Consider the following 68208-nt stretch of genomic DNA (forward strand, 5'->3'; position numbering starts at 1 on the left):
GAGTGAGACCTCTGCTGATAAACTGGAGCTGGTCATGAGCACACTGCCCAGGTATGGGAAACTCTCTACTCTCTCCACAACTGCCCCATCACCGATTGGGAGTTGTGGGGGCGGAGTGCCCGATGGTACAAAATACCCAGGCAGGTGCTTAGTTTTGGTGGGGCTGATGGTAAGGCCCCACCTCTTAGTGGCACACTCCAGCCTCAGCAGCAGCGTCTCCAACTCCTCTTCTGAATGAGCAGCTATTACCAAATCATCGGCATACATAACGTGGTTGACCAATAGGGAGCCATCCCTTGATCGCACCCGGGCGTCGATCAGCCTCCCATTATATCTGTACCAAATGGTAATTCCCCCGGTACAGCTATTGAAGGCTTCACGAACTACGCAGTCGAAATAGATGTTAAATAATGTGGGAGCCAGAGGACATCCCTGTCGCACCCCAAGGTGTACAGGGAAAGGCTCCGACTCCCGGCCACGTAGTTTTACCCGGGCCCGCTCACCATCATGAAGGTCCTTAATGATCGTGAGCAGAGGGTCAGGGACTCCGAAAGCACGAAGAACAACCCAGAGCCCAGTCCTACTGATGGTATCATAGGCCTTGACCAGGTCAATAAAGCAGAGATGTAGGTCTTTTTGGAATTCCCTACACCTCTGCTGTAGCAGACGGACAGAAAATATGGCATCTGTGCAGGACCGCCCTTTCCTGAAACCACATTGGGGCTCCGCAAGCCTCTCCTCAGCATGCCTAGCAAGGCGATGTTGAATAATCCTTGCCAGGACCTTACCCGGCACACTGAGGAGTGAGATGCCCCTGTAGTTGTTACAGTCTGTGCGGTCCCCCTTCTTAAAGAGGGGGACCACCAGGGCATCCTTCCAGTCCTGCGGAACCCGTCCAGTGGTCCAGACTGTTGTTATGATGTCATATAGGGCAGTCTGTGCACAAACGCCACCCTCCCTCAGCATTTCGCCTGGGAGATCATCTCTGCCCGGTGCCTTCCCTGGTCTCAGACTCCGGATCGCCCTCAGTACTTCCTCAACAGCCGGTACCTCAGCCAGCCACTCACAGGGGGTGACCTCTTCCAATATTTGAGGCACCGCAGCCTCAGCAGGGTTATCCCCACTTTGTGCCATGATGTTTTCCTGGCTGAGAGATTTTCCCTCCCCCAGGACCTCACAGAAATGCTCAGCAAATCTGCAAACCTGTTCCTGGGGGTCGGAGATTGGATCACCGTTTTTTCCTCTAATGATGGTAATAGGTGTGGCGCTGCAGGTTACTTTTTTGATGGAGTTAAATAGTGATTTGTGATCGCGGGCCACTGAGGCAGACTCCATCTCCTCAGCAACCCGCGACCACCACCCATCCTTACAGCGCCTTACGGCTCTCCGAACCTCCGAGCGAAGGCTGCGGTAAACCTCCTCATTCTCTGACGTGGGATGCTGTAGGCGATGAGAGTGGGCCTGTCGCTTTTTCTCAATTAACCTGAACACCTCCTCCGTCAGCCAGGGTTCCCGGGGAGGTCTGGACCGCGTACCCAAAGCAGCCATTGCAGCTGCATGAGTCACAGTCTTAAACCTCGCCCATTTACCCTCGACATCAGGTGGAGTGGGGGACGATGCCAACCCCAGCTGCAAGCGATGATGAAATTCTCGCTTGCAACTTTCATCAGCTAACTTAGACCAGGCCACTTTTGGTTGGAATGGGATCCTGGGTGTACACCCACCACCGGAGTGGAAGAATGGCAGGCGCATCTTACAGATGACCACCACCATCACCACCACCCACCAACATCACCACCACCACCCACCAACATCACCACCACCACCCACCAACATCACCACCACCACCCACCAACATCACCACCACCACCCATCACAACCACCCACCACCATCACCACCACCCACCAACATCACCACCACCACCCACCAACATCACCACCACCACCCACCAACATCACCACCACCACCCACCAACATCACCACCACCACCCACCAACATCACCACCCATCACAACCACCCACCACCATCACCACCACCACCCACCAACATCACCACCACCACCCACCACCATCACCACCACCCACCACCCACCACCATCACCGTCACCACCCACCATCACCACCACCGCTACCCATGATCATCATCGCTACTCATACGGTCGTCACCTTCAATCACAACTACAACCACCATCATTGGCGAGACATCGGCGGTGTTATTGTAGCAAAACATCAAAGCCATAAAAATACGTCCTCTAAACAAAAACCCGCTCGTAACGATTGTCAGTGAGCACTGCTTAAGTTGTGAACAAAACCTCGCACTTTAATACACCGAGGGCAGGGCGCGACCGCCCGTCCTCGCCTAGATTCCCTACCGGGAAAGGCGCGGCCACCCGGGTAGACATACTAGGCCGCAAGGGGGTAGGGAGTAGGGAGTAGGGAAAGAGTGTGGGTGGCGTGGGTGGGAAGCATAAGCGAGGATATTTATTGAGGCGGAGCACAACTGGAGTCCCCGGAGCAGCTGGAATCATCTCACCATGAGATCCTCGGCCGATATGAAGTCATTTAGAATAGCCTCCATCGCTGCGCTGCCGAGAGTAGAATTCCCACAGCGGATTGGCGTCGAATGACGTCATGCCGCTTGACACAGCCGACACTTATGGTGTAATGACGTCACTCGGAGGTTTGGATATTCGTCGTGGAGTCAAGGTGACTCGCCGCGTCCCCGTGGCGTCATGTTGTTCGCGACCTCGTGATACAGATGGATGACATCATCATGGATGATATCATTTTGACACGGAGAGTCATGGTCGCGCGCTACCATATATCGTAGTATTTTACGATATATCGTAGTATTTTACGATATATCGTGGAATTTAACGATATATCGTAGGATTTTGCGATATATCGTAGGATTTAAAAAATCGTTATATTTGACGATATATCGTAGGATCTTGCTTATCGTAGAATCTTACGCTTCATCATAGGATGTTATGATATATCGTAGGATTTCATTTTATACCGTGGGATTTTATTAAATATCGTAGGATGTTATACATAGTTGGATTTTACAATATATCGTAGGATTTTATAATATGTCCATATTACTGGGGAGGGCGTCGCCACGACCAGAGCGGGGCCTCGTCTCCTGCTTTGATTGTGGCCTGCGGGGCCACGTGGCCTGCGGGGCCACGTGGCCTGCGGGGCCACGTGGCGTCGAGTTGCCGGGCGCTTCGACGACGCTTCTCGTGGCCCCAGCCGTCGTGCCCCCGACCATCCTCTCCTGCCGAGGCGAGTCGCGACACGGCACACACTCGGCCCCCAGCTCCACTTCACGCAGCTCCTTGCGCCGGGTCGCGGTCTCGTCGTTCGTCGGTACGGGGGAGACCGGGCCGTGTTTGGGCTGACTGGCCACTCCGACCGGGTCGGTGGTCGGAGTTGGTCCATAGGGTGGTGGCCGCGACCGCGGGTTCGTCGGTTGTCGTGGGATCCATCGAGGGGGTCGAATGCTCGTCGACACTGGGGCGTCGGCGACCATTATTTCCGAGCTCATTTTATAACATCTTGCCGGACAAATGCTGTATGCCACTGCACGTTGTGTGAAGCCGGCCCGTGTGAACCCGGAGGCCTGGTGACCGGAGGTCACGGTCCGGGGGCCCCAAAGAGGGGGCTGGGGGACCACGGGACCAGGCCCAGGTCCCTCTCGAAGGCTCGAGAAGGGGGGCGTGGCTCGGGGCGGAGTCAGCCCCGCCACGGGCAATATCAGCCGGGGCTGGCTGTTGCAAGAATCGAGATGGAAGCCGTCACCGGGAGAAGACCTGCCCGACTACAAGACCCGGACCCGAGCCGGGGTCTGGTCCGAGATAGCCACCCCGTGTGAGCTAGGGTGAGCTGGGGTGAGCTAGGGTGAGCTGGGGTGAGCTGGGGTGAGCTAAGGTGAGCTGGGGTGAGCTGGGGTGAGCTAGGGTGAGCTAGGGTGAGCTGGGGTGAGCTGGGGTGAGCTAGGGTTAGCCAGCCCGGAGGAGCTACCTTCCTGGGGTAGCTGGTGAAGGGACAGATATACTCCTTCGTGATTTGAAGCTTTCGTGACTGCAGGAATCCATACTCTTTCGTTCTCTCGGTAAAGTCACGTAGGTAGAAAATAAAATAAAAATAAATAAATCACGACGTTTCGGGCGCAGCACAAGCGTCCGTCATCAGGTGCATCTCACAGCGCGCGATGCAGCGACTGCCTTTGTTCGATGGCCAGCCAAAGCCACCTCTGCAAGGATGACCAGAGATCAGCGAAGTATTGTGGTTCATATGTGGCGAGCATAATCAACGTTTTTGGGTTTAGATCGCGTTATTTATAAATGTGTCGTAACCCTCCACCGCCCGACACTGCCAATCAGTAAAAATGTGTCACGTTGACAAAAGACAAATAGTTCACTGCTTTAGCCCACCGGTGTGTTGAAGCCACAACATTTACAATTTGAGTACGACGTTTCGCTGGTAATTGCATCCAGCATCATCGGGCAATTCGCCAGAATGGTGAGGCTCTGCTGTGTCTCCCGTTCTTATATAGAGCAGCAGCAGGGTGACGTCATCATTAACTCATTAACTCATCAGGTGCAAAGATTCAAGGGGGGAGTGATTGTAATTATATACTAGATTAGTAATCAGGCTATTGTTACGATGCGAGTTGTAGATTAGTAATCATATGGAATGTGTTTTATTGTGATTATGCTACATTAGTAATCAGTTAGTGTTTGTTTCCCTTATAAGGAATTGTAATGTATCTTATTTAATAATACGCTTCCAGGCCGCACTAAGCCTGTAGCTGTCTGAGCGATTAAAGTTATTTCTGTTTCTCTCAATTTCAATCGATTCTCTAATTAGTCTTTGCCAGTAGTAACGTTGATTATGAATAACATTGGTCGCGAAAGCCTACGTGTTAAACTGATTGTGGCGAGCACTTTGTGTGTAATCTATGGGACTGTGATGACAGTACATGATTGAGATTACGTGATCCATGTGGGGAGCGGTGGTGTAGCGGTTAGCACGCTGCACTACGAACCTAGGGACCCGAATTCGATTCCCGCTCACGGCCAACACAAGTGATGATTGTCTGAACCGGTCCTGGGCCTTCTTTCGGTAGACTCAGATGAGTTTCTGGTACGGTGTGTAAACATCGCCACTAGGGAGACAAAGGTGGCCGGGCGTGGTGCTGGCTACCCACTCCCTCGTGTGCCTTGCTGGCCTTCACAGGTGCTGCTCGCAAACAGCACTTGCCCTAACAGTCTGTTACAGGCTATACGGGTGATCTTTGTCTTTGATGGGATTGTGACGACACTACGTGATTGTGAGTACAATCATCCACGGCGCCTCGTGTGACTGGCGGCGCGCGCGGCCTGACGCTGGACATGGGAGCCGAGTCGCCGTGTTGAGAAGACCCGGCAAGTAGCGTCGTCTGTGCGTGCGGGTGGCGTGCGTCACATACAGAGTCAGCCGGAGACGGGGTGGTCGTGGGAGACACCGTCCTCCCCTTTTATTGTTGTTGCCGAGCTCACATCGCCACTCGTGCCCCCCTCTCACACACGACCGCACTGCCGCACGACCCGTCCCAGACACGACCCTGTCCACGTTGCACCGACGGCGTCGAACCGAGACAGCCAACCGCTGTCCGGCCGCACAATGATCTGGCGAAGGCGGCAGCGACGAGGGCGGCGACGACGAGACGAGTCCACTCCCAGAACCCGCAGCCCGGAGCTGCCCGCTCTACGCTGCTTTTATTCCCCTCGTCGCGGCCTGGCTCCGCCCTAGCCGCGCCTCCCTTCTCGAACCCTCCAGAGAGTTTCCAGGGGCTTGCCCACGAGGTCTACCGTGACCCTTGCCCCAGTTCCTCCGTCCTGCCGGCACACACACCGTGTGTATGCTCAACGGTGTGTGCGCTAAGTGTCTACCTGCAGTTGCAGCTGCTGTCCAACGGTATTGCATGGTGAGCAATTAAACTTGTGAACAAGACTTAGACATGGATTATGTCGCAGGGTCGTGGGAGGTGATGACGGCCTTCCAGCTGTGGATTGACCACGGCCGATGATAACACGTGAGCACGATGGAGTCCATAAAGGGCAGGGAGTCTATGAAGGGCAGGGAGTCACTACAAAGGGCAGGGTGTCACTACAAAGGGCAGGGTGTTACTACAAAGGGCAGGGTGTCACCACAAAGGGCAGGGTGTCACTACAAAGGGCAGGGTGTCACCACAAAGGGCAGGGAGTCACTACAAAGGGCAGGGTGTCACCACAAAGGGCAGGGTGTCACTACAAAGGGCAGGGTGTTACTACAAAGGGCAGGGAGTCACCACAAAGGGCAGGGAGTCACTACAAAGGGCAGGGAGTCACTACAAAGGGCAGGGAGTCACTACAAAGGGTAGGGTGTCACTACAAAGGGCAGGGAGTCACTACAAAGGGCAGGGTGTCACTACAAAGGGCAGGGAGTCACTACAAAGGGTAGGGTGTCACTACAAAGGGCAGGGAGTCACTACAAAGGGCAGGGTGTCACCACAAAGGGCAGGGAGTCACTACAAAGGGCAGGGAGTCACTACAATGGGCAGGGAGTCACTACAAAGGGCAGGGTGTCACTACAAAGGGCAGGGAGTCGCTACAAAGGGCAGGGTGTCACTACAAAGGGCAGGGAGTCACTACAAAGGGCAGGGAGTCACTACAAAGAGCAGGGTGCTACTACAAAGGGCAGGGAGTCACTACAAAGGGCAGGGAGTCACTACAAAGGGCAGGGAGTCTCTACAAAGGGCAGGGTGTGACTACAAAGGGCAGGGTGTGACTACAAAGGGCAGGGTGTCACTACAAAGGGCAGGGTGTCACTACAAAGGGCAGGGAGTCACTACAAAGAGCAGGGTGCTACTACAAAGGGCAGGGTGTCACTACAAAGGCCAGGGTGTCACTACAAAGGGCAGGGTGTCACTACAAAGGGCAGGGAGTCACTACAAAGGGCAGGGAGTCACTACAAAGAGCAGGGTGCTACTACAAAGGGCAGGGAGTCACTACAAAGGGCAGGGAGTCACTACAAAGGGCAGGGAGTCTCTACAAAGGGCAGGGTGTCACTACAAAGGGCAGGGTGTGACTACAAAGGGCAGGGTGTCACTACAAAGGGCAGGGTGTCTCCATAACGAGCCGGGCATCACTGGAAAGGGCTGGGAGCCCGTGGGAAGGCCTGGGTCGACCCCTGGGTGGTGCTGCCGCTGCTGGGGCTTGTGTCGGGGGCGATGGTGCTGCTTGTGCAGGGAGCCGTCTCGGGGGGTCGCAGTGACCAGGAGACTACACACACAGACACACAAAGACAAAGATCCCCCATATAGCCTTCACAGACTGTTGGGGCACACTGGCACGGCACACGAGGGGGTGGGTGGCCAACACCACGCCCGGCCGCCTTTATCTCCCCAGTGGCGATGTTTACACACTGCACCAGATACTCATTTGAGGCTCAGTCGACCTAGGGGAAGCCCAGAACTGGTTCAAATGTTCGACAATGTTGCTGGTTGTGAGCAGGAATCGAACTCGGGTCGTTGGATTCGTAGCGCAAACCATTCCGCCACCACTCCCCGTATACAAAGACAAAGATCCCCTGTGTAGCCTTTACAGACCGTCGGGGCAAGTGCTGTTAGTGAGGAGCCCTGTTACAGGCTGAGTCGCCCTAGGGGAGGCCCAGCACCGGTTATTCTCTGTGAGCAGGAATTTAACTCGGGTCGCTGGATTGGTAGCGCAGCGCACTAAGGGGCCGTCCATAAATGACGTCACGCGATTTTGGACGATTTTTGACCCACCCCCCCTCGTCACACGACGTCACAGAAAGTAAGACCCCCCCTCAAATATGACGTCACAAAGTTCTGCCCCCTCCCCCCAAAAAAATTAAAACATGCTTAAATTCGCCTTAAAATATTGTAGTGCGTATTTAATGTGGCGCTGCACTCTGATGTTGTAGGAGAATACATTTATTATAAAGTCTATTTAATTAAGTAGAACGTGTTGCCTGTATCTATTTAAAGTTGCGCATTTTGATGTGACGTCACATTTCTCACCCACCCTTCCCCTCGTCACACATCGTCAGAAATGTTTGACCCCCCCCTAGGTGCGTGACGTCATTTATGGACGGCCCCTAACCGCTGCACCACGGCTCCCACGCAGACACACAAATTCTGGACACCGATCCCCCGTGTCGCCTCTGGGAGGGGTGGTGACGCGGAGTTGCTACCCCTTTACCACACAACCAAACCTGGACATATTTATCAGTACCAGATCTCTGTACGAATAAACAAAGCTATAATCTAGCATTCATTTAGCAAGGTAAGGCTCACTGAGCTACTTCGCTTCTCTTTCCGAAGTGGCTTATCATCATCATGTAGAAATAGCAGCCACATACTCTAAACACGTGATGTTCATTCGAAATATGGAGGGAAAAACTGGAGGATCTGGAGAAAGAGCCACGTGACCACAGGAGAGAGAGACACGCAAACTCCAAATATACAGCAGGTGTCAGGGTCGGGAATGAACCCACAACCTCCTGCGTACCAGGCGAGGTAGTTAACATATCCTAGCCACCGTGATGGTAATGAGAGAGAGAGAGACGCAAACTCCAAATATAAAGCAGGTGTCAGGGTCGGGAATGAACCCACAACCTCCTGAATACCAGGCGAGGTAGTTAACATCTCCTGACCACCGCGGTGCCCCTAAATCAACTGCTGACACCAAAACACAGCCGATGCTAGTTCCGGGACGGGTGGTAACTCTGGTGGTCCACCTGTGGACCCGGAGGCCGGACGCGATCCGCGACCTCATTTCATAACCGGAAACCTCCTGAAAAAGACCTTTAGAGCTCATCCGATTCCTCCAGTATAAATAAGGAGTCTGATTCTGTAACTTAATACGTCCCACAGCCACGTAAGGCTGCTTGAAGCCTCTATATAAGGAACGAAACAGTTAGACTTCTGCACAAATCTGGCTGTCGCCTGATGAAGCTGGTTGTAATTACTGGCGAAACGTCGTACTCAGATTGTAAATGTTGTGGCTTGGCTCTCCAACACACTGGTGTGATGTACTAGTACACTACACCATACACTACACCAGGGGTCCTCAAACTACGGCCCGTGGGCCACATGCGGCCCGCCGAGGACATTTATCCGGCCCATGGTCACTAATTAGACTGCGCTGGTGAGCACTAATTGGGCTGCGCTGGTGAGCACTCATTGGGCTGCGCTTGTGAGCACTCATTGGGCTGCGCTGGTGAGCACTAATTGGGCTGCGGTGGTGAGCACTCATTGGGCTGCGCTTGTGAGCACTCATTGGGCTGCGCTGGTGAGCATTCATTGGGCTGCGCTTGTGAGCACTAATTGGGCTGCGCTGGTGAGCACTCATTGGGCTGCGGTGGTGAGCACTCATTGGGCTGCGCTGGTGAGCACTCATTGGGCTGCGCTGGTGAGCACTAATTGGGCTGTGCTTGTGAGCACTAATTGGGCTGCGCTGGTGAGCACTCATTGGGCTGCGCTGGTGAGCATTCATTGGACTGCGCTTGTGAGCACTAATTGGGCTGCGCTGGTGAGCACTCATTGGGCTGCGGTGGTGAGCACTCATTGGGCTGCGCTGGTGAGCACTCATTGGGCTGCGCTTGTGAGCACTCATTGGGCTGCGCTGGTGAGCACTAATTGGGCTGCGCTGGTGAGCACTAATTGGGCTGCGCTGGTGAGCACTCATTGGGCTGCGCTTGTGAGCACTAATTGGGCTGCGCTGGTGAGCACTCATTGGGCTGCGCTTGTGAGCACTCATTGGGCTGCGCTGGTGAGCACTAATTGGGCTGCGCTGGTGAGCACTAATTGGGCTGCGCTGGTGAGCACTCATTGGGCTGCGCTTGTGAGCACTAATTGGGCTGCGCTGGTGAGCACTAATTGGGCTGCGCTGGTGAGCACTAATTGGGCTGCGCTGGTGAGCACTTATTGGGCTGCGCTGGTGAGCACTAATTGGGCTGCGCTGGTGAGCACTGATTGGGCTGCGCTGGTGAGCACTCATTGGGCTGCGCTGGTGAGCACTAATTGGGCTGCGCTGGTGAGCACTTATTGGGCTGCGCTGGTGAGCACTAATTGGGCTGCGCTGGTGAGCACTTATTGGGCTGCGCTGGTGAGCACTCATTGGGCTGCGCTGGTGAGCACTAATTGGGCTGCGCTGGTGAGCACTCATTGGGCTGCGCTGGTGAGCACTAATTGGGCTGCGCTGGTGAGCACTTATTGGGCTGCGCTGGTGAGCACTAATTGGGCTGCGCTTGTGAGCACTAATTGGGCTGCGCTGGTGAGCACTCATTGGGCTGCGCTGGTGAGCACTAATTGGGCTGCGCTGGTGAGCACTCATTGGGCTGCGCTGGTGAGCACTCATTGGGCTGCGCTGGTGAGCACTCATTGGGCTGCGCTGGTGAGCACTCATTGGGCTGCGCTGGTGAGCACTAATTGGGCTGCGCTGGTGAGCACTCATTGGGCTGCGCTGGTGAGCACTAATTGGGCTGCGCTGGTGAGCACTAATTGGGCTGCGCTGGTGAGCACTAATTGGGCTGCGCTGGTGAGCACTAATTGGGCTGCGGTGGTGAGCATTCATTGGGCTGTGCTGGTGAGCACTAATTGGGCTGCGCTGGTGAGCACTAATTGGGCTGCGGTGGTGAGCATTCATTGGGCTGTGCTGGTGAGCACTCATTGGGCTGCGCTGGTGAGCACTAATTGGGCTGCGGTGGTGAGCATTCATTGGGCTGTGCTGGTGAGCACTCATTGGGCTGCGCTGGTGAGCACTCATTGGGCTGCGGTGGCGAGCACTGATTGAGCTGCGGCGGTGGGCACTCATTGTGCCCACCGCACTGCGATCTGTGAACAAAACTGCAGGTGTAATTAACTTTTTAATGGCACCCGCACCAGTGTGAGCCTGGGGTAAAAGCGGAGTTCCCCCAATTAGACTGCATTGATGGGCAGTGCAGTCTGTATGTCTCTGTGTGGGCAAAGTTATTGCTGGTATATTGTTTTTGTAGCGCTGTATATATATAGGTATTTTACTAATAGCAATTTTGACTCCCTAGGAAACAATGATGTCAAGAAAGAGAAAAATTGACTCTGAGTGTAGGATATTCAAAGAACAGTGGACTTATGATTACTTTTTCATGCAGTACAAGGAAAGAGCTGTGTGTCTGATATGCCAGAATATAGTGTCTGTGTTCAAAGAATACAATTTACGTCGACACTATGAAACTTAACATAAAGATAAATATGATTGTTTGGTCGGAGAAGTGAGAAAAGATAAAATATTAAAACTGAAAAATACATTAACAACTCAGCAAAATACTTTTGTGAAGCAGAAGCAGCTAAATATTTCATCACTGCGAGCAAGTTTTCAAGTTGCCAAGCTAATAGCGTGCACTGGCAGACCATTCGTGGAGGGAGAATTTGTTAAAGAATGCCTTATTTCTGTTGCCAAAGAGATGTGTCCAGAAAAAGTCGATTTATTTAGTACAGTGAGTCTTTCAGGACCTACAATTACACGGAGGATTGAAGAAATGGGAGACAATTTGCATCAGCATTTGCAAAACTCCACAAAAAAATATTCCTATTTTTCCTTGGCACTCGACGAAAGCAATGATGTTCGTGATTCTGCACAACTTCTAATTTTTATTCGTGGGACGAATGACTATTTCGAAGTCACAGAAGAGCTTGCTGCACTGCAAAGCATCAAAGGAACAACTACAGGAGAGGATATCTATGAAAAGGTTTGCCAAACTGTGCATGGTTTGGAGCTGAACTGGGCTCAACTAGCCAGTGTGACAACTGATGGTGCTCCTAGCATGGTGGGGTCTAAGAAAGGAGTAATTGCTCGCATTAACCAAGTGATGGACAAACATAACCATTCTCATCCAATAGCCATACACTGCCTCATCCACCAACAAGCGCTGTGTAGTAAATCACTGAAGTGGGACTCTGTTATGAAAATTGTGGTATCTTGTGTTAACTTCATTAGAGCTCATGCACTAAACCACAGACAATTTCAGGAATTTCTGTCTGAGCTAAATGTTGACTATGAAGATGTTCTGTACTACACAGAAGTCTGTTGGCTGAGTCGAGGGAGAGTTTTGAAACGTTTCTATGACTTACTTCCACAGATTACAGCTTTTCTACTTTCAAAAAACAAAGAAGTACCAGAGCTCAATGATGCAGAATGGAAATAGCACCTTGCCTTTCTGACAGATGTAACAGAGTTACTCAACAGTTTCAATGTGCAACTTCAAGGAAAGGGGAAGCTCATCTGTGATATGCAATCACATGTCAAAGCATTTGAAGTAAAATTAGGCCTCCTCATCAAACAAGTGAAGGAGGAAAACTTCTGCCATCTCCCCACAACTCAAAATCTGTTAGCGGAAAAACCATTGGTTGCATTCCCAAACAAAACATGTGTGGATTCACTAGAAAAATTGCAAAAGGAGTTCCAATTTAGATTTAAAGAGCTTCATCTCCATGAACAGGACATACAGCTTTTCCGTAACCCATTTTCTATTGACATTGAAAATGTGGATACAATTTACAAAATGGAACTGGCTTAACTGCAGAATTGTGACTCTCTGAAATACGCATTCAAGTCAAGCAGCCTTCATAATTTCTATGCATCTCTCCCCTCTGAGACATATCCTCATCTCAGGAACCATGCACTCAAAATGGCAAACATCTTTGGCAGCACTGATGTCTGTGAACAGACTTTTTCCAGAATGAAACATTTGAAATCTCCAACCAGATCTAGACTAACGGATGCACACTTGCATCACTTGTTACGACTAGCAGTGCCAAATATGGAACCGGACATTGACCATCTCATTAGCCAAAAGCAGGCCCATATTTCCCATTGAAATACTGGCAAGTTTGTTGATTTAACTTTACTTGTTCTTCATTTTAAAAATTGTATTTGTTCTCGTTTTGTTTCTTCACTTCAAAATAAGATATATGCAGTGTGCATAGGAATTTGTTCATAGTTTTTTTTAACTATAGTCCGGCCCTCCAATGGTCTGAGGGACAGTGAACTGGCCCCCTGTTTAAAAAGTTTGAGGACCCCTGCACTACACCATACACTACACCATACACTACACACACTACACTACACAACACCATACACTACTATACACTACACCACTATACACTAATGCTGTACTAGTGACGAATTGGCCACGTTCTGTCTACGTGACAACCCTTACTAGTTGACTGTGTCGGGTGGTGGCGGGTTTTAACGACACATTTATATAGTTACGCGATCTAATCCAAAAACACCTCTATTATGGACAATATTGGTCGCGAAAGCCTACATGTTAAAATTATATTGCGACTTTAAATGTTGACTTAAAACTTTTGTGACTGCAGAAATTCATATTCTTTGGTTCTTTCGGTAAAGTCACGTAGATAGAAAAATAATAATAAATTAAGTGAATAAAAATAAATAATAATAAAATAAATAATTAAATAATAATAACACAAATACACTAATGTATACTGTAACCTGGTTCTTAATCGAAGTGAGTGTACTGGCAGTCTATAATGTAGACTGTAGCCTGGTTATTAAGTTTGGTGAGTATACTGGCATGCTATAATGTAGACTGTTTCAATGGTTATTAAGTTGGGTGAGTGTACTGGCATTCTATAATGTAGACTGTAGCCTGGTTAATAAGTTTGGTGAGTGTACTGGCAGTCTATAATGTAGACTGTAGCAATGGTTATTAAACTGATTGAGCATACTGGCAGTCTATAATGTAGACTGTAGCCTGGTTCTTAACCTGAGTGAGCGTACTGGCAGCATATATTATAGATTTAATCTTGGTTTTTTCAGTAATTTTAATATAGGAGGGAGCTGTGGATGAAGGAGGGAACTGTGGATGAAATAGGGAGCTGTGGATGAAGGAGGGAGCTGTAGATGGAGGAGGGAGCTGTGGATGGAGGAGGGAGCTGCGGATGACGAAGGGAGCTGTGGATGAAGGAGGGAGTTGTGGATGGAGGAGGGAGCTGTGGATGGAGGAGGGAGTTGTGGATGGAGGAGGGAGCTGTGAGTGATGGTGAGAGCTGTGGATGAAGTAGGGAGTTGTGGATGGAGGAGGGAGTTGTGCATGAAGGAGAGACCTGTGGATGAAGGAGGGAGCTGTGGATGAAGAAGGGAGCTGTGCATGAAGGAGGGAGCTGTGGATGAAGGAAGGAGCTGCGAGTGATGGTGAGAGCTGTGGATGAAGGAGGGAGCTGTGGATCAAGGAGGGAGTTGTGGATCAAGGAGGAAGCTGTGAGTGATGGAGGGAGCTGTGGATGAAGGAGGGAGCTGTGGATGAAGAAGGAAGCTGTAGATGTAGAAGGGAGCTGTGCATGAAGGAAGGAGCTGCGAGTGATGGTGAGAGCTGTGGATGAAGGAGGAGCTTCGTATAATGGAGAAAGGGGCACCTCCGCAGTTCTCCTCACCTGCTATGTGCATCAACACAGCCAGGATGGCCGACAGGGCACATCCTAGCACGAAGGCCAGGGCAGGGCCCAGGCGGGGTCGAGGTAGCGCCCTGACGCCCCAGCGAGCCCCAATGCCCGGACCGTGGGCCCCAGTGGAGGCCTCCTCGGCCTCGCCTGGGGAGCCCCCCATCCTTGCGGGCCCCACGGGGAAACGGCCTCCTCCGTCACGCCCATCACCACCCATGGAGACACTAAACACCGGACTGAGTCGTGCAAATTGTGGAGGAGATGGGAGAGTGATGAGCAAAATGGGGTAGAAATCATTGATCCACCATCTCAAGGTCACGTCTCTCTGATCATTGGTCTACTATCTCAAGGTAATGTCTCTCTAATCATGTGTCTATCATCTCAAGGTCACATGTCTCTGATCATTGGTCTACCATCTCAAGGTAACGTTTCTTTGATCATTGTTCCACCATCTCAAGGTGAGTTCTCTGATTTTGCTCGACTGTGCCAAGATCATAATCTTGCCCTAAGATGTCCATGCCTCTCGAGTTTAACCCACGCAGAATCAAGTATCTGATCTGCTCACCCAAGGTGATGCCGTTTCTCAGATCTCGCTCCCATCATCTAAGAGTTGCTGTCTCTGGCTCATGGCCCACCTCCTCTTGGCCACGTCTCTGATTCCTGGTCCTACGTCTCTAGATTGGTTTTCTCACAACATGAGTGGTGATGATGCTTTGGTAATGATGCTGCGGACGATGATCATGATGATGCTTTGATGATTATGATGATGACAACGCTGCTGATACTGGTCCCACTAATGCTGCTGCGAACAATGATACCACGATTGTTTGATGATGCTGCTGATGGATGCTGACCCACCGATCCAGGCCGCACTGATGTCCGTGATGCTTTGAGTATCGGGGCCAGGGTCTCAGGGACCGTGCCAGATCGTCACACTCCCTCCTCGCGGGGGGCTGAGAGGGGGGCCCCCAAAGGGGTCCCGGTGGGGCCACGTGCTGGTGCCGCGAAGAGCGAGCCGCGTACCCCAGCTCCCTGGGGGGTCTCCCGTAGCGACCGGCGCCCTCCCCCCATGGGGTCAGAGGGTCAGGCCCAGACGAGGTGGGCATCCTGTTATCTGCAATCCTGTTATACACATTCCTGTTATCCGCAATATTTTTTTTCGCAAATCCTGTTATCCGCGATCCTGTTATACACATTCCTGTTATCCGCAATATTTTTTTGCGCAAATCCTGTTATCCGCGATCCTGTTATCCGCGATGTTGCTATCCGTGATTCTGTAAAAGAGGTCATGTTAGCTGTGTTCAGGAGCACGACTATGGCTGGGGTTGTGTGTGGGCAGCGCTACGCGACGCGGAGGGGCTCAGTCGGCCACAAGGCAGCCCCGAATCAACAGATGATGAACAACTAGAAAGTATAGTTGAGACAAACTCTTCCCAAAAATGTGTATTAATCAAATGTGCCCGCGGTCTACCACGGAACAAGCACGATGATTAACGCGTCTTGGCTCTCATCGTATCAAGAGAGCAGCATCGAGGTGCGCGGTCCACCCCTTTTGAGGACATTCTCGAGCAGTGGTTCTTCTTCTTACCCTGGGGATGCACCACACGCCCCATGGGGTACACCGCGCCCCCCACGGGGGTGCACCATGCGTGCCCCACCCCCCCCCCCCAGGGGGTCCCCCTGAGGGTGCGAGATGCCCTGTCTGGGGGTAGCGAGACATGGGTCAGATTTGTTTAGAAGGTAAATCATCAAAAACACAAATTAAGCACGAGACCGTAAGTAAAACTACTTTAATCTTGATTTGAAGCTTTCGTGACTGCAGGAATCCATACTCTTTTCCTAAAGAACCAGAGTATGAGTACAACTACTTTGTTTACTCAAACCCTCTACGTAGTTAGTAAGATTGTACATTATTCACGATTGAGAACCAAAGGAGTGCAAGGCTGCAGTCAAGGTGAATAAGAGCCGCTGTGCTCGCCCCACGGGGCCGACATGAGAGGAAGACGCACGATAACTTAATTGCGAGTCGTAATGTATGAACCTTTACATCTTGTTCTATTATCACTCTAAACCCCATCACACGGTGCAACTACAATAATATATCTACAGCATAGTTATAGCCGACATATAATTGTGTTTACGGGGTTAAAACCATCCGTAGCGGTTAAAGTAAAAGTGAGATGAGAGAAAGGAGAGGGGGGGGCACAGTCGGAGCTTGCACAGCCCCCTAGCGGTGGTTCTGTGAACCGCAGTAAAATGTAACCGCCATTCCGTTGGGGGGGAAGTTTTAACCGCCATCTTGTTACCCACAATCCTGGTAACTGATCCATTAATGATCTGTTAACCGCCAATGTTTGAGCCACGACCACATGATTCTTTAACCGAGATCCTGGCAAGGTTCTGTTAACCACAATCCTGGTAACTGATTATATCTTAACCACAATCCTGGAAGCTGATTATCTGTTGACCACAATCATGGTAACTGATTATCTGTTAACAACAATAATGGTAACTGTTGATCCCTTAACCACAATCATGGTAACTGATTATCTCTTAACCACAATCCTATTAGCTGATTGTCTGTTGACCACAATCCTGGCAGCTGATTATCTGTTGACCGACCACAATCATGGTAACTGATTATCTGTTGACCACAATCATGGTAACTTATTATCTGTTGATCACAATCATGGTCACTGATTATCTGTTGACCACAATCATGGTAACTGATTATCTGTTAACCACAATCATGGTAACTGATTATCTGTTAACCACAATCATGGTAACTGATTATCTCTTAACCACAATCATGGTAAGTGATGATCCCTTAACCACAATCCTGGTAACTGATTATTGGTTGACCACAATCCTGGTAACTGATTACGTATATGTTAACCGCGGATGTTCTAACCAAAGTCCTTTCAATGGCACTCCTGGTAACTGCACTGTTAAAGGATGACGCTTACCTGAGCCTGTAGGGAAGCAGTCGTGAGTCTGCAGTCAGACTGTCTCGTGAGGCTGTAGTCAGGCTGTAGTCAGGCTGTAGTCGGACGATGTAGTAAGGTTATAGTCAGCCTGTAGTGAGACTTATAGTAGTCGGACTGTCTAGTGAGGCTGTTGTCGAAGTGTCTAATGAGGTTGTAGTCAGCCTGTGGTGATGCTTTAATGAGGCTGCAGTCAGCCTGTAGTCGGATTGTCTAGAGAGGCTGTTGTGACGAGGCTGTAGTCCGGCTGTCGTGAGGCTGTAGTCCAGCTGTATGTGAGGCTGTAGACGAACTGTCTAGTGAGACTGTTGTCAGATTGTAGCGAGGCTGTAGACGAACTGTTTAATGAGGCTGTAATCAGGCTGTCGTGAGGCTGTAGTCGAACTGCCTAGTGAGCTTGTAGTCAGGCTGTCGTGAGACGAGTGAGGCTGTCGTCGTGAGCTCGAGTCGGCTATTGGATGTCTATGGGCGCCTCGGTCACGCTTCACGCCTCTGTGAGTGCTTGCTTAGTCTGGAGAGGGAGCCTCATTCACCCTCATTCACACTCGCATCACCATCGCCACATACATCATCATCAACACTACCACCATCACCACATACATCAACACCACCACCGCCACATTCATCATCATCACCACCACATAAACCACCATCATCACTGTCACCACATTCATCATCACCACACTCATCATCATAACCCCATACATCATCTTCACCACCACCACCACATACATCACCAATCACCACTATCAATCACCAATCACCACTATCAATCAATCACCACTATCAATCAATCACTATCAATTAATCAATCACCACTATCAATTACTCAATCACCACTATCAATCACCACTATCATCACCACAAACAAAGAGCCCCCGTATAGCCTAAGCAGACTGTCGGGGCAAGTGCCACGAGCCCCATTGGGACATTGCCACGAACCCCATTGGGTTGAGAACCGCTGCTCTAAAGTGTCACTCACTCCACGCGACCTCAGAATAGCATGGACCGATGCCTTCGGGGTTTTATTTGATTGTATTATTCCACAGACGGTAAACACGTGGACGGCATTACATGCGCGCCGCTCCATCTCCCTGACCGGCTGCCCCTTAAAAAAGATGTCCACCGGCACGTGACGGCAAAAGCTCAACGACCTTCCGCCCGAGTTGTTTAGCCGTCGACTGGCTCTCACCACGGCCCTGGCTGGGCCCTTTCACGAGTTCCCCTCTTCTCCACAACAGGCGACTGGCCGCTTCCCGCCCCCTTTGGGAAACCCGTGAAGTCAATGGCACCCATCGTAACATTCACCACACACTCGTACAAAAGACAAAATATCCCCTCCGCCGTAAAGCCTTAACGGGCTGTTGGGGGGGGGGGCAAGTGCTGTTAGCGAGTAGCATCGGCACATGACGGGGTGGGTGGTCAACACCACGCCCGACTGCCTTTGTCTCCCTAGTGGCATTGTTTTTACACATATGGCACCAGGTAATCATTTTAGGCTGAGTCGACCTAATGCATATACTAGGTGCAGCCCTGTAATAACTTTGCTCGCGTCACTGCTGGTTGGAAGGGAACTCTCCTCTCGGATTATCTATGCGAAGGTCTATGGGTCTCCATGTGAGTCTATGGGTCTGCATGTGAGTCTATGGGTCTCCATGTGAGTCTATGGGTCTCCATACGAGTCTATGGGTCTCCATACGAGTCTATGGGTCTCTATATGAGTCTATGGGTCTCTATATGAGTCTATGGGTCTCTGAGTCTATCGGTGACTATGCGAGTCTATGGATCGCTGTGCGAGTTTATGGGTCACCGTTAGACTATATGTCTACGTGAAACTGGGTCTCTGCGAGTCTATGGGTCTCTATGTGACTATTGGTCACTATGTGAGTCTGAATCTGTGAGTCTGAATCTGTGTGTGAGTCTGAGGGTCTCTGTGATAGTATGCGTCTGTGAGATTGGGTCTCTATTTGCATCTATGAGTCACTATGCGAGTCTATGGGTCTCTTTGTGAGTGTCTCTGTGCATCTGTGGCTCTCCGAGTGAATGGGTCTCTTTGTGAGACTATGCACCCGCCATTGGAATTCCCACCGTTGGCTCTGCCGGGCTGTAAACAGGAGATGCCCACCAATGGCTCAACGCTCATATGAGCAGCTGGGCAAAGATCCCTTTGTCTCGAGTGATACACGGAGCTTAACATTATAAACATTTGACACACAGGCACAAACACATTGTATACATTTCAGAGATAGCGATGCATAATAATAATAATAATACGGACGCAGTGGTTTAGCGCACTGCGCTCCGAACCCCCGCAACCCAAGTTCTATTCCCTTACCTAGCCCTCGTCATCAATATAAGTCATCATCGTATATTCGACGTATGCAGAGTAACATATCCGTCAACACCGTATCAGTGCCTAGCTTATCACAGACCAAGTCAGACCGTATTGGTCACTCCGTGCCCTTCTAAATCTAAACGTTCATCTTTACAAACTGCCATCACAAGGGAGATACACAAATACATATTATTGTTTGCCCATATTGAAACGGATGTAGGCCGTATAGACCTGAAAATGTATTTCCCTGTACAAGAATATGGGGTAAACCGTATGGGTTGAGAGCTTTGCAGAGCAAGATAATTATTATAAGACAAGTTCATTATTATAACACAAGATAATGATTATAACACAATATAATTATTATAAGAAGCTTAACGTTGACTGGCCCAGCATGCAACCACGTGTCGCGCGACTCGCGAGACGACAGTCGGCAGCCAATCACGCGGTGGCGAGTAGGATGACGACACCGCCAGATTAAAATGGCGGTGGGGGAGGGGCGAGAAATTGTACAGCCCCCCCACCAACCCCCCACCCATTGCATTCCCTTTCACCACTGCCGCTGCCAACTCCTGTTGATGGGCGTCTATGTGAGTCTATGGGGTCACTGTGAGACTCTGGGCCTCTGTGAGTCTATGGGTCTCTATGCAAATCTATTGGTCTCTCTAAGTCTAAAGGTCTCTGTGAGTCTATGGGTCTCTAAGTGAGCCCATGAGTGTACATACAAGTCCTTGGTTCTCTGTGCGAGTCCATGCAGCTCTGGCAAAGCTATTGGTCTATATGAGTGCATGGATTTCAATGTCAAACTCCACGGTGGCATAGCTGTTAGGTGTGCAGGCGGTGCAGCTGCACTGGGGGTGGCACTGCTCAGGAAGGGGGAGGATTGTGGGCAGCATGAGAATCCCTGAATCAGCATGACTGCCAAGTGCACTGTATGTACAGTAAACATGCTACATAAGGAATGTTTTAAAATGCAAGAACATTTGAGAGGTGGGCGTGTGTGGCGAGGTGTGAGTGTGACCCACACATCGTCCAAACAGTGCGGTACCCACACACCACGGTACACACACTACAGTAAACACACAAACGCAGTCCACCCACACAGACAGTCCACACACACAGACACACAGTATGGTCAACACAAGCAGATGCGGTCCACACACAAAGATAAAATCCACAGACACAGACCACAGTCCACATGCAGACATGGTCCAGACACAGTGTGGTCAACACACACAGATGCAGTTGGACACACGCAGACAGTCCACACACACACAGACCACAGTCCACACACACAGAGTGCGGTCCACACGGTGCAGCAGGCAGTGCCATCACAGCTCGTCGAGGGTGTCGCGCGTGCTGGCCCACACGTTGACCATGCTGGCCAGCTCCTGGCCCTTGCGCTCCAGGCGCAGCACGTGGAGCTCCTTCTGCTGCGTGGGCTCCGAGGGCACGGCCACGCGGCCCAGCAGCGAGTCCGACAGGACGCCCTTCTCCCACACCTGCGCGCAAACACAAAGGTCCTAAACCAGCGTAGCTTCCAGCGCGCCGTAGTTAACACGCTCGCAGGCTGGCACCTCTGCTGGATAAAGCCCTACCTCTGCAGGATGAAGGCCTACCCCTGCCGGATGGAGGCCTACCCCTGCAGGATGGAGGCCTACTTTGGAGGATGGAGGCCTACCCCTGCAGGATGGAGTCCTACCCCTGGCGGATGGAGGCCTACCCCTGCTGGATGTATAGCCATCCCTTACACCTCCACACACACATGTGCGCCACACCGTGAGTCTGGGCCTAGCCGGGAAGGGGTTTGGACTGCCAGAGTCAGCGAGCGCCTATTGAGGGTGGAGGCACGACGGGGTCCCACACCTCGACGGTGACGGGGCTGCTCGGTTTCTTGCGGTAGAAGATGGCGCGCACGTCAAACTCGGGGCTGCTGTTCTTGTACACACGGGAGCGAACCTTCGTGCCCTCGGCCCGCACCACTGCGTACCAGCTGCTTCCTGCGCGAACAAGTGTGACGAGGTGCGATAGTGTGATGATCAAGTGTGACGAAAAGCGGTAAAGTGTGAAGTGTGCCAGTGTGTTGTATCACCACATTACATCACCAACATAACATCACCAGGTCACATCGCATGAGCACGTGGTGGTGTGGCCTACAAGCAACACATGTCGTTGCAGTGGGGGTGGCGCACCTGCCAGCCACCACAGTCAACCCTACAAACACCTGGCTCGGTCCCATAACCAGCAAGCAGCGAGAGCCATCCACACATCACGTGACGGCCTCAGGGTTCACCCTAGCCTAGCTCAAGCACCGCGGTGATTTCATCCGCCACCCGGTGGAAAATGGCTGCTGTTGTGTGGGGATCGGTAAGGGCAGTGGTTAGCGTGCTGCCCTGCTGTTGCTGTGGCTGTTGGTGTAGGTGTTGTTGTTGGTTTAGGTGTTGTTGTTGGTGTGGCCTGACCTGCCCCGGGCAGCCCCACGGCGCTGAGCAGGTGGACGGACGTGACGCGCACGGGGTACCCGACCAGAAACGTGCAGCAGCCCGGCTTTGGTGCGTGCTTGTGCAGCTCCCTGCACAAAGGTGGAGAAGATCCCCCGCGTAGCCTCAGCAGACTGTCGGGGCAAGTGCTGCGAGCGAGGGGAAAGTGCTGCGAGCGAGTAGCAAGCACCAATAATGGCCGCCCGGCACTGTGGCAACACGAGAGGGGATGGATGGCCTACGCCATGCCCTGGCCGCCTTTGTTGCGCCAGTCCCGGTGTTTGTTACGCACCGCACCAGGTACTCATTTAAGGCCGGCGGCAAGAATCGAACTCTGGTTGCCAGGTTCTACAAAGCAGCACCCTGCGCGCACACCATACACACCGCATCATCATAACATGCACCACACATACACCACCACAAGGATACCCGACAGAGCCACACAGCGTGTTGGGGCGAGTGCTGTTCGCGAGTGGCACCTATGAAGGCCGGCACGGCAAACGATGGAGGTGGGTGGCCAGCACCACGCTCAACCGCACTGATTTAAGGTTGAGTAGCGTACAGCGATCCCTCGCCAACCGCAAAATTAACGTACACACCCGTTTATTATCTGTATAGCAATGTACCTTACGCGTCCTGGAAAGGTTGAGTATCCGACGGGTTTAGCACGAGTCCACAACCACGCAGTCACAAATATTGTGGGAGGCCGCGGTTCTCCTCCGCGCCACCGTGGCCACGAGTGGAGCTGCGTCGCTCATCAACTGCCTCTGTGCCTGCCTCCTCGTCTGTCATTGATGCCCCGGAGGAAGAGGGGGAGGGTGGGCTGAGCCCCTCCTCCTTTTAAGCAGCCCTTTCCCCATCATCTCATTGTCATCGTCATCATGGACTTCTAACCTCTATGAAAAGGTATGTAACGTTAACTTAACGTTTATTCATGCTTTATAATCATGCAATGCACTGCATTTTATTCGATGTTTAATGAAGAAACAGGCAACTTAGTTAAGCTATGACAAGTCTGACCGTGACATTTCCCATAGGCACTATACCTTCACTAACTGTGGATTTGCCGACTGCGGCATTTTTCCACGAACCAAACCCCCACGTTAGGCGAGGGTTTCCTGTATTTGCCTGTACCAGACTTCTGGCGAGCCAGGGTACGGCTTCTGCACGGTACCCACGGGAAGGGAGTTTACTAACATGCAGGTGTGATCCACCAACCCTCACGTGCACAGTGACAGTTGGCGTATCGCACCTCCGATTATCAGTTGGCTACGTACGGTGCGAAGGAAGTTCAAGCTACGCACACGGTGCTGGATTATAGGTGCCTCTGCAGCGATCGCCGCCCATTGTGGCCCCAATTTTTAAATAATAATCATCTGTGTTTTATGAAATACTAGCAGGAAGTATCTGGCTTTGCCCGGAGCACAAATATATTTCAAAACTTGTCTTCTCAAGAAACATAACATATATATATACACAAATACTAAGCTATTGTGAAAGCCCGGTGTTCTGTTTGTCCATTTGTCCGTCAAAATTATAAGAGGCATGCAAAAGACCTGAATAAATAAGTAATAGAAAGTGGGGGGGGGGGGGGTAAATAGTTGATATACAAGGTTTCCAAAAATTGTCGACCCCTTCCCCCAAAAAAAATATTTTTACCCCCCCCAGCCAATTTTTATTTTGTAGGGATAGACACCTACACACCCTACATACAATAGAGTCAGTAGTATCTAATGACTCTATAGTAGTGCCAACTGACTCTAAAGTAGCATCTAGTGATTCTATTGTAGTGTGTCTGTTGTCCAGCAATGGCAACTGCGGTGGACGAGCAGTACACACGCCGGTGAGCATATATGCGGCTGTGTCGGCAGGGCGGAGGAACTAGGGCAAGGGTCAGGGAGGACCCCATTTGGAAGCCCCTGGAACCCGCTAGTGGGTTCGAGAAGGGAGGCGCGGACAGGGTGGAGCCAGGCCCCGCCGAGTAGCATAAAAGCGGTGGAGAGCAGGAACTGGTGGCTGCCGGTTCTAGGAAGTGGACGCGTCGTCGATGTCTTCGCCACCTTCGTCGCTGCCTTCTTCACAAGATAATGCGCTGCGCAACCGGATAGTTGTTGGCTGTCTCGATCGGCGCCGTCAGTGTAACACGACCAGGGTTATGTTAAGGCTAGGCTAGATGACTTGGGAGAAGCGAGGGAAAACCTGTGAACTTGAAGTGTTGAATAAAGGTGCCTCCTCAAGAACCTTGTCTCCCACTCCGCTGACACTACAGTAGTATCTAGTGACTCTGTAGTAGTATCTACCGACTACAGTAGTATTTACCGACTCTGTAGTCATAACTGCTGACTCAACAGTAGCATCTACCCACACTACAGTGGCATCTATTGACTCTATAGTAGTATTTAGTGAGTCTACAGTCATATCTACTGACTAGTAATACCTACCGACTCCATTGTAGTATGTACCGACTCTACTGTATCATCTTTTGACTGCAGTAGTATAGACCGACTCTGTGGTAGTATTTACTAAATCTATAGTAGTAACCGTACATTGAGGTAGTGGGGGGGGGAGAAGAGGACACACGGTTCAGAATTGACCTCAGTGTTGTGCTTCGGTGCTATTTTTCGCCATTTTATCGCGAAGGAGAACCAAGCTCACGTCACCGCTGAGCGAGCTCGTGTGCGTTGCCAGGGGCAACCACGAGTCAGCGTTTCCGCGCATGCGCAGATGCGTGCTTTGGCGCCGCGATCAGCGTAATAATAAAGTTATAAAATGTGATTGAATTAGTTTACATTTGACGGAGGGGAAAAACAAATAGTGGGGGCTTAGCGTTGTATCTGTGTACTTTGTTGAAGTGTAAACCCAACCGTTAGTTAGTTAAAAGCATTGCAAGGTGTGCGCAGATAGACAGACAGACAACAATTGACTCTTATAGGTAAGATCTATTCCATTCTTGATATGGCCGGTGATTACTTAAGTGACGTCACGGAGGACGCAGATTGAATGGCTTTTGCTTTATGAATGCGGGGGTGGCCCTATTTCAATAGGGGTGGGGGCTACATAATTGGGGGGGATAATCAGGGGGAGGGGGGCTATTTCAATAGGGGGAGTATTTAACTAGTGGGTCCTATTTAAATAGGGGGCAGTATTTAACTAGTGGGGCCTATTTAAATAGGGGGCAGTATTTAACTAGTGGGTCCTATTTAAATAGGGGGCAGTATTTAACTAGTGGGGCCTATTTAAATAGGGGGAGTATTTAACTAGTGGGTCCTATTTAAATAGGGGGCAGTATTTAACTAGTGGGTCCTATTTAAATAGGGGGAGTATTTAACTAGTGGGGCCTATTTAAATAGGGGGCAGTATTTAACTAGTGGGTCCTATTTAAATAGGGGGGAGTATTTAACTAGTGGGTCCTATTTAAATAGGGGGCAGTATTTAACTAGTGGGGCCTATTTAAATAGGGGGCAGTATTTAACTAGTGGGGCCTATTTAAATAGGGGGCAGTATTTAACTAGTGGGTCCTATTTAAATAGGGGGCAGTATTTAACTAGTGGGTCCTATTTAAATAGGGGGCAGTATTTAACTAGTGGGTCCTATTTAAATAGGGGGCAGTATTTAACTAGTGGGTCCTATTTAAATAGGGGGCAGTATTTAACTAGTGGGTCCTATTTAAATAGGGGGAGTATTTAACTAGTGGGTCCTATTTAAATAGGGGGCAGTATTTAACTAGTGGGTCCTATTTAAATAGGGGGCAGTATTTAACTAGTGGGTCCTATTTAAATAGGGGGCAGTATTTAACTAGTGGGTCCTATTTAAATAGGGGGGAGTATTTAACTAGTGGGTCCTATTTAAATAGGGGGCAGTATTTAACTAGTGGGTCCTATTTAAATAGGGGGCAGTATTTAACTAGTGGGTCCTATTTAAATAGGGGGCAGTATTTAACTAGTGGGTCCTATTTAAATAGGGGGCAGTATTTAACTAGTGGGGCCTATTTAAATAGGGGGCAGTATTTAACTAGTGGGTCCTATTTAAATAGGGGGCAGTATTTAACTAGCAGGTGCGGGGGGGGCATATTTAAAACGCATAAAATCACAGAACCGCCCACTCCTCCAACCCCCACATCCCCACATCCCCCACCCCGAGGTCCCCCCCTCCCGCTCCCGGCGGCTAGTTACCGGCACTGGGACTTGACGTCGGTGAAGACGCGGAGGAGGAAGTCTCCCTCCTCTGCCGGCTGGAAGGTGGTGGGCACCACCACATAGCGGCCCTGCGGCAGCTCCTTGCGCATCAACACGCTGCATGAGTTGATGTACACCGACTCGGCCATCTTCTCCTGGATCGTGTGCACGCGGTACTTGCGGTTCTGCTCCACCTGCGGAGGTTAAAGGCAGAAGGTGGATCCCCACTGACACCCCCCACTACCAACGCCCACCACCACCACCCCGTGTAGCCCTTAACAGACTGTAGGGGTAAGTGCTCTCTTCATGAGTAACGGCCGCCTATGAAGGCCGTCACACGGAGGGGGGTGGTCGGGTGGGTACCACCACCACGCCCGACCGCCTTTGTCTCCCCGGTGACGATGCTAACTACACACCGGACCACGTACTCATTTGTGGTTGAGTTGACCGAGGGGTGGTCAAAAACCGGTTCTGAATATCTCGAGGCCCATGGGCAGGTGCTGGCGTTAGTGTTAGGGGTGCAGGGGGCCCCGTACCCTGAATATCTCGAGGCCCATGGCCAGGTGGTGGCGTTAGTGCTAGGGGTGGAGGGGGCCCCGTACCCTGAATATCTCGAGGCCCATGGCCAGGTGGTGGCGTTAGTGTTAGGGGTGGAGTGGGCCCCGTACCCTGAATATCTCGAGGCCCATGTCCAGGTGCTGGCGTTAGTGTTAGGGGTGGCGGGGGCCCCGTACCCTGAATATCTCGAGGCCCATGGCCAGGTGGTGGCGTTAGTGTTAGGGGTGGAGGGGCCCCGTACCCTGAATATCTAGAGGCCCATGGCCAGGTGGTGGCGTTAGTGTTAGGGGTGGAGGGGGCCCCGTACCCTGAATATCTCGTGGCCCATGTCCAGGTGCTGGCGTTAGTGTTAGGGGTGGAGTGGGCCCCGTACCCTGAATATCTCGAGGCCCATGTCCAGGTGCTGGCGTTAGTGTTAGGGGTGGAGGGGGCCCCCGTACCCTGAATATCTCGAGGCCCATGGCCAGGTGGTGGCGTTAGTGTTAGGGGTGGAGTGGGCCCCGTACCCTGAATATCTCGAGGCCCATGTCCAGGTGCTGGCGTTAGTGTTAGGGGTGGCGGGGGCCCCGTACCCTAAATATCTCGATGCCCATGGCCAGGTGGTGGCGTTAGTGTTAGGGGTGGAGGGGGCCCCGTACCCTGAATATCTCGAGGCCCATGGCCAGGTGGTGGCGTTAGTGTTAGGGGTGGAGCGGGCCCCGTACCCTGAATATCTCGAGGCCCATGGCCAGGTTCTCTCCGGCGCCCTCCTTGCGGTGCTCCCGGCGGTCGCGCTGCTGCAGGGACACGAGGATGGCGTCCGTCTCCTTCTTCACGTCGAACACGAACTGTGCTCGCAAGGTGGCGGCAGTTGCATCGGGCAGCGTTAACATCGCCATCGGCGTCATCAGAAGCAGCATTATTATCATCGTGTGAAAAATAAGAATAGGTTTTACCCTTTCTGGCAATAGTACAACAGTTGTGTGAAGATGTTCAAACACCAATTAGATGTTATTCTTTGGTTCTTTCGGTAAAGTCACGTAGAAATAAATTAAATTAAATAATAGAATACGACGTTTCGATTGCAACACAAGCAACCATCATCAGGTACAAATGAATGAGAAAACAAACATAGTGAGCTTGGAAATACAATGCAATACAACACCGAGAGACGGCCAACACAAGTCAACACCCAACCTGGTTGATTGCGTTCCTCTAAAGATTGCTAAATTTGAGAGAGAGACAAAACATAGACACACAGACAGATGGACACACAACCAGAGAAAGACTCACACAGTGCCCAGCTCGTCCGTCCGCTTTGGGCAGGAATTCCACACAACTCCCCCTCTGCCCCCCCCCCCTCTCTCTTTTTAAGGCCTCGACACAGAGACGTCTTTCTGTGTGCCTATGTGTGAGTCTCTGGAACAATCTTTGGAGGAACGTAATCAACCAGGTGGGGTGTTGACTGTTGTATTGGCCGACTCTCTGTGTTGTATTGCATTATATCTCCAAGTTTACTATTGTAGTGACTGTGATTGTCACTGTGTGGTGCCGGGCTTACCAAGCCACGGCGGATAATGTGTTGGCATTACGTGCAGCCCGCTTACTGGGTGTAGTACCAGCCCTAGCGAGGCACCACGTACAGTGTGAGGTGCAGGCTCCCAGTGAGAAAGCGAGAGGGGGTGTCAGCCAGCCAGGGTTACGTTGGGGCATGATACGCCGGTTGACCTGCCGACAAGTGACCTGGATGATGTTGGAGGGGGGCCACCGGTGGAAGGGGGCTGCTGGACGGTCACGTGGTATAAAGGAGCTCTCGGGGAGCCTTCGGGAAAGAGCTCGAGAGATCTAGAAGGTGGGCGGGGCGAGGGGCGGAGCCAGCCCCAGCCCGGGCCGATATGACGGGGGCCCCGTGAGAGGCTCGGGGTTCTTCGTGTTGCTGGTGATGAAGATACACGTCGGGTAAAAGAAGCCTCTAGCCATGCGGTCCGGGACCCAGCTCGTGGTCCGGGCCGGGATAGCGAACCGCGTCTAGTTCTGCCGTAGCGTGGTGAGATGGGCATTCAACACCCAAGTGTAGGTTGTGTTGTGTTATGTTGATTTATTGAATAAAAAGTGTTGCTCCCAAGACAACGTCTGCGACACAGTTGGACTCACTACACTATGTTTGTTTTCTCATTCATTTGTACCCGATGATGGTTGCTTGTGTTGCAATTGAAACGTCGTATGCTATTATTTAATTTTAAAAAATTCTACGTGACTTTACCAAAAGAACCAAAAAAAATAACCAAAGAGATACCTCTTGCAATGAATCAAGTCTGCATTAATCACACGGTACTTGTGGTGATACTAGCAAAAAGGTCCCATGATATAGCATTAATATCATCGTCATCAGCATCAGCAGTATTAATATCATTATCAGCAGCAGCATCACCGCATGCATGACCAGGTTACTCCGTGTCTCCCGTATGCCCCCCCATGCCCACCCCCCCGTGCCCCCCATGTGTTCCCAAGTCCATGCTCCTCCACGCATCCCTGTGTCTCCCATGTCTCCGTGTGCCACCATGTCCCCCGTTCCCCCCCTCCCGCCCCCCCAATGTGCCCCCCCTGCCCCCCATGCCTGTGGGTTTTGCAGGAAGAGCGTGCGGTCGTTGATGCAGCCGCCCGCGCGATTGGTGTGGGGGTCGTCGTGGTGACGCCACTGGCCCCGCAGCATCACCTCCTCCCACGTCTTGTGGAAGCTGAAGTACGAGGTGTTGATGATGCTGAGACGCGGGGAAACGGGGACAAGGAGACATTGAGAGGCGAGGATACGGAGACACGGGGGTAGGTACGACGTGTTAATGATGCGGAGACACGGGGACCTAGAGACATGGGGACACAGTGACACATAGACATGGGGACACGGAGATACGGAGACACGGATATACGGGGTCATGGAGACACGGAGAGACGAAGACAGGGAGACACGGGGATACAGAGTCACGGAGTCACGGAGACACGGGGTCAGGTACGACGTGTTGATGATGCTGAAACACAGAGACGATACAGGGACACGGAGACACAGAGACACAGGGACTGGTATGATGTGTTGATGAGGCACAGAGACATGTGATGATGATGATGATGCCACTCACCGACAAAGCACGAGGTCTGTAAAGTGCTTGCACCAATCATCAAACGTCATCCTAGGGGAGCGGCGGTGAGGTGGTGGTGGGGGGAGGGAGAGAGACCCCCAGATTCGTCAATGTTATTACACAAAACGAGCAGTCGGTGTTATAAGAACTGAGTGTGTGTGCATGCGTGTTTGTTGAACTATTGGTGTGCGTGCAAGTTCTATTCCCGCCCACGACCACCAACACTAGTGACGGATGTCTGAACCGGTCCTGGGCCTCCCCTAGATCGACTCAGCCTCAAATGAGTACCTGGTGAGGTGTGTAAACATTGCCACCGAGGGGACAAAGGCGGCCGGGCATGATGCTGGCCACCCACCCCTACTCCCTAACAGCACTTGCCCCAGCAGTCTGTGAACTCTACACGGTGGGATCTTGGCCTTGTGCTGTATCACGAGACATGGTGCCGCCTTGAGGAGGCCTTCATCCAGCAATGGACTGACCACGGTTGACGATGGTGATAGCTTCACAGTTAATGAAGCGAAATGCGTCAAAGTGATCTCCTGCGGCTCCAACGAGCATCGAGGCATTGGTGCTCATCGCCCGTTTAAAGCCCCGCAGAACCAGTGGTGGAAATTCCATATTCCTATGATGGAGGGAGGAGAGCCTCTCCACAGGACAACCGCTGTTACCTTTGCGGCAACGTGGTTGGTACTCGATTCATGGACCCAATGAAAAGACAATGCCGCTCGACTGATTCGGAGCGAGACCTCTGCTGTCAAACCGCAGCTGGTCATAAGCACACTGCCCAGGTATGGAAACCTCTCCACTCTCTCCTCAACTGCCCCACACACATACACTCATACACACACATGTATAAATAAAGAAAACATTTCCCCGTATAGCCTTAACAGACTGTTGGGGCAAGTGCTGTGAGCGAGCACCTATGAAGGCCGGCATGACACACGAGGGGGTGGGTGGCCAACACCACGCCCGGCCGCCTTTGTCTCCCGAGTGGAGATGTTTACACACCTCACCAGGTACTCATTTTAGGCTGAGTCAACCTAGGGAAGGCCCAGGATTGGTGCAGATAATCGTCACCGGTGTTGATGGCTGTGAGCGGGAATTGATCTCGGGTCGCCAGGTTCGTAGCGCAGCGCGCTAACCGCTACACCACCGTGTATAGACACACACACGTGTACACACACACACACGTGTACACACACACACGTGTACACACACACACACGTGTACACACACGTGTACACACACACGTGTACACACACACGTGTCCATACACACACACGTGTAGCCAGCACCACGCCCGCCCCGCCACCTTCGCCTCCCCAGCGTGCTGGGTGTTTATTTAAGGCTGAGTCAACCTAGGTGTGGGTTCTGCTGAGTGTTTTATTTTTACCAAAACTCTCCGTCATCGGAAACGGTGACGCCGAGCTTCTCTCTCTCGCCTTTGTTGACACGAGCCCACTCCTCGGAGCTGGGTCAGGGGGAGGGGGCAGGGGGGAGCAAGGTGAGGGGGAGGGGCAGAGGGAGGGGGTGGGGGCAGGGGGAGATGCAGAGGGAGGGGGGAGGGGGCAGTGGGGGGCAGGGGGTGGGGGCAGGGTCAGGAAGGGAGAGGTGAAGTTAAGGGCAGGGAGAAGGGCAGGGGAGGGAGGACAGGAGGAGGGAGTGTTATCACGAGCGCTTGCGTCGGTGAATGATCGTACAGGTTTAGCGGCGAGTGTGAGCACAGGTGGGCGAGTGTAGCAGTGAGTGAGCATGGGTGGGTGAGTGTAGCGGTGAATGAGTATAGCGGTGAGTGGGCGTACGGGTGAATGAGTGTAGCGGTGAGTGAGACAGGTGCTAGCTAAAGTGGCGCCTCGGGATAGAGTCATATTGTTGGGTGACTTCAATGCCCAAGCTGGTCATGATGCTGGCACCTGGTCTGGAGTGATTGGAAGGCATGGGCCAGATCAGATCAACAAAAACGGCAGGAGGCTGCTAGATTTTTGTGCAGCCCCATGGGCTTGTAATTACCAACATGATGTTCCGGCATTGGCGCATCCACACAACATCATGGATACATGCCGGGTCCAAGCAAGAACATCTGCTGGACGACATCGTGACAGAACAGCGAATGCGGGCCCATGTCCTTGACACCAGGACCTACCGTGGAGCTGATCTGCCCACTGACCATCGACTAGTCATCAAGATGCGCCTGCCACTCTTCCACTCCGGTGGTGGGTGTACACCCAGAAAACCATTAAAACCCATAGTGGTGTGGTGGTCATGTTGACACACACACGCGCGCCAGAACCAGGGGATGCTTACCGGTATGGTATAGTTGTGTACTCCTGGCCGGGACCCGCCGGGGGGAGGGGGCTGTGGGCAGTGTCTACGATCCCACAGAATCCCCCGCCCCTCGGTGGGGAGCGGTAGAACCCGGTCCGGACCAGTTGGGCCAACGGCAGTTAGAACCCCTCTGAGGGGAGGGGGCTGGGGGAAGCTACGATCCCACAGAACCCCGCCCCTCAGGGAGAAAGAGTATATAATGCGGGTCCTTGAGAGCGCGAGGGAGTTTGCCTCAAGCCGAAGTCAGAAGCCGCCTGGAGAAGAAGACCCTGGACCCCAAGCCACCGATGTCCTTCTAAGGGCCGGGGCTCAGTGCGGTGCCAGTGGTCGTGGGGTTAGGACCCTGAGGTTCCCTCGGCCGGATGTCCTTCTGAGGGCCAGGTCCAGACGGGCCAGTGGTCAGGGACTCACCGGGCCAGCGGTGGGTCAGCTTCCCCTAGGTCTAGCCAGCCGGACATTCCACCCCCACAACTCCCAATTGGTGATAGCACAGTTGTGGAGAGAGTGGAAAGTTTCCCATACCTGGGCAGTGTGCTGACCTGCCTACGATCCATTCTGGGTTTAGCCAGGCTGGATTGTGTGAGGAGCTCACAAATCCTTGAAATATCTGGACAAAGTCCCATCGGTGAGCTCCTCCGGCAGGCAAGACTGCGTTGGCTGGGTTATGTAGCCCGCATGCCCAGCCACCGCATGCCTAAACAGCTTTTGTTTGGCTGGATCGAGGGGGCTAAACGAGCGTGGCACAGGCTAGAGAAGAGATGGAGTGATGTGGTACAGAAGGATGTGGAGCTGAGTGGACTTGCCGATGACTGGTACCAGCGGTGTCAAGATCGGCCTCTGTGGAGGAGGCTCGTGAAGGACACTACTGGGCAGTTGGAGGCAGTCGCCTTCCAACAACAATGGAGGGCGGAGGATTGATGCTCAGAACCACGAGCGGAGCGCCGGGTGGCTAATGCACAGCAAGTTGGCACAGTAGGGGGCACAGGTGGTGCATCAGCCAGTCATCTCAGTCAGTCGACCCGTGGCACCTGGGTCTGCCCCGTGACCTCGTGCCAGCGGGCGTTCGACACTTCACGTGGCCTCAACGTGCACATAGCTTGGTTCAAGCATCGTAATGACGTCACCGCCACTTAGTGGCGAATGGCGGTTGTTGTTGTTGCACGGGTGAGTGAGTGTAAGCACCGGTGAGTGAGTGAGTGTGAGCACGGGTGACTGAGTGTAGCAGTGAGTAAAGCGGTGAGTGTGCATACGGGTGGGCGAGTGTAAGCTTGGGTGAGTGGGTGTAGCTGTGAGTGTGAGCACGGGTGACTGAGTGTAGCAGTGAGTAAAGCGGTGAGTGTGCATACGGGTGGGCGAGTGTAAGCTTGGGTGAGTGGGTGTAGCTGTGAGTGTGAGCACGGGTGAGTGAGTGTAGTGCTGAGTAGGCATACAGGTGAGTGTGGAGGTGAATGTGTGTATGGGTGAGTGTGAGCACAGGTGAGTGGGTGTAGCGGTGAGTGTGTTTGCAGGTGAGCGAGTATGAGCATGGGTGGGTGAGTTTCAGCACGGGTGGGTGTCAGCATGGGTGAGTGAGTGTGGCGGTGAGTGTGTGTATGGGGGAGTGAGTGTGGACACGGGTGAGTGAATGTAGTGATGAGTGTGTGTACGGGTGAGTGAGTGTGAGCACGCGTGAGTGAGTGTAGCGGTGAGTGTGTGTACAGGTGTCTATATAGGTGTCTGGACAGGTGAGCGTCTCTACAGGTGGGCGTCTGGAGGGGCGAGTGTCTGGTCAGGTGAGTGTTGGTGAGGCGCATGCTCACCCATCACTCCAGGCCCCGTTCCACTCCTTCTCGCCCCAGGGGTTGCGCATGCGGATCATGTTGAGGCGCTCCGCGCGGAAGAACGCGACTAGGCCCTCGCCTAGCCGCACGCGGCGCACGGCGGTCACCGAGTACGCGTGACCCTTCACCAGGCCGCAGTCCAGGCGCGCCTCCATCTCCGTCGAGGCCAGAGCCTATGGTAATACCACGGTTACCATGGTAACACCACAGTAACACCACAGTGACATTGTGAGCCTGGCCCTTCACTAGGCCGCAGTCCAGGCGTGCCTCCATCTCCGTCGAGGCCAGAGCCTACGGTAACACTGCAGTTACCACGGTAACACCACGGTAACACTGTTAGCCTAGCCCAGAACTAGGCCACAGCCCAGGCACACCTCCATCTCTGTGGAGGCCAGATCCTACGGTAACACCATTGTTACCACGGTAACACCAAAACATGATTAACATTAATACAGTACTGTTAACACAGGAACATACCATACACAGAGACGTTGGTTATGATTGTGGTTATGATTTCGGTTGCAATTAGGATTAGGTTATGATTGCGGTAATGATTGCGGTTTTCATTATGACAGTGGCTATCGTTGAGATTGTGGGTATGGTTATGACTGTGGTTGAGGTTATGATCGCGGTTGTTAAGATTGTGGTTATTACGATCAGCGTTGTTAAGATCGCGGTTGTTACGATTTCCGCAGTTACGATTTCCGTTGTTACGACCGCGGTTGTTGCGACCGCCTTTGTGACGACCGCCGTTGTGACGACCGCTATTACGACCATCGTTGTTACAATTGCGATTATTACGATCGCCGTTACGACCGCCGCTGTTACGACCGCCGTTGTTACGATTGCCGTTGTCACGATCACGGCCGCTGTGGTTGTGGTGGTTATGGTGGTTGCGGTGGCGGCGGTGGGGCTTGGCGCTCACGCGTATGGAACAGCTGAGCAGCCCGCCGCGCCCGTAGGCCTTGAGCATGCTGCTGAAGAGCGCAGCTCTCTCCGCGTCCTTCTCAGAGAACTTCTCCTCGGCCAGGTCGATGGACTCGGAGACGCCGCCCGTGAAGTCCACGAGGGCGTCGCTCGTGTTGCCGCCATCCAGCGCCTCGTAGCAGCCGCACAGCCTGGGGGCGTGGCACACGCGGTGGGATGATGGACGATAAAACTAATGAAATATAAAGAATTTGTATTTTACCAGGTAAGGCCCACTGAGCTGTGTAGTTATTTTTCAGAAGCGACCTGGCCATCAAAAATGATAGGCTGTGTGGAAATTTATAGCAAAATAATCTAAACACATCATGTTGGTTTTAAGTGTGGGGAACAAATTGGAGGACCTGGAGAGAAATCCACGTGACCACAGGGACAACACACAAATCCAGGAGCAAACCCACAACCTCCTGTACACCAGGCGAGGTAGTTAACATCTCGCCATCGCGGCACCCTGAGCTCCGTAGCTCTTCTTCATAAACGACCTGACCATCATAAATGATAGCCCAATGATAGCAGCGGCCAAATACTCTAATACATAGAGATGCAGAGAGATCCATACAGATACAGAGACCCGTAGAGATACATAGAGACCCATAGAGATGCATAAAGACGCAGAGAGAAACATGGAGACCCATAGAGATACAGAGACCCATAGACTAAACTAAAACTGAACTATTTTATTTTGCAGGTAAAGCCCTCCCAGCTATATAGCTTTTTTTTCAGAAGCAAGCTGGCTCTCACAAATGATAGCCCAACGAAGTGGCTCATCGTCATGTGGAAATTTATCGCAGCCAATACTCTAAACCACATGTTGATTCTAAATGTGGAGGGAAAAACCGGAGGACCCGGAGAAAAACACACGCGATCACAGGGAGACAGAGAAAGATGCGGACTTCAGGATTGTGATTGAATCCACGACCTTCTGCATACCAGGCGAAGGAGTTGACATCTCGCCACCGTGACACAGGAGGGACATGGAGACAAGGGGACATAGAGATATGAAGACACGGGGGACATGAAGACAAGGCCACACAGGGACACGGAGATATGAAGACATGGGGAACCAAGGACAAAATAACGTGGAGATATGAAAACACGGGATGCAGAGACATGGGGACAAAGGAACAGGGATATGGTGGTGGGTACACGGACAAAGACGCGAGCACTAGGGTATATAGGCACGAAGAAGAGCGAGACGGAGTTGCTCAAGGTTACAGATATGGGGACTGCAACAAGAGGGATCCACGGCACATTCAAACCACGACTGAGTCGTGACAGCCAACACGTAGGCGTGTAGCGTGGTGTCTACAAGGCACGATTGTTGCAAATCACTACTCTACGGGATGTCTGGCAAAAACATTACCAAGCTGCGGTGTGTACACAATTCTCTGGCGTGTGTCGTGACGGGGTGCTGCAAGATCCGACCGTGTCCGTCCAGTACTTGCCGAGCTGCATTGGCTATCGGTTGCCAAACGAATACCTTATAAGGTCGCACTCATTATAAAAAAGTGCTTGCCATAAATTAACCACAATACCTTGCTGATCTCATCAAGGAGTACATATCATTACACAAACTTCGGCCATCCTCGCAGCGGCTTTTGGCTAGCCATCGAATAAAGACGGTTGCTGCATCACGCGCTTTCATATACGCTTCTGCGGCCGTCTGGAATGCTCTTCCTTCTGACATTAGGAAACCACTAGGAGCTGTGCCCTTTTAAATAATCAAGATTGAAAACTTACTTCTTTAGAACTGCATTTTGTATCTAGTTTGTTGTCCTTCCCCCCGCACCTATGATAAGCATGATTGGCTAGGTACGGTGCAAAAGAAGTTCAACATACATACACCCCTATACCACCAACAGCACACCACCATCACTACATCCACGACTACCACCATCACCAGCACTATACCACCAGACGACCACCCCTACATCCACTCTTCCCGCACCTCCGATTATCACAGTTGACTACGTACGGTGCGAAAGAAGTTCAACACGCAAGCATACATACAATGGGGGGGGGGGGGCACGGAAATAGCCGAGGCATAGACACGCATGGACGCCATGTGTGGCAGACAGAGAGCCCAGCACACGCAGAGTCGGGTCGCTGACCCTTTGCTGTGTCCGCATGCCATCACATCAGCAGTCTATCCTGCAGGGAGATCTCCAATGGACCCCCACACTCTGGCCTCTCACGATCGATATCCTCCTTAAAACTTGAAACTCCTGCTTACATCCTATCTCGGTCCCCCCTCCCCAGCCAATCCGATGCTCGCTGGTTTGAATGGACCAATGGTCGATGGATCGTCAACGGCTGCTCCGCCTGACCAATTGGCATCATCCCCGAGATGGCGATCGCGCAATGGGCGATCGGGTTATTACGTAGTCAATAACGATCATCTCTAAGTTCGTATCATCGCTCCAACTATCACCCGTCACCACCCCCGCCCCATCAACTCATCAATCGCTTCTCCATCTCCATACTACCATCTTCCCCCCCCGCCGCCCCTCCCCCCCACTCCTCGTCCCACATCGTAGTTTCTATCATGGGGATTAGATCTCTCTCGCACCGGACACGCAAACACTCGTGTCTAGCAACTCGCCCACCCACCCATTCATGTACTCACTCACCCACTTATGTATTCACCCACCCACTGACCGACCCACCCACTGACCGACCCACCCACTCACTCACACTGTGAGCGGGAAGCTCATAGGTCAACATACAGGGCAAGTTGGGCACCTTGGGGGACCTCACCAGTACTACAGACTGGGCCACATCACCACGAGCCATGGTATATTCACTGCTGGCCATATCACCATGAGCTATGGTCTATCCACTGCTAGCCGTATCATCACTATCAGCCATGGTCTATTCACTGCTGGCCCTATCATCATCACCATGAGCCATGGTCTATCCACTGCATCACCATGAGCACGACAGTGGATAAAACACTTTCAGTTGTGGTGGCATCAGCCACCACAACGAGAAGACCCCCCCCCCGAGCCCTCCTGGGCCACCCACCCCCCAACCCCCCCCCCCCTCCCACTCACTTGGCGTAGGCCTTCTCCAGGAGCGCCGACCAGAACTCGTTGCTGGTGTTCGAGTGGCAGAAGAGCAGCCGGCCGCGGTGCGTGGGCAGCGAGTCGTCCACCACCACGTCCACCCACTCGCCAAACCGCCAGAAGCGGAAGTGGAAGATCCCCGCGTACTTCTCGGGGTGCGCCGGGTCCCACTCCTGGTCCTTGTGGTCGGGGATCACCTGGGAGGGGGGGGGGGCACGGGAGAGGGGGGGGCGCAGTTAGGGGATCTGTTAGGGTTAGGGTTATCAGTCATGGGTTAGGGGTAGGGTTCTGTGGGGTGAGGGGAGTTGCAACTTATGCTGCAGCTGCTGCTGCTGCTCACCTTGGTCCAGAGCTCCTGGTGCAGGGTGAGGCAGGAGGAGGCCGCCACGAACCAGCAGTTCCCCAGGGAGCCCTGCTGTAGGTCGTGGGCGCTGATGCCATCGACGAAGAGATGCGGGTCATTGCACAGCTCCTGAGTGCACATCGTCGTCAGCATCATCAACATCAGCATCATCATCGGCAGCAGCATCAACATCAGCAGGAGGATCATCAGCAGTATCATCATCAGCATTACCAGCAACAATGCTACCATTATTATGACAGACATGGGCCCTAACGCAGCTGCTGTGCACATCTACAACAACAACAATGGCTATTCGCCACTAAGTGGCGGTGTGGTCACCACGACGCTTGTGCCAGGCCATGTGCACGTTGAACCCGTGTCAAGTGTCGAACACGCCCGCTGGCAGGAGGTCACTGGGCAGACCCAGGTGCCACGGGTCGACTGACTGAGATGACTGGCTGATGCACCACCTGTGCCCCCTACTGTGCCAACTTGCTGTGCTTTAGCCACCCAGCGCTCCGCTCGTTGTTGTGAGCATCGCTCCTCCGCCCTCCGTTGTTGTTGGAGGGCGACTGCCTCCAACTGCCCAGTAGCGTCCTTCACGAGCCTCCTCCACAGAGGCTGATCTTGACACCGCTGGTACCAGTCATCGGCAAGTCCACTCAGCTCCACATCACTCCATCTCTTCTCAAGCCCGTGCCACGCCCGTTTAGCCCCCTCTATCCGGCCGAACAAAAGCTGTTTAGGCAAGCGGTGGCTGGGCATGCGACTACATAACCCAGCCAAAGCAGCCTTGCCTGCTGGAGGAGCTCACCAAAGGGACTTTGTCCAGATCGTAAAAAATAAAAGTCCCATCATCAGCATTATCAGCATCAATGTCAGCACCACCACAACTAACACCACAATTATCGCGATCTGTACCATCACCACCACCAACCAAAGAGTCCCAATATAGAATGAAACAGACTGTTGGGGCAAGTGCCGTTAACGAGTAGTACCTATGAGGGCTGGCACGGCACACGAGGGAGTGGATTGGCAGCACCACGCCCGACCGCCTTTGTCTCCCCAGTGGCGATATTTACACCACACCGGGTACTGATTTGAAGCTGAGTAGACCTAGAGGAGGCCCAGAACCCGTTCAGGTAATCGTCACTGGTGTTGGTGGTGGCCGTGAGTAGGAATCAAATTCGGGTGGCCAGGTTCGTATTGCAGTACAGCGCTAACCGCTGCGCCACCGCTCCCAAACACCGTCACCACCACCACCACCACCGCCAACTCTACAAGTGTGGACTCTAAAAGCTTTTCCCGCAAGGCAATGGCGCCTCTCGCGTCAATCGCTGAGTGCGCGTGGAAGCTACTGCGGGCAGACGTGAGCGTGCAGATCAATTGAACAGTAAAAGCTTTTATGTCATATTAATGAACGGGAATAAGTGTCTAGTAGTGCATGTGCGTCTATTAGTGCATGTGTGTTTAGTAGCGTGTGTGTCTCGTAGTGTGCGTGTGTGTCACTGAGATGAGCGGTAGTGCTGCAGAGCAGTAGTGCAGCAGAGCGCTGCGCTACCAACCCGGCGACCCGGGTTCGATTCCCGCTCGCAGCCAACACCAGTGGACGATTGTATGAGCCAGTCATGGGCCTCCCCTAGCTCCACTCAGCTTCAACTGAGTGGTAGTCCTCTACTTACGACGGAGATGCGTTACGACGACCCCATCGTAAGTCGGAAATATCGTAAGTCGAAGATGGCCCAGCCTACCCAGGAGTCTTAAAGAATGGTGATATCATCTTCTTGGTTCTTTCGGTAAAGTCACGTAGAAGGCACGTAGAAGGTACGTTTCGGCCACAACGCAAGCATCCGTCCTGAGGACGGCTGCTTGCGTTGTGGCCGAAACGTCGTGAGAATTATTTTATTATGTTTTATTTTTATTATTTTATTACTTCCCTTCTACGTGACTTAACCGAAAGAACCAAGAAGATGAATCCCTGCAGTCACGAAAGCGAGAGGCTTGCGGGGGAATCTTTGTCTCACTACGAGGTCTCCTTTACCAGTGGCAAAATATAGTAATAGGTTTTTACCCTTTCAACTGGTACAAAACTGACACCTTTATACAAGGGATCATGTTTGCAATAACCACAACACAAGCAGTCAAAATGCAAACAAAAATAAACAACTCTGATAATGATATGCATTGTCCTTGAAGTTGATTGGTCCACACCCGAGACAGCTTTTCTTAGAGCCTAGTCTCACATGGTGTTGGACCATATGACACCAGATTACACCAAAAGGAGCCTTTTGGCGTCATCTGGTCCAACACCATGTGAGACTAGGCTCTAAGAAAAGCTGTCTCGGGTGTGGACCAATCAACTTCAAGGACAGTGCATATCATTATCAGAGTTGTTTATTTTTGTTTGCATTTTGACTGCTTGTGTTGTGGTTATTGCAAACATGATCCCTTGTATAAAGGTGTCAGTTTTGTACCAGATGAAAGGGTAAAAACCTATTACAATATTTGTCTCGTGTGTGCGCGCGCCCGTGTGTACACAAACCCCGGGCCGCTTCCACACGATCTCCCCGGGGGGGCTCTTCTGGTAGAAGAGCGACGCGTTGACGTGCGGGAAGTGCGGGTCCGTGAAGAGCTCCCGGCGCCCAAGGCACCCCTTGCGCAGTGCCGCGTAGCTCTGGTCGCGGTACGGTCGCGCTGCCGGCATCGCAGCGGGGGCTACCACGGCGGTCCTAGAGGGCTCACAGACACGTACACTTAATACTCTGAGATCGGTAAAGTCACGTAGGTAAAAAAATTATAATAAATAATAGAAATAAAATAATAAATCACGACGTTTCGGGGGCAACACAAGTCTCCGTCATCAGGTGGGACCGTCACAGCTGAATTTACTGTATCAAGTGAGGAAAAATCCAAGAGACAAGCTCTTCAATACAAGTTAAGGGGGAGGGGGGGAGGGGCTTATCTGAATGTGGTAGTCAGGGGATGGCCTGATGGGCCTGGGGGGCGGGGCTAAGAGAGAACAATGATGCACATCGGCTCATGGTTGTGGCCGGTGTTAGCTGATAATAAGCATAGAAGTAAGCAACACTGGTAAACGCTGGGGATGTCAACACTCGGTAAAGTAGAATAGTACCTGTCAAATAAGATGGTACAAATATGCGTAGTTAAATCTTTTTTACATGGTTAATAACATCTTTCCAATGATTACGTAAACTTTAATTCGCTCATTGCCTCGCTCAATCACCCGCCCACCCGGTTATTCAATCACTCAGTCACTAACCCAAACATTCAGTCATTCAGCCACTCAGTCATTCACCGACTCAGTTATTCAGCCAGTCACTTACCCACCCACTGAGTCATTCAGCCACTCATTCAATCACCTACTCACAATGACTCACCCACTCAGCCATTAACTTCCAGATCAGCACGAAAGAAGTTCAGCATACATTCAGCAACTCGAATCACTCACCGACTCAGTCAGTCAGCCACGTGTGCGAATGAGCCTCGATATCGTGGGTCTCCTGAGGTTTCCCCCTTTGGTCGTACAAAACTCAACCTGAAGGCGACCCAGAGGCTGCAGCTGTGTGACCCATGGGGGTTGGTGGGTGGGGGTGATCCCTATCGGCCCTTCCCCCGGTGTGGTCATGAGATTTTCCAACCACCGCCCGGGAATTAAAGCCAATCGCGTGGCTGCAAGAGGGTGACAAAGCGGAGGTTAATCCGGGGCGAAGCGTTCGGGCGGGAGAGAGAGATCTCTGGTGCACGCCGTGTTACAATCGCGTCTCTTGCACGCCTCAGCAACTGCTGACGAGTCCCCGAATGTCGAAACCGCGTCCAGTGTTTTTGTGGCGGCCTCAAGTTGACGGTATTGGACGAGTCTGATTTGCAAAGGGGGCGCCACGGTGGCTAAATGTTAACTACCTCGCCTGGTATGCGGGAGGTCGTGGATTCAATCCCGATCCTGGAGTCCACGTCTCTATCTCTCTCTCCCTGTGATCGCATGTGTTTTTCTCCGGGTCCTCCTGTTTTTTCCTCCACATTTAAAATCGACATGTGATTTAGAATATTTGGCTGCTATAAATCTCCCCGTGATAGGCCACTTCGTTGAGCTATCATTCACGATGCCCAGGTCTTCATCTGATGAGGAGCTACATAGCTCAGTGGGCCTTACGTGGTAAAAATATTTTTTGTTTTGTTTAATATTCTGCTGCCAGTATGGGGCCGATGATTGCAACTGTGCGGTCTAGCTTAGGGGCACCCCCCGTGGAAGCTGTCCCTGTTCGTTAGTCTGCCAGTAGGGGGGCGATGATTTCTGTGTAATTCCAAATGAGAGTTGAACCAACGCTGCTACAAAAACGCACTCCCAGAATGCTGTGTGGCTGATGGGATGAGTAAAAAATCCTTGTTATTTTCATTTATAAAAATGTGTAATTGTATTATTTTGTTTACCCTGTCATATCAACGTGGAATTTCCACCATCAGCTGCGGGCAACCAATAGAATGTAGATGACATTGCGTTGTGTGTCTGAATGTGTGTCTGAATGTGTGTGTGTGTACCGTGGCGGCCTCAATAGGTGCTCGCGGACAGCACTTGCCCTAACAGTCCGTTGAACGCGAAACTGGGGGATCTTTGTCTTTATATGTGTATCTGTGTGTGTGTGGGTGTAGCGCTTAGCACACTGTGCTACAAACCTAAGGGGCCGTCCATAAATGACATCACGCGATTTTGGACGATTTATGACCCCCCCCCCTCATCACACGGCGTCACAAAAAATCAGACCCCCCCCCCACAAATATGACGTCACAAAGCTCTGCCCCCCCCCCCCCCCCAAAAATATATAAAACATGCTTCAAATTGCTTTAAACTATTGTCATTGTAGTGCGTATTTAATGTGGCGCTGCACTCTGATGTTGTAGGAGAAAACATTTATTAAAAAGTTTATTTAATTAAGTAGAACGTGTTGTCTATATTTATTTAAAGTTGCGCATTTTGATGTGACGTCACATTTCTCAAACCCCCCCCCCCCCCTCGTCACACATCGTCACAAATATCTGACCCCCCCCCCCCCCACTAGGTGCGTGACGTCATTTATGGACGGCCCCTAGCGCCCTGAGTTTGATTCCCGATCACGGCCAACACCAGTGACGAATTTATCTGAACCCGTCCTGGTCCACTACTAGGTCGACTCAGCCTTAAATGAGTACCTGGTGCAGTGGCGTGTAGTAAACATCGCCACTGGGGAGACAAAGGCGGCCGGGCGTGGTTCTGGCCACCCACCCCCTCGTGTGCCATGCCGGCCTTCATAGGTGCTACTCGCTAACAGCACTTGCCCCAAAAGTGGACATGAACTACACGGGAATCTTTGCATTTGTGCAATGACTTTTTATGATGACTCATAATTGTATACAGTCACTCCGTCCGTAAAATATGGGTGAGTGTACAATGTTTGTGTACTGTATGTGTGTGTCGTGGTGATAACTACTCGCTGTTCGCAAGCTGTGAGAGAGCGTATCGTAAACAGGGTTTTCCCGCTCTATCAAACGGTCAGGGTCAAAGGGGGTAAGGTAGGATCCAAACGCCAGATTGGGAAGGACCAATCGGAGGGTTCCACAAGGTGGCCGGGGATTGGACAACCCGGCCACGAACCGGTATAAAAGCCAGAGCACTGAGAGCTCTGGGCAGTTCTGCTACACGAAGACCCAAGTCGACCGAAGACATCTAGGACCCTGGACCAAGCCTTCCAGCCCTTGTTAGGGCTGAGGCTCAGTGTAACCAGTGCTCGGGGGAGATTAGGTCCTGGATAGGGAGGACCCTGGCTCCCAGCCTTCCCGCCCTTGTGAGGGCGAAAGTCCTGAGCGACCAGAGGTCGGGGACCCGCCGGGCCAGCGGTGGGTCCGTTTGCCTCCCCTAGGTCCAAGCCGGAAGGACGCTAGGATAGCAGGGAGATTAGATAGACAGCAAGGTCCTCCTTAGAATAGGAGCTAAGCGTGAGTGTGGAGCTGTACAAGGTCCGGAGGCTGTACCTCCTCAGGGTAACGGGTAAGGGGACCGTATACCCCTTTGTGTGTGTTAGGGACTGTGTACTAAAGACAATAAACAGTGTCTGCCATAAAGAAGTTTATTAGTCCGTCCTTTACAACACTACATGTCTTCTTGGCTCTTTCGGTAAAGTCACGTAGAAGGGAAATAATAAAATTATAAAAATAAAACATAATAAAATACAATTTTCACAGTATATAGTACGGAGTAGATCCGTGTGATGTAAGGAAAACGTTTAGCTGGAGGCATATTATATTTTTTGCGACATAGAATTGTAATGTATGACTTACTGTTAGTAGCTCAGCTTATTGGAGAGTATATTTATGATATTGACGTAGTTTATATTTTAGTTTTTTACGTGGTGGTTTGGCTGCTGCAGCTCCTTACTATTAAAATTCCTTCCCTTTATTACTGCTAACCCTACTTCCTCCCTTTGTTGCTGCTAATCCTACATAATGCACGGGCATAATATGACTTTCAGACCCCCCCACACTTACGCATTCCACAAGTAGTGACTAATCCCATATCAGCATTTGCCATAAATATGTTAAATTCCTCTGTTGATATGCAAATTCCTTTGTCAAGGCGCCCTTCCTCCTCTAACCCAGCTTAAATATACGCTGCCAAGCTTGGTGGTGTTCATTCAGACGCTTTCTTTCCGACAGACCTGTTCTTCACCTGAGGACGGCTGCTTGCATTGTGGCCAAAACGTCGTTTATTATGTTTATTTTTATTATTTTATTATTTCCCTTCTTCGTGACTTTACCGAAAGAACCAAGAAGATGAATCCCTGCAGTCACGAAAGCTTTAAATCGAAACACTACATGTGTACAAGACAGTATGTGTACAATACAGTAAGTTTTGTGTGTGTACAGTCTGTGTGTTTATACAATGTGTGCACAATATGATTGTGTGTGTACAATACGTGTGTGTACATTACAGTATGTTTGGGTGTGTGTGTGTGTGTACAATCTATACGTCAAATCTCGTACAGGATTTTGGTGTTACATTTTATGAAGGCATCGCCATTGAACCCTACGGGAGCCTTGGTCTGGCTCTGTGAGCCTCGGTGATGAACACTGAACCCTATGAGAGGGAGCCTTAGCCTGGCTCTGTGAGCCTCGGTGATTAACACCGAACCCTATGGGAGTGAGCCTTAGCCTGGCTCTGTGAGCCTCAGTGATTAACACTGAACCCTATCGGAGGGAGCCTTAGTCTGGCTCTGTGAGCCTCGGTGATGAACACTGAACCATACGTGAGGGAGCCTTAGTCTGGCTCTGTGAGCCTCGGTGATTAACACTGAACCCTATGGGAGAGAGCCTTGGTCTGGCTCTGTGAGCCTCGGTGATTAACACATGAACCCTATGGCAGAGAGCCTTGGTCTGGCTCTGTGAGCCTCGGTGATTAACACTGAACCCTATGGGAGAGAGCCTTAGTCTGGCTCTGTGAGCCTCGGTGATGAACACTGAACCATACGTGAGGGAGCCTTAGTCTGGCTCTGTGAGCCTCGGTGATTAACACTGAACCCTATGGGAGAGAGCCTTAGTCTGGCTCTGTGAGCCTCGGTGATTAACACATGAACCCTATGGCAGAGAGCCTTGGTCTGGCTCTGTGAACCTCGGTGATTAACACTGAACCCTATGGGAGAGAGCCTTAGTCTGGCTCTGTGAGCCTCAGTGATTAACTCTGAACCCGATGGGAGGGAGCCTTGGTCTGGCTCTGTGAGCCTCGGCGATTAACACCGAACCCTATGGGAGAGAGCCTTGGTCTGGCTCTGTGAGCCTCAGTGATGAACACCGAACCCTACGTGAGGGAGGAGTCTTAGTCTGGCTCCGTGAGACTCTCCACTCACCTGTGATTGCTGTGGCTGGGCGCCTGTGACAGGTGCTGCTCGTCGGAATTCCTCGTGTGGCCTCCAACAGATGCTGTGGTCCAAGTCAGGTGTTGCATTTGATTTACGCGGAGAGAGAGACCATCAAATGAATACACACGTACAGCAACATCAACTTTGAAACTCACACCTGCATTGATAAATCACGACTCCCTGAGGCTCACAGAGCCATACCAAGGCTCTTTCCCATAGGGTTCAGTGCTAGTCACTGAGATTCACAGAGCCAGACCAAGGCTCCCTCCCATAGGGTTCAGTATTAATCACTTAGGCTCACAGAGCCAGACCAAGGCTCCCTCCCATAGGGTTCAGTATTAATCACTGAGGCTCACAGAGCCAGACGAAGGCTCCCTCCCATGGGGTTCAGTGTTAATCACTGAGGCTCACAGAGCCAGCCCAAGGCTCCCTCCCAAAAGGTTCGGTGTTAATCACCGATGCTCACCGAGCCAGACCAAGGCTCCCTCCCATAGGGTTCAGTGTTAATCACTGAGGCTCACCGAGCCAGGCCAAGGCTCCCTCCCATAGGGTTCAGTGTTAATCACCAAGGCTCACAGAGCCAGACCAAGGCTCCTATAGGGTGCTGTGTTAGTCACTGTAACTGCCCTCCTGATTCTTCAGCTGGAGTTATCCAGGGCTGAACTCCGTAAAATAGCCACGGCTTCAAGTATTCTCAGGCCGTTGGTATTCAACCGGTAAATCCACATGCCCTTCATCATCATCACCAGCAAGTGCACCCATCGCCAGCTGCAGTAGCAGAAACAACCGCGATCATAACTCGGCAAATAGAACAGCGGTAGTGTCATCATCATCAGCAGCAGCACAAACGGTCAATATCAGCAACAACTTTATCATTATCAACATCAGCAAGTCATCAGCAGCAGCAACAGTATCATTATCAGCAATAACATAACCACCATCATCACCAGCAGTAGCAGCAGTATATTCATTACACTCTCAACCATACTGCTGCCACCACCACCATCATCACGGTCGATAAAGCAGGCGGGACTAATTGGTCACTTTGTGCCAAGAAATCAGAAATGGGGCTTGTGTTGTGGCTCTTGTGCGGATTGGTCCCGGCCATAGAAATGTGGAATGACCACCACAGGCAATGGACCGCCAGAGGAGACGACTTCTCTTCCCCAATGCTCACTCCATGTTGTGTTTGTGCTTTAAGATTTACGAAGGTTTGTATCCTAGTGCTAGTGCCTTACGCCGATAACACTGGTCAACAACAACAAAAATTCTGGCCTGGACTTTTGCAGCTGTTTTAGACTAATTTTAGGGTACTGATTCCAAATCTGATCTCAGATTTGCCCTATCACATCATTTTTATGCTATCGGCATACCCTATTTTCATTGATTTTACCCGAAATTAACTCTGTCACTTATGATTGCAAGTTGTTGCGAGTCAGTGACTGCTTTAGTGTTAAAATATGGTGCTGTATTTTTAGGATAGTGTGTTTATAATATCATTTATGTAGATATCCACATTTATTTAATATTTTTCTTCTGCAGTTTTTATTGAAAATGCAATATTTGATATCTATGATGTGATAGACAAAAACTGATGCCAGATTTGGAATCAGCACCCCAAAATTACCTTAAACCCGTTGGAATACCTTATGCCAGAAAAAGTGTGTTGACCAGTGTTATAATCGATACCCCCCCCCCTCCCCAAGCTAGCCTAGGCAGCGTTCCGGAAAACATCGATAGATTAATGAGCCCTGATTTTGATGATTAAATGGGCAGCAAAGAGACATAACAGACTGTTGGGGCACGTGCTGTGAGTAGCGAGTAGCAGTATCATTGCAGGGCGGCACGGCACACGATGGGTTGGATGGCCAGCACCACGCCCGGCCGCCTTTGTCTCCCTAGCGGTGATGATTCACATATCACACCAGGTACTGATCTGAGGCTAAGTCGACCTAGGGGAGGCCCAGGAACCGGTTGAGATAATCGTCACTGATGTTGGTGGCCGTGATTTGGAATAGAACTCTGGGCGCCAGGTTCATAGTGGAGCGCGATAATTGCTACACGACAACGCCCCACCACCATCATAATCACCACCATCATAATCACCACCACTATGACTACCACAATCACCACCACTATCATCACCACCACTATCATCACCACCACTATCATCACCACCACTATCATCACCACCACTATCATCACCACCACTATCATCACCACCACTATCATCACCACCACTATCATCACCACCACTATCATCACCACCACTATCATCACCACCACTATCATCACCACCACTATCATCACCACCACCACCACCACCACTATCATCACCACCACTATCATCACCACCACTATCATCACCACTATCACAATCACCACCACCACAATCACCACCACTATCATCACCACCACTATCATCACTATCCACACCACTATCACTATCATCACTATCACCACCATGAATCACCACTATTATCACTATTCACCACCACCCTCACTACTATCACCACCATCATCACCACCACTATCACCACCACTATCACCACCATGAATCACCACTGTCATCACTATTCACCACCACCCTCACTGCTATCACCACCATCATCACCACCACCATCATCATCACCACCACCATCATCATCACTATTCATCACCACCCTCACCACTATCACCACCCTCACCACTATCACCATCACTATTCACCACCACCCTCACCACTATCACCACCACCATCATCACCAGCACAAGCATCACCACTATCACCATCACTTTTCACCACCACCATCACCAGCGCAAGCATCACCACCATCACCACCCTCACCACCCTCACCACCCTCACCACCATCACCACTATTACCACCACCACCATCACCAGCACAAGCATCACCACTCTCACCACCCTCATCACCACCATCACCATCACACCGCCAGCGCTCGCTCGCTCGCTCACTCACCTGCCTCTCTCTGCCCTCCGTCTCCTCCTCTCTCTCTCTCACCACCGGGGCTCCCACGCCTCTCGCTCCGCTTGGGGTTGGGTCTCCACGCCGGGGTCCGCGGGTGTGGCCGCCCCGCTCCACGCTGCCCCCCCCCACCCCGAGTGCGGGGCTCTGCCGGGGACCCGCCGGACCGGCTCGGCTCCTCGGGAAAATGTCACAGCCCCTGGGAGTGTCTGCGTGTGTGTAGTGTATGTAGTGTAGTGTGTGTAGTGTGTGTAGTGTATGTAGTGTAGTGTGTAGTGTATGTAGTGTAGTGTGTGTAGTGTGTGTAGTGTATGTAGTGTATGTAGTGTAGTGTGTAGTGTATGTAGTGTAGTGTGTGTAGTGTATGTAGTGTAGTGTGTGTAGTGTGTGTAGTGTATGTAGTGTAGTGTGTGTATTGTGTATGTAGTGTAGTGTGTGTAGTGTATGTAGTGTAGTGTGTGTAGTGTATGTAGTGTAGTGTGTGTATTGTGTATGTAGTGTGTGTAGTGTATGTAGTGTAGTGTGTGTATTGTGTGTGTATTGTGTATGTAGTGTCTGTAGTGTGTGTAGTGTGTGTAGTGTGTGTAGTGTGTGTATTGTGTATGTAGTGTCTGTAGTGTCTGTAGTGTGTGTAGTGTGTGTAGTGTGTGTGTGTATTGTGTGTGTATTGTGTATGTAGTGTGTGTAGTGTGTGTAGTGTGTGTAGTGTATGTAGTGTGTGTGTGTATTGTGTGTGTATTGTGTATGTAGTGTCTGTAGTGTGTGTAGTGTGTGTAGTGTGTGTAGTGTGTGTGTGTATTGTGTGTGTATTGTGTATGTAGTGTCTGTAGTGTGTGTAGTGTGTGTAGTGTATGTAGTGTGTGTGTGTATTGTGTGTGTATTGTGTATGTAGTGTCTGTAGTGTCTGTAGTGTGTGTAGTGTGTGTAGTGTGTGTAGTGTGTGTAGTGTGTGTGTGTATTGTGTGTGTATTGTGTATGTAGTGTCTGTAGTGTCTGTAGTGTGTGTAGTGTGTGTAGTGTGTGTGTGTATTGTGTGTGTATTGTGTATGTAGTGTCTGTAGTGTGTGTAGTGTGTGTAGTGTGTGTAGTGTATGTAGTGTGTGTGTGTATTGTGTGTGTATTGTGTATGTAGTGTCTGTAGTGTGTGTAGTGTGTGTAGTGTATGTAGTGTGTGTGTGTATTGTGTGTGTATTGTGTATGTAGTGTCTGTAGTGTGTGTAGTGTGTGTAGTGTGTGTAGTGTATGTAGTGTGTGTGTGTATTGTGTGTGTATTGTGTATGTAGTGTCTGTAGTGTGTGTAGTGTGTGTGTATGTAGTGTGTGTGTGTATGTAGTGTATGTGTATGGTGTGTGTATGTAGTGTGTGTAGTGTAGTGTGTGTATGTATGTAGTGTGTGTGTGTATTGTGTGTATTGTGTATGTAGTGTCTGTAGTGTGTGTAGTGTGTGTAGTGTATGTAGTGTAGTGTGTGTATTGTGTGTGTATTGTGTATGTAGTGTCTGTAGTGTGTGTAGTGTGTGTAGTGTGTGTAGTGTAGTGTGTGTATTGTGTGTGTGTGTATTGTGTATGTAGTGTGTGTATGTAGTGTCTGTAGTGTGTGTGTATGTAGTGTGTGTAGTGTGTGTGTATGTAGTGTGTGTGTGTATGTAGTGTATGTGTATGGTGTGTGTATGTAGTGTGTGTAGTGTAGTGTGTGTATGTATGTAGTGTGTGTGTGTATTGTGTGTGTATTGTGTATGTAGTGTCTGTAGTGTGTGTAGTGTGTGTGTATGTAGTGTGTGTGTGTATGTAGTGTATGTGTATGGTGTGTGTATGTAGTGTGTGTAGTGTAGTGTGTGTATGTATGTAGTGTGTGTGTGTATTGTGTGTGTATTGTGTATGTAGTGTCTGTAGTGTGTGTAGTGTGTGTGTATGTAGTGTGTGTGTGTATGTAGTGTATGTGTATGGTGTGTGTATATATGTGGTCTGTGTGTAGTGTGTGTGTATGTATGTGGTCTGTGTGTATGGTGTGTGTATGGTGTGTGTATGTATGTGGTCTGTGTGTATGGTGTGTGTATGGTGTGTGTATGTATGTGGTCTGTGTGTATGGTGTGTGTATGGTGTGTGTATGTAGTGTATGTGTGTATGGTGTGTGTATGGTGTGTGTATGTATGTGGTCTGTGTGTATGGTGTGTGTATGGTGTCTGTATGTAGTGTATGTGTGTAGTGTGTGTGTATGTATGTGGTCTGTGTGTAGTGTGTGTGTATGTATGTGGTCTGTGTGTATGGTGTGTGTATGGTGTGTGTATGTAGTGTGTGTGTGTAGTGTGTGTATGTAGTGTATGTGTGTATGGTGTGTGTATGGTGTGTGTATGTAGTGTGTGTGTGTATGGTGTGTGTATGGTGTGTGTATGTAGTGTGTGTGTGTATGGTGTGTGTATGGTGTGTGTATGGTGTGTGTATGGTGTGTGTATGGTGTGTGTATGGTGTGTGTATGTAGTGTGTGTACTGCTCGCTAACAGACCTTGCCACAAGTCTGTTAAGGCTATACGGGGGTAGTGTGTGTTTGTGTATACGTACTGTGTGTATATGTAATGTGTGTACTGTGTGTGTGTCGGGAGCAGCGACCTGAGTTCGATTCCCGCTCACTGCCAACAGTGGTGACGATGATCCGAACCGGTCCTGGGCCTCCTCTTGGTCGACTCAGCCTCAAATGAGTACCGTTTGCGATTTATGAACATCGCCACTGGGGAGACAAAGGCGGCCGGGCGTGGTGCTGTCTACCCACCCCCTCGTGTGCCGTGCCGGCCTTCATAGGTGCTACTCGCTAACAGCTAACAGTACTTGGCCCAAGAGTCTGTTCAGGGGCCGTCCATAAATGATGTCACGCGATATTGGACGATTTTTGACCCCCCCCCCTCGTCACACGGCGTCACAAAAAGTCAGACCCCCCCTCAAATATGACGTCACAAAGCTCTGCCCCCCCAACCATATTTTCATGCTTCAAAGCATTGTAAAAAGTCTATTGAATTAAGTAGAACGTGTTGTCTATATTTATTTAAAGTTGCACATTTTGATGTGACGTCACATTTCTCAACCCCCCCCCCTCGTCACACATCGTCACACATCGTCACAAATGTCTGATTCCCCCCCCCCCCCTAGGTGCGTGACGTCATTTATGGACGGCCCCTAAGGCTATACGGGGGATCTTTGTCTTCGTTTGTGTATGTATCTATGTGTGTGTCTGTGTCAAGTGACGTGCATACCAATTTATTTGCGTGGAAGTTTGTGTACGTATGTCTCGACATCCCTGTGTGTGTCCACGTGTGTCAATTTACATGTTGTGTGTACGCACTGTGTGTGTGGCACAGTGGGGAAACAGGTGGTGCATCTGACAGTCAACCCATGGCACCTGCAGGGTCTGTCTCGTGACCTCCTGCACCTAGCCTGGCACAGCAGTCATCCCATGGCACCTGGGTCTGTCCCGTGACCTTCTGCACCTAGCCTGGCACAGCAGTCAACCCATGGCACCTGGGTCTGTCCCGTGACCTCCTGCACCTAGCCTGGCACAGCAGTCATCCCATGGCACTTGGGTCTGTCCCGTGACCTTCTGCACCTAGCCTGGCACAGTAGTCAACCCACGGCACCAGGGTCTGTCCTGTGGCCTCCTGCACCTAGCCTGGCACAGCAGTCAACCCATGGCACCTGGGTCTGTCCCGTGACCTCCTGCACCTAGCCTGGCACAGCAGTCAGCCCATGGCACCTGGGTCTGTCTCGTGACCTCCTGCACCTAGCCTGGCACAGCAGTCAACCCATGGCACCTGGGTCTGTCCCGTGACCTCTTGCACCTAGCCTGGCACAGCAGTCAACCGGTGGCACCTGGGTCTGTCCCGTTGCCTCCTGCACCTAGCCTGGCACAGCAGTCAGCCCATGGCACCTGGGTCTGTCCCGTGACCTCCTGCACCTAGCCTGGCACAGCAGTTAGCCCACGGCGCCTGCGTCTGTCCCGTGACCTCCTGCACCTAGCCTGGCACAGCAGTCAACCCATGGCACCTGGGTCTGTCCCGTGGCCTCCTGCACCTAGCCTGGCACAGCAGTTAGCCCACGGCACCGGGATCTGTCCCGTGACCTCCTGCACCTAGCCTGGCACAGTAGTCAACCCACGGCACCTGGGTCTGTCCCGTGACCTCCTGCACCTAGCCTGGCACAGCAGTTAGCCCACGGCATCTGGGTCTGTCCCGTGACCTCTTGCACCTAGCCTGGCACAGCAGTCAACCTGGGTTTGTCCCGTGACCTCCTGCACCTAGCCTGGCACAGCAGTCAACCCACGGCACCTGCGTCTGTCCCGTGACCTCCTGCACCTAGCCTGGCACAGCAGTCAACCTGCGTCTGTCCCGTGACCTCCTGCACCTAGCCTGGCACAGCGGTCAACCCATGGCACATGCGTCTGTCCCGTGACCTCCTGCACCTAGCCTGGCACAGCAGTCAACCTGCGTCTGTCCCGTGACCTCCTGCACCTAGCCTGGCACAGCAGTTAGCCCACGGCACCTGGGTCTGTCCCGTGACCTGCCAGCAGCGAGAGCCTTCGACACTTCGCGTGGCGGCCTCGAGGTGCACCTAGCCTGGCACAAGCGCCACACCTCCTCTTGTTGTTGATGGTGTGGGTGTCTCTACTTGTGTGTTCGCCACGAACCCGGCCACGGCTGGTACCTTACCTGCCCTGGGGCGGAGGGGGGCGGAGGAGTGCGGGAAGACAAAGGCGGCCAGGCGTGGCCAGACCAGTCCGGTGGGTTGCGGACTGGTCTGACCGCCCCTACTCCCAAAGAGACGGAGGGATTACGACTGAATTTTATTTGGGCACACACACACACCACAAAGATAAAGATCCCCCGTGAAGACTCTCGTAGGCTGATGGGGCAAGTGCTGTTGGCGAGTAGCAACCACTAAAGCCGGAAAGGTGTGGCCACCACCACGACGCCCGGCCGCCTTTGTCTCCCCAGCGCTGATGTCCGATTACACACCGCACAAGGTGACTCATTTAAGGCTGAGTCGACCTAGCGTAGGCACAGGTCCGGTTCAGATAATCGTCGCCGGCACAACGCGCTAACCGCTACACCCCTCACCACACACACACAGACAAAGACAAAGACACCCCGTGTAGCCTTAACAGACTGTTGGGGCAAGTGCTGTTAGAATGCACCGACGAAGGCCGACACGGCACACGAGGCGATGTTTGACACACCCTACACCATTTGAGGCTGAGTCGACCTCGGCGAGGCTCAGTACCGGTTCAGATAATCGCCAATGGTGTTGGCCGTGAGCGGGAATCGAACTCGGGTGGCCTGGTTAGTAGCGCAGCGCGCCATCCGCTACACTACCGCCACTGACACATACACACAGACATACACATACACACAGACACACACAGACACACACAGACACACACAGACACACACAGACACACACACTGACACACACACACACATACACAGATACACACAGACACACACATACACACAGACACACACAGACACACACACATACACACAGACACACACACACATACAAACAGACACACACACAGACACACACATACACACACACATACACACAGACACACAGACACAAACACACATACACACAGACACACACACACATACAAACAGACACACAGACACACACACAGACAGACAGACACACACAGACACACAGACACACACAGACACATACACACAGACACACACACACAGACACACTCACACATACACACTCACACATACACACAGACACACTCACTGACACATACACACATACACACAGACACACATACACAGACACACACAGACACACACATACACACACAGATACACACACTGACACACACAGACACACACACACATACACACAGACACGCACACACATACACACAGACACGCACACAGATACACACACTGACACACACAGACACACACCCAGACTCACACAGACACACACACTGATACACACACTGAGACATACACACAGACACACACACAGGTGCACACACACCTACACGTAAATATGGTAACGCATACCACGCTGGCCTTTAAGCACCAGGAATGCCCACAACACATACCCGAGTCGCCGCTGACGAACTCTTCCGGAATGCGCCACATCTCTCGAAATCTCTCGAAATCTGGCGAAGCCAAGCAGCTCCTGAGCCTGGCTCGTACGCGCGTGTGGATTGGGCAACCACGATTGCATAACAGGTGGTATAGGTCTTCTTGGTTCTTTCGGTAAAGTCACGTAGAATGGAAATAATAAAATAATAAAAAATAATACAATAATTATCACGACGTCTCGGCCACAACGCAAGCAGCCGTCCTCAGGCGGAGAGCAGGTCTGTCGAGTAGACAGAGTCTGAATGACACACTCCAGGCTTGGAGGTGGTATAGGTGTTGTCACGACAACAATTGGCAGTACAATATCAATGTACCATTTTGTCATTATCAAGGGTATCACAAAATAAGAATAGGTTTTATTGCCAGAAAGGGTGAAAGCTATTCTTATTTTTGATAGTGGGCAGTACTGTGGGCCGTCCATAAATGACGTCACGCGATTTTGGACGATTTTTGACCTCCCCCCCCCCGCCCTCATCGTCACACGGCGTCACAAAAAGTCAGACCCCCCCCCCCCCCTCAAATATGACGTCACAAAGCTCTGCCCCCCCCCCCCCCAAAAAATATGAAACATGCTTCAAATCGCTTTCAACTATTGTCATTGTAGTGCGTATTTAATGTGGCGCTGCAATCTGATGTTGTAGGAGAAAACATTTATTAAAAAGTCTATTTAATTAAGTAAAACGTGTTGTCTGTATTTATTTAAAGTTGCACATTTTGATGTGACGTGACATTTCTCAACCCCCCCCCCCTCGTCACACATCGTCACAAATGTCTGATCCTCCCCCCCCTAGGTGCGTGACGCCATTTATGAACGGCCCTTGTACCAATACCCGCCATTTGCCACGAAGTGATGGCGACGTCACCACGGCGCCTGTGCCAGGCTAGGTGCACTTTGAGGCCACGTGACGTGTCCAAGGCTCTCTGACAGGAGGACGCGGGACAGACCCAGCAGGTGCCATGGGTTGATCGACTGGCAGAAGAAGCACCAGTGCCCCCCTACTGTGCCAACTTGATCCGTTGTATTACACCCGGCACTCCGCTCGTTGTTGTGAGCGTCGCTCCGCTGCCCTCAGTCCTGTGCTTCTGTACTATTGCGCTCCGCCTGTACCAGCGTGGTGAAGTATGGTTATTTAACACCCCCCCCCGTGACCCCCTTCCTGCAGTGGATAGACAGCAGTGGCGGCTCCTGCAAAATCTCTCAGGGGGGGCAAATGTCTGGATGATTGATAAGGATAAGGTCCACCCATGCAAAGGATAAATTAACAGCTTAAGCATGTAAAGGCAACTTCACTTCTTTAATATTAATGAAAAATAAAGTGACTCTTACAATACATCTTGTTTGTTTCTATACTCACTATTAAAACAATCCACTCACGTTTCTTTTATTAAAGATTCCACTAGGTGGCGACAAATAATTTTGTTGGATGAAACGTGCTTACGTATGATGACGTAAGCACGTATGATGACGTAAGCACGTTAGTGCGAGCCCTCCCGGAAGCCATAGAGAATGCATTGCAGCGCCCCCCGTTCGAAAAAAAACATCTTTGAATGTAAGTCTATGGGACCACTCGGGGCGATTCTCAGCCGGAGGGAAATCGCCCATAAAGTGGCGGTACTCCACAGAACGTAGCATGACGCTGATTGGACTATATCCAGAGGCACAGTGACGGCTAGCGTGACTCTGTGGTTGAATGACATTGGTGGTGCGTCGCCCAATCGCCCTAATGAAGAAACCGCCCCTGATAGACAGTAGCTGCTGGTGATCGTCATCATTGTGTAGTGGATTCAACTGAGTCGCAGACGTACTCCTTGGAGGAAACACACATTTATTAACACCAACACATTAACACAAAGGGGTTACTGCCCCTTCACCAGGTAACCTGTGGTGGTGGACCACCAGGCCAACTACGCGTGTTACTGGGAGTAGCTACAACGGACAGGACCCTGGCTTGGGTCCTTGTCCACGTGTTGGTGACTTCTTCATGGACGTAGATCGTAGATCTTCAGATGACAACAGCAACGCTGAACCTCGGTCTCTGTGAGGACCCCGGTTGATCTGCTCCCGGGTCGTGGCTGGCCCCGCCCTTGGCCACGACCACCTTCGAGAAACCTCCTGGGGTGTCTCGACCCTTCCCGTCGGATCTCACCCTGACACGTGACCACCCCCTAGCCCCCACCTCGGGCCCCTGTGTAGATCTTACTTGTCACGTGACTTCCAGGGTCAACCAGAGTGCCGTGGCCAAGGGAAACCTCTTCCCATGGCTGACACTCTCACACTCCCTCCTGTAGGGGTCAGCACTGCACGCCACGCGTGGTGCCACTGAGCGCTATCCCAGCGCTCACCGAGCCGCCTCTAGGGCTGGTACTGCACCCACCTACGGGGTGTCCGCGATGACAAAGCATCGCACGCCGCGCCTCGCTAGAGCCGCCATTACTCAGCGACATTCACGACATTCACGATGTCGCTACACACGTGGTGTCCGTGATGTGAGTACATCGCACGCTGTGCCCCTCTAGGGCCGGTACCACACAGTGACATCTGAGATATTGCAACTGCGATCATGATGACCATCACCTCATCATCACCACGGCCACCAAAATACAAAGATCCCCCGTGTAGCCATAATAGACTGTTGCGGCAAGTGCTGTAAGTGAGCACCACACTACACACACACTACATGCATACACACACAGATGTAAATAGAGACTCCCACACACACTACTTAACATACACGCACTACACACACACGACATATGTAGTGACTCTCAGATAACTCGAACTGTGGAGGTTTTCTTTATTTATCATTTAGGGCGCTTCGTGCAGGTACATCGACTTGAACAGGGATAACGCACAGACCACTTGGGCCAGTGATGGCACGCAAGTAGCGACGACGCGAAGACAGCGACAGCGTGAAGACACTCGACCCGGATCCCACGGCAGCCCCGACGCTTGCCTCTCACCTCCTTTTATTCCCGGCGTGGCCCTCACTCCGCCCACGGCCACGCCCCCTTTCTCGAACCCTCTAACCCATTCCCAACTTCCCAGATGGTTCCCCTTCTGCGATTACCCCTTGTGACCAGTGGGCCACGCACTGTCCCTGTATCTGCACTGTCTCCACCCACGCACTGTTTCCACTCATGCACTGTCTCTATCCCCACACTGTCCCTACATAAACATGTGAAGTGACATAGCGCTGAATGTTAGACAGCAGCAGGAACTGCAGGTGGGCACAGCGCACACGCCGCTGAGCATATACGCGGTTGTGCTGGCAGGGTGGAGGAACTGGGGCAAGGGTCACGGTAGACCTCGTGCGGAAGTGTTGGTGGGCGTTTTTGGGAATCGAACTCGGGGGGCCAGGTTCGTAGTGCAGCGCGCTAACCATTACACTACCGCTTCACTATGATAAATAATCACCGAAAGACAAAGATCCCCGTATAGCCTTAACAGACTGTTGTGGCAAGTCCTGTTAGCGAGCACCTATGAAGGCCAGAACGCCTGGCCGCCTTTGTCTCCTCAGTGGTAATGTTTATGCACCGGGTACTCATTTGAGGCTGAGTTGACCTAGGGGAGGTCCATGATCGTTACTGATGTTGGCCATGAGCACTAACCGCTACACCACCATAACCATCACCACCACCATAACCAACACCACCATCACTAATAACATCACCACCACTATCACCATAACCAACAACATTCTATCACCACCACTATCACGACCACTATCATCACCACCACTATCACAATCACCACCACCACCAGCAAAATCACCACCATCATCACCAACTCTCTCACCACGATCATCACCACCACTATCATCAATCACCACTACCACCATCACCACTATCATCAATAATCACTACCATCACCACCACCACCACCACTATCATCAATCCCCACTACCACCATTATCACCACCATTATCATCACCATCAGGCCCGAGCTGGTCACGTGGCAAATTCCCGGTCGGGCGGTCCATTTCAAGGGCCGGTGCACCAGGCTTGTGCGTGATGGGACTTTGCAAATGTAATCAGAGTAACAAATATTTTATCTTATTATCTCGAATGTGTAGGCTTCGTTGGTTGTTCACGCTCTGAGTCGCCATCAAGTCCCCATAATCGGCAGCCCCAAAACTCTCCGTGAGCGTGGGCCCCGTTGGCGTTTCTGGACCCAGCCAGCCCCAAATGGCCGGTGAGGGTCGCGCAGGAAAACCTCTCAACAGTCTCCGCTTCACGTGGCAACATCTCGCTGGCGAGCAGATAACCAAGGTGGTGAAAATCAAGGCCGTAGCCATGGAGTCAACATTGGGGGGGGCAAAATTTTCCAGGGCCCCCCCCCCCCAGAAAAAAATCTAAATATGAAAATAATTTCCTGCCTAAAATGTTCAAAAATTCACTCACACGTGGGATGGACTTTTTATTTTACAATAATGTCTAATAGTGTACATTGCTCTGTTACCTTTTCATGTTCCATTGTATGTAATGGCAGAGATTATGGATTAATAAAGTACAACCATAATCACAATCATATAAACATAAATACATTTTATAGCAATATATATGGGAAGGGGGGGGGACATTTTAAACATATTTGAATATTGTCAAGACCCCCACCCGTCAAGACCTCCTACCCGTCCAGACACCACCGGCCCGGGCTTGGGTTAAATGCGAGGCAGTCCTCGACTTATGAACACAATTAGTTCCTGTTGTCAGTTCGTAAGTCGGAACATAACTACGTCCTGTATTTGAATGCCGATAAAATGTCAAAATTCAACACAAAAGGGAAGATTTGTTCAACTCATCATAAGAAATCTATTGTATAAATGAAGGATAAAATAAAGTAACATGAAGAGAAAAAACTGAGTTTTGTGTTCACTTCCCTTGAGTTTCGCTGGCTTGTTTGTCGGAAGAGACGTAATGCGTCCCAACAATTGCACGCACACACACGGGGAACGCGCACACACACCACAGATACCAGAGGTGGGACAAAGTCATTGTTATGCAAGTCCAAGTCGAGTCGCAAGTCATCAAATTCATGACTCGAGTCTGACTCGAGTCCAAGTCACATGACTCGAGTCCACATCTCATAGGTGGGACAAAGTCATTGTTATGCAAGTCCAAGTCGAGTCGCAAGTCATCAAATTCATGACTCGAGTCTGACTCGAGTCCAAGTCACATGACTCGAGTCCACACCTCTGACAGATACACACCAACAAATAAAGATCCTCATTGTAGCCTTCTCAGACTGGTGGGGCAAGTGCTGTTAGCGAGCAGCACCGATGAAGGCCGGCACAGCACACGAGGGGGTGGGTGGCCAGCACCACGCCCTGACCGCCTTTGTCTCCCCAGTGGCGATGTTTACTACACACCGCACCAGGTACTCATTTGAGGCTGAGTCGACCTTATGGAGGCCAATGATCGGTGTTGGCCGTGAGCGGGATATGAACCCGGGTCGCCGGGTTCGTAGCGCAGGGCGTTAACCGCTGCACTACTGCTACACACACACACACACAACACACACAACACACACACTTGCACTACACACACACACTACACACACACTTGCACTACACACACACATGCACTACACACACACACACAACACACACACAACACACACACACACAACACACTCACACTACACACACACATGCACTACACACACACACACTCACACAACACACTCACACTACACACACACAACACACTCACACTACACACGCACTACACACTCACACTACACACGCACTACACACACACATGCACTACACACACACACACTACACACACACACACTACACACACACTTGCACTACACACACACATGCACTACACACACAACACACACACACACAACACACACACACAACACACACACATGCACTACACACACACACACTACACACACACATGCACTACACACACACACACAACACACACACACTACACACACACACGCACTACACACACACACTACACACACACTTGCACTACACACACACATGCACTACACACACACACACAACACACACACACTACACACACACATGCACTACACACACACTTGCACTACACACACACATGCACTACACACACACACACAACACACACACACTACACACACACATGCACTACACACACACTTGCACTACACACACACATGCACTACACACACACACACACTACACACACACAACACACACACACTACACACACACATGCACTACACACACACACACACTACACACACACACACAACACACACACACTACACACACACTTGCACTACACACACTCACACTACACACATGTACTACACACACAACACACACACATGCACAACACACACACATGCACTACACACACACACACACTACACACACACACACAACACACACACACTACACACACACATGCACTACACACACTCACACTACACACATGTACTACACACACAACACACACACATGCACAACACACACACATGCACTACACACACACATGCACTACACACACATGCACTACACACACATGCACTACACACACATGCACTACACACACACACGCACTACACACACTCACACTACACAAACACACACATGCACTACACACACACACGCACTACACACACTCACACTACACACATGCACTACACACACTCACACTACACACATGCACTACACACACACACTACACACACACATGCACTACACACACACATGCACGACACACACTCACACTACACACATGCACTACACACACTCACACTACACACATGCACTACACACACACACTACACACACACACTCACACTACACAAACACACACATGCACTACACACACACACGCACTACACACACTCACACTACACACATGCACTACACACACTCACACTACACACATGCACTACACACACACACTACACACACACATGCACTACACACACACATGCACGACACACACTCACACTACACACATGCACTACACACACTCACACTACACACATGCACTACACACACACACTACACACACACATGCACTACACACACACATGCACGACACACACTCACACTACACACATGCACTACACACACTCACACTACACACACACATGCACTACACACACACATGCACTACACACATACACTACACACACACACTACACACACACATGCACTACACACACACATGCACGACACACACTCACACTACACACATGCACTACACACACTCACACTACACACATGCACTACACACACACACTACACACACACATGCACTACACACACACATGCACGACACACACTCACACTACACACATGCACTACACACACTCACACTACACACACACATGCACTACACACACTCACACATGCACGACACACACTCACACACACACATGCACGACACACACTCACACTACACACATGCACTACACACACTCACACTACACACACACATGCACTACACACACACACACATGCACGACACACACTCACACACACACATGCACGACACACACTCACACACACACATGCACGACACACACTCACACTACACACATGCACTACACACACACTCACACATGCACTACACACATACACTACACACACACACTACACAAACACACACACGCACTACACACGCCGTCCGCTCACATGGGTCGTGTTGTATTTCCATCCAGTGCACTTGCCTCACCACAAAGGGCTTCTGTGCGCGTGTGTGCACGGTTGCCACCTGGCCCGGTTTGTCCCGGGATTTCCAGCTTATTGAGTGAAGGCGCCATGCGTTTGCGTGTGCCAGTAGCGTAAGCTACGAGTTGGGGCTCCCTTGACAACCACCATGAGGTTTGTTTTCATCATTGAGTATCTAATGGAATATATATATCCCAGAAACGGAGTTGTATATGAAAGCATTTTCGTATAATGAATTTGAGCCGAGTTTTAAATGTTTTTGTTCATTCACAATTTAACACGTAGAACAAAATCATCCATAATATAGTTTTTTTTTGGGTTAGATCGCGTAAATATAAATGTGTCGTTCAACCCGGGATATATATTCCATTAGATGCTCGTAAATGATATTGCAAAGAGGTATTTTGCGAAGACGGAGCACTACAACAGCGCAACAGCTTTCAATGTGCGAGACTTTGAGCGTAACGACGTGATTTGGCAAGAGGAGCCACGATATAGAATAGCCTCTAGGTGCGGCCGTGTGAGACAAATCAAATATTGGCGCCCCGCCTGACCGACTGCCGCATCTCCTGAGCTGATGATGTAGATGTAACAGCTAAACTGGTACCCTAACCATAACTCTAACACTAACTTGACCTTAAGTCGGACCCTGACCCTAACTTTACCTTAAGCATGACGTGTTATGACCCAAACTTGACCATGGCCGACCGCCTCTGAAACAATTCCTCAACCACATCAATCTTCCAGGGTGTCTGGGGGTCCCAACCCAGAAAAATATCTAAATTTTAAAACGAATTTCCTGCCTAAAATGTTTAAAAATTCTCTAACACATGGGATGGACTTTTATTTATGTTTTACAATAATGTCTAATAGTGTATTGTATTACATTGCTCTGTTTTTCTTTTTTACCTTTTCTTGTTTCATTGTATGTAATGGCAGAGATTATGGATTAATAAAGTACAACCATAACCACAATCATATAAACAGAAATCTATTTGTAGCAATATATTGGGGGGGACATTATGAGCATATTTGAATATTGGGGGGGATGTGTGTCCCCCAATATTGCCCATATAGGATCTCTACATTGGGTCAAACTCAACATCTCTTAATGTTCGACGGCTTGTGCACCAGATCGTATTTATGCACGTTGTACTTACAAAAAAATCAGCAGACTACCTGCTGGATCTCCTCTCTGTTTCGAAGAACGAATGTGACCTCAGGTCTTCGCTCATTTACCAGCTTCACATTCCTCATTGCCGCACAAACACTGGAGGAAGGGCCTTTGCTGTTGATGCCCCCAGGGTCTGGAAAGCTATCGCCAATAAACTGCAACTTGGATCACTACCTGTGAGATCTTCACTCAAAACTGCTCTAGAGGAGTTGTACACCCCTAGCTGCCACTGCTATTCAGTGGCCTGAAATCAAATGTTTTTGTTCCGGATGACCGCTGCAAAGTATGATCTTGTGTTTTGATTTAGTGTGCTGATCTTAAAGGTGCATTTGAAAAATGTTGATACTGCTACTGATGCTCCTGCTGTTGTGGAGTGACTCATGCAGCCAGCTGTGGCTACAGGGTTTGGTCGTACATGTTGTTTATGTCGTTTATTGTGAAATTTCGGTCACAGTTCCTATGATCACTGTTACATTGCTTATGGCTTTATTTTGGTGATTTCGAAAAGTGTTTTGGGTTGGCCATGTTTGTTTGTTGTAATACGGAGTTAGAATGATGGCTTTAATCTAAGTTGTCACTTTAAGATGTTTTCTTGTTCATGTTTTTGGTTTTTGTTTGTTGCGGTTGCACCCGATTCAAGAGCCGAATGGCTCACAGGGCTATACCGAATAAATGACATTGAAAAAATGGAAAAAATTGTCTCTAGCTGACCTACGCCGCTCATCTCTCCCACTCCCAGCTCCCCCCATTGTCTCCTCCTCCATTGTCACTGGCTGACTCACGCCACTCATCTCTCCTCCTCCTCCCAGCTCTCGTCCCCCGCCCACTCACTTCGTAAACCCTGAGAAGCAGCTGCGTTTGGAGGCTTGCCCTCCTCTTTTCTCTCCGACTGATGAAGACCACTTGTGTTGCAATCGAAACGTCGTGGGGGTTTTTTTCAACGTATTATTTACATTTTTTATTTTACATTTTTAATTACATTTTATTATTTTTATTTCATTTTTATTTTCTATCTACGGGACTTTACCGAAAGAGCCAAGCATATGAATTCCTGCAGTCACGAAAGTTTTAAGTCAAAAGAGTAACTGCTAACAGCGGTGCACAGTGTGAGGGTTTGTGGACGAAGACAAAAAATCCCTATGATTTGAACCTCATGGCGGGACCCCCGGGGTCCCATAAGCCCCCGGCTCTCGCATATACATCTCCATATATACTGGTAGGAACCTCATGGTTACACCAGCCCACAGGGGATTATTATGTCCGTCCGTCGTGCAGGGAGGGGCTGGGTGGGGAGGGAGGGGCTGGGTGGGGAAGGAAGGGTGGGGAGGGGCTGGGTGGGGATGGTGGGGAGTGGCTGGGTGGGGAGACTGGGGCTGGGTGCGGGGAGGGGCTGGTCACCCCGTGGTGCCCTTATAAAACTCAACGTTTAACCTACTCACGCCGGCTTGTGCCCGCCCTCACAGTCGAGCATATTTGCGGAATACACCACGCCGCTGTTGACCCTGGCCAATGACCGAGCAACCCAACGTTCCTACCAGCTCCCTCCGCATGAGGAATGTGTTTCGCTTGTTCAGCTCTTCTGCGCATTCGTCCTCGCTGCGCTTGGACACGACAACAGAACGATCCGCGTCAGGTGGGTCACGGCGTTTATGTGCGCGGTGGGACGGAGTCGCCAAAATAAATGAATTAATTTTGACTTGCGTTTATTTGGGACCCCGGGGTCCCGCCATAACCTTTGACAGACTGTTGGGTCAAGGGCTGTTCGTGAGAAATGTTGTCTGTCTCTCCAGGAGCTTTGTTTACACAACACAGCAGGTACTCATTTGAGGCTGAGTCGACTTTGGGGAGGCCAATGACCAGTTCAGATAATCGTCACTGGTGTCGACCGTGAACGGGAATCGAACTCGGGTGCTAACCACTACACTACCGCTCCCCACACTACCACCACCGATGCCCACTATTAATCGCCATACAGTGACGGTGACGTCACCACGGTGCCTGTGCCAGGCTAGGTGCACTTTGAGGCCACGTGAAGTGTCGACGGCTCGCTGACAGGAGGTCTCGGGGCAGACCCAACTACCATCGGCTGCCTGGCTGAGATGACTGTGCCAACTTGGGGGCCGTACATAAATGACGTCACGCACCTGGGGGGGGGGGGGGTCAGACATTTGTGACGATGTGTGACGATGGGGGGGGGGGGAGTTTGAGAAATGTGACGTCACATTAAAATGCGCAACTTTAGATTAATATAGACGACACGCTGTACTTAATTAAATATACTTTTTTAATAAATGTTTTCTCCTACAACATCAAAGTGCAGCGCCACATAAAAAACGCACTACAATGACAATAGTTTAAAGCGATTTGAAGCATGTTTTATTGGGGGGAGGCAGAGCTTTGTGACGTCATATTTGAGGGGGGGATCTGACTTTTTGTGACGCCGTGTGACAACGGGGGGGGGGGGGGTCAAAAATCGTCCAAAATCGCGTGACGTCATTTATGGACGGACCCTTGGCACTATCACCACCACTTATCACCACCACCACTACCACCATCACCACCACTATCACCATCACCACTATCACCACCACTATCACCACCACTACCACCACCAATATCACCACCACTATCACCACCACTATCACCACCACTATCACCACCACTACTATCACCACCACTATCACCATCACCACTATCACCACCACTATCACCACCACTACCACCACCAATATCACCACCACTATCACCACCACTATCACCACCATCACTATCACCACCACCACTATCACCACCACTATCACCACCACTATCACCACCACTATCACCACCACCACTATCACCACCACTATCACCACCACCACCACTATCACCACGACTATCACCACCACTATCACCACTATCACTATCACCACCACTACCACCACCACTATCACCACCACCACTATCACCACCACTATCACCACCACCACTATCACCACCACTATCACCACCACCACTACCACCACCATTACCACCACCACTATCACCACCACCACCACTATCACCACCTCCACCACTACCATTACCACTATCACCACCACTATCACCACCACCACTATCACCACCATTATTATCACCACTATCACCACCACCACTATCACCACCACCACCACTATCACCACCACTATCACCACCACCACCACTATCACCACCACCATCACCACGACTATCACCACCACCACCACCACTATCACCACCACCACTACCACCACCACTATCACCACCACTACCACCACTATCACCACCACCACTACCACCACCCCTATCACCACTACCACCACTACCATTACCACTATCACCACCACTATCACCACCACCACTATCACCACCATTATCATCACCACTATCACCACCACCACTATCACCACCACCACCACTACCATTACCACTATCACCACCACTATCACCACCACCACTATCACCACCATTATCATCACCACTATCACCACCACCACTATCACCACCACCACCACTATCACCACCACTATCACCACCATCACTATCACCACCACCACTATCACCACCACTATCACCACCACTATCACCACCACCACTATCACCACCACTATCACCACCACCACCACTATCACCACGACTATCACCACCACT

General features: G+C 51.0%; 2 protein-coding genes across 2 annotated transcripts in view; both read right to left on the reverse strand.

Moving 5' to 3' along the window:
• Positions 1-2642, reverse strand: part of FIS1 (fission, mitochondrial 1) — a 9556-nt gene extending 6914 nt beyond the window's left edge. The window contains exon 1 of the mRNA XM_078880237.1: positions 2535-2642. Coding sequence (XP_078736363.1) covers positions 2535-2579 — 45 coding nt within the window. The 5' untranslated portion in view covers positions 2580-2642. The remainder of the gene's footprint in view (positions 1-2534) is intronic.
• Positions 2643-20685: 18043 nt separating this feature from the next.
• On the reverse strand, positions 20686-49677 carry LOC144950168 (calpain-5-like). Its single transcript, XM_078880238.1, has 15 exons — positions 49548-49677; positions 46576-46648; positions 41226-41412; positions 38681-38812; positions 38329-38537; positions 35217-35409; positions 34271-34464; positions 31540-31617; positions 30147-30197; positions 29630-29774; positions 27738-27860; positions 26473-26669; positions 22283-22392; positions 21687-21820; positions 20686-21322 (listed from the first exon to the last, which is right to left on the reverse strand). Exons 3-15 carry the CDS (start codon positions 41385-41387, stop codon positions 21152-21154), a joined length of 1899 nt encoding a protein of 632 aa, XP_078736364.1. The 5' UTR covers positions 41388-41412; positions 46576-46648; positions 49548-49677; the 3' UTR covers positions 20686-21151.
• Between the last annotated feature and the right edge of the window lie 18531 nt (positions 49678-68208).

The sequence above is a fragment of the Lampetra fluviatilis genome, chromosome 56 (assembly GCF_964198595.1).
Source record: "Lampetra fluviatilis chromosome 56, kcLamFluv1.1, whole genome shotgun sequence".
NCBI classification, from domain to species: domain Eukaryota; kingdom Metazoa; phylum Chordata; class Hyperoartia; order Petromyzontiformes; family Petromyzontidae; genus Lampetra; species Lampetra fluviatilis.

Excerpts from the sequence above, each read along its gene's own strand:
- LOC144950168 (XM_078880238.1), bottom strand. The coding sequence starts at position 41,387 with ATGCCGGCAGCGCGACCGTACCGCGACCAGAGCTACGCGGCACTGCGC. Across the intron at positions 34,465-35,216 it reads TGCTCAGCTGTTCCATACGC|GCTCTGGCCTCGACGGAGAT; the intron begins GTGAGCGCCAAG and ends GTATTACCATAG. Across the intron at positions 27,861-29,629 it reads TCTTCCTGCAAAACCCACAG|TTCGTGTTCGACGTGAAGAA; the intron begins GCATGGGGGGCA and ends TTGCGAGCACAG.